We start from the raw sequence: 72089 nt of genomic DNA, 5'->3' as shown, positions 1-72089 counted from the left end.
ATTCTCTATACTCAAGATTATGAAGTATGGGCGCATCACTTTGAAGACTACGTCATTGGAGCTGAAGACAATGGCTATCTAATCTGGGAAGCAATAACATTGGCTCCATTTGCTCACTCTGGAAAGAACAGAACGATCAAATCTCAAAAAGAGTACAACCATCTCTTGGTGGATGTAGAGAAGATCCCTCAATACGAAAAGGACAAGGTGCTATGCAATGTTAAAGCCATGAGAATTATCAGATTCGCTTTGCAAGCCGACACCTTTTGTTTGGTAAGTTCATACACTACAGCTAAAGAAATATGGGATAGGTTGAAAGAATTATATTCAACTGATGAGGATCAAGAGCACTCCATCTAAACCCTTCAACAAGAACCGAAACTGGCAAGGAAGCTATAGCTCTGAAAAGACGAAAGAGGAGAGCAAAAATACCACTCAGAAGGATGATGAGAAAAAGGAGATCAAGCTTGTGGGAGATTTAGGATATGACTGTAGCTACTGTCACGGCAAGAACCACTTTGCCAAGGATTGCATGCTGAGAAAGATGTCTGAGAAAAAGGATGATGAAGATGACAAAGCATACCACATGTGAAAGTTGGAGGAGATAAAGAAGAAGAAAACATCTAACGTTTCTATGAATGCTTTAATTGTGCAGGAACATATTGTTGATGATGAGTTTGGTGGAGTAGAAGTCTAGTCTACAGACTCTGAAGACGAAGAGGTACGCAGATCTTCGCATGGAAGAGCTTATGTAGCGAGAGAAGGAGTTACGGAGTCGGATAGTAGATGCTTAATGGTGACAACATAAAGTAAGCATGAGGAAGCAAAGCTTAAGGAAGACAAATGTTTCGCTGCCAAGCTTTTGAGTGAAAGGATCAGCGATTGTGATCAGTTGATCAAAAAGGGAGTCTTCCAAGAGTGAAGAGAGAAGGATATGGATACAGCAGAAGGAGTCAGAGTTAGTTAGGGCTAGGGATGAACTTATTTATTTGCAACGAGACAATTTGAAGTTCTTGAAACAAAGAAATATATTATGTTTAATTGCTAAACAATTATACACTAATATCACCCAATTGCATTTAGATTGTGAGATAGGTAAAAAAATTCATAAAATGATTTTGCCTTTTCTTGAATTTAAGGAGGATGAAGTCATCACTGAGTGTGAATCTATAATGTCCTCAGATGAGCTTTCAGTGACTACAAATATGGATTGGAAAAAATTGATGCTTTTATTGAGTCCAAAGAACATAAATGTATGTTAAAGAATTTACTGGACGAAAATGATAAATTAAAAATCAAAACCGAGACCTTATAGAAGTTTGATTCATCCAATACCAAATTAGGTTCAGAGAATAAAATGAATTTAGAAACCACTTCTGAATTTGATGAGGAAAGTGAAATGAGAGAAATTTCAGTAGAAGGAGAGATTGATTGTTCAAAATTTCTCAAGAGTGAATCAGAAACAGCAAAATCGCTTGTATCTGAAAATTCTGTTCAGTTTGTTCGCATTTCCAAATATAAGTCCAAAGTCCTCAAAGAAAAGGCGGTAGTTTATCGAAAGGTGCAAACAGTGCCGAACCAAGTATATATCGTTGAAGGAATAACTAAGAAACAAACGGCAGAGTTGACCTCCATGGTTGATAAAGATAATGTTGAAGGTTGTGACAACTACTTCTGGTCTGCTCCAATAGACAATGTAGAAGAAACGGTTGGTCTGTCAGAGCGAACCTCATAGAGAGTCAAGGGTAGGTACGTAGATGAACCCATCAACAAGCCCTCAAGCTTTGATAAACCTAGTACAAGTGGTACAAAAGAAATACCAAGCAAACCACTAAAAGCTTCCAGCAAATCATCAACAACGACTGAAGCACATAGGAAGAAAAAGGAACCTAACGCCAAGATTCACTTGACTCAAGAACAACTTGCTAAGCAAACACACCAGAGGAACAAAAGATACATGAAGAAGCTCAATGAGAGAAAATAGTTTTGGCAATCCCAAAACCCCACATATGTTCACTCTGAAAAATATTCTAATCTGAAGATGAAAAAGGAAGCACAAGTCAATCACTGCCAGTCATGCAGTCAGGAGAACCGAACAACCTATTTCGTTCCTAATGGTGTTCACAAGAACCGAAAGTCAAGTTTCGGTCCCAAATCTTACTATGCCAATAAACCAAAAGTCCGTTTTCGGTCCTAACACAAGTGCCGAGAACCGAAAGACAAGTTTCGATCCAAAATCCAATCTTTATTGCTCTCAACCAAAACTAAACCCAATGAAGGATTTCAAGGGAAAGAGAAAGCTTGTCTCTAATAATGAAAGACAAGTTAAGAAAAAGTCATCAAATCTTAGGTCTCCAAAGAAACACTCAACTGAAAAACCAACTAACAAAAACATACCCCAAATAAAGAAAGACAAAAATAAAATCAAAGTTTACACCATCAAACGAAAAGATGAAACCACATTGATAAAAATAACATATACAGTTGATCTTTCTGTTGCAATTCCCTATTCTGTGAAAAACTCATCAGGGCCCAAGAGACTTTGGGTTCCTAAATCTGCTTAATTTTGCAGGTTATAGGTGACGAGCAGTTTGACGACGAATGGTATACTGTCAGTGGCTGCTCTTGTCACATGATAGGAAGGAGGGAAGAGCTTAGGGAGTTTCGGTCCCTTAAGGATGGTGGATGTGTAAAATATGGAAACAACTTATATGGCACAATCAAAGGATATGGGATGATTACAAATGGCGAATTTTCAATTCGCAAAGTAGCTTATGTGGAAGGATTATAGCATAACCTAATCAGTGTATCTCAAATAGATGTGGGAACCGGATTAAAGGTTTCGTTCGATGATGAGGGTTCAGAGATCATCGAAAAGAAAAATAATAAAGTCCTGTTGAAATCCAAACGCGAAGGCGATATGTATCCGCTGAATATCAATTCAATCAGAGGAAAGCCAGTTGTATGCCTTCTGACAAAGGTGAACTCAGACGAAAGTTGGTTGTGGCACCGAAGACTTTTGCACCTGAACTTCAAAGATATCAATAAACTGGTGCTTGGTGATCATGTGCATGGACTTCATGTTCTCAAATTTAACAAAGAACACCTGTACGCAGCATGCGAGATGGGCAAGCAGAGCAAGAAGAGTCACCCTTCTCGAATCAATACAAAAATCATCGAACCACTTGAATTGTTCACATCGACTTATGTGGTCCTTCGGCTATTGAAATCATCGGTGGTAGTAAGTTCACACTTGTGATTGTAAATGATTTCTCACGCTTCACCTGGGTTTTCTTTCTTAAACAGAAATCAGAGGCGACTCCTAAGCTGAAGGTTTTCATCAAGCAAGTGGAATTGCAGCTGCGAAAGGTGGTAAGAAACATAAGAAGCGATAATGATCTAGAGTTCAAAAATAAAGACCTTGAAGAGTTTCTGGCTGAAAAGGGAGTAACTCACAACTTCTCTGCTCCCTATACTCCACAATAGAATGGGATCGTTGAAACGCGAAACCGTTCATTGTGTGAAGCAGCCGAACCATGTTGAGTTTCGCTTCTCTTCCATTATACTTCAGGGTAGATGTTATAGCTGTTGCATGTTACACGCAGAACCGGTCATTCCTCAACAAGCGATTTTCCATCACCGCATACGAAATCTTGAATAATCGTAAGCCCAATGTAAAGTTTTTCCATGTGTTCAGTTCGAGAAGCTTTATTTTCAACTCCAAAGAGAACTGAAATAAGTTCGATGTAAAGGCAGATGAAGGGATATTTCTTGGCTATTCACTTACGTCTAAAGCATATAGGGTTCTGAATAAACGCTCAAGGAAAATTGAAGAAACCTATTATGTAACTTTTGATGATAATTATATGAGGAAAATTCAAGCAAGCGAAGGTCCAACGGAAGAAATATTTCCATCATCAGGTCAAGTCTCTATTCCCATTTCTAATGTATTTGAAGATTACATGCTACTCTTTGGTGAACCAGAGAAGGCAATCAACTCAGAAGCGAAAGCAGCAGATAAGAAGATCGATTCCTTGAAGAAGACTATCGATGAATCTGCTAAAACAATGGAAAGAGAACCCACTACATCAAATGATCATCCAACCACCAATGACCCTCCAAAAGAAAGCTAAATCTTCCAAGGGGTTCGACAACACCATAAACAATCGACTTGCCTTTCCATGGGGAGAATCCATCACTAACACCAACCCATGATGATCCATCTGAGGGGGAGATTACTGAACCTGGCATGGGATTCGGTTCTCCATTAGAGGGGGAGAATGAAAATGCAAATGACAAAGGCGATCTGTCAGAACTGGAAGAAGAAGTCAATGTTGAGCTGGATCCTGCCGATGATCTGTCGCACCCCAAAACCATGAACGACGGAAACGTTCTGGGGCGGAGGACGTCATGTACAGTATCACAACAATGAATAGTAGTAAACAAGCAACATCATCATCCATTGCATTAATAATATAATTTTAATACAAGTGTGTTTTGATATGTCTAATAGACACTAAAGTATAAATCAAAATGAAAGATGAGTCTTGAACGAGCTCCATCTTCTCTAAACCTTGCATCGGTACCTGTCTACTGTTGACCTGAGGATACAAGTTATTTTGAAAGAGAGTATCAGCTTTAAAGCTGGTGAGATCATAAGTATTTTAGTGTCTTAATTTGTATGTAGTATTTGTACGTATATGAAATGTAAGTATGTAAAAGTTTTGAACCACCTAGAAAACCCTATGTTTCCTACTAAAAGTATCCTTCTAACAAGGCATCTAGTATATGTGTGTGTCTTTTGTAAGAGTGTGTATTTTCCTAAATCCGGCTATCATTAACCAAAAATATAGCTTCTACATTACCGTGCATCGTGTGAATGTTCACGAAGTGAATGTAATGGGAAAATGCAATAGTACTATGGTGTAGTATCAAATAACTACAACCGTACTAACTACTTTAAATCTATTGTAATTTAAAGTAACATGTAACAGCCCGGAATCTCAAGTATTGTTGAAATTATATTTATGGGGTGTTTTAAGGGGGGACTCGGCGAGTTGGAGCCAGACTCACCGAGTAGGATCGCAGACCTGGTCGCGGGTTCGCGACTGGACTCGACGAGTCAGATAGGGACTCGGCGAGTCTGCGTTGTTTAGCGAAAACCCTATCCGTTTAGGTTTGGGACGTATAAAGGGGACTTATTGGCCGTCATTGTTCGTTTTAGCCTTCTGAGAAGAACCCTAAATCGATTGTATGCATCTAGAGCAAGATTAAAGGCCATTAGTGATTTTGAAGGAGTTGTTGTGCAAAGAAGAGAAGGGCTTGGCTAAAGGAACAGCAAGGGGGTCACATTCTAAGGATTGGGGACACAGAGAACACATTATCCAGGTAAGAATTCGTGTATACTCTGCTATGGTGATGTATTTAGAGGATTAGGGTTTATGGAACCCTTTTATGGATAGATTGAATGTTACCCTTGTTCCCCAAACGATTGTAACCCTGTATTAGGACCCTTGGAGGTCCAGAATATCCCATGTCTGTGCATTTCGGGAATTGGTGAAGGTTTTGGATTGAAATCCTTATGCCTTAGGTCAACATGCGAATTATAAGTCTTGGGGTGTAGCATGAGCACCGAAATGAGGACCATACATAATGGATCAGGCTAGGAAGGCCAGACCTATGAATGGTCGGAGCAGTTCTGACCTTAGGGAGCAGTTTGAGCGGCTGCATGGCATGGACTCGCCGAGTCAGATGAGCAGACTCGGCGAGTAGCTTGAAGAATAACTGGGACTCGTCGAGCTGTTCCTTAGACTCGGCGAGTGGAGTCGGGGTGGCCCCGCGATTCTTCCAGGAGTAACTCGTCGGGTCAAGGAGGATACTCGACGAGTAGAAGGGAAACCTTAGAGGATTGGAGGACGACTAGACTCGCCGAGTCGCCAGAGTACTCGCCGAGTCCGGTCGAGTTGACCGTGGACCGTTGACCAGAGTTGACCCATGTGTAATTTCTTAGGGTCAGTTGTCTTGAAAGATAAAAGTATTAATAAGAGAACACATTATCCAGGGAGCTTGAAGCTCGGCGGATCAAGTGCAAGTGATTTCAGGAGTTGCTAATTTCCAGTATCCATGAGGTGAGTCTTCTCACTATACTGTACCCGGAAGGGTTTGATTGTGTGACCGGAAGGTCGGATATGATATGTGTTATAAGTGCTATAAACGGAAAGGTAATTGCTATGCGTGCTATGTATGTTTATGTGGGCCGGAAGGCAATATGTTATGTGACCGAAAGGTCGGATATGATATATGATATATGTGCTATATGTGTTAGGATAAATGTATTATGTGCTGTGTATGTTTATGGGCCGGAAGGCGAATATGTTACGGGCCGGAAGGCGATTATGTTAAGGGCCGGAAGGCGGGTTGCGTTGTGGACCGGAAGGTCAGGGCCTGGAAAGGCGTATATGCGTAAGTTGTATATCGGAGAACTCACTAAGCTTCGTGCTTACAGTGTTTTGTGTTATGTTGTTTTCAGGTTCTTTCAGTAACACGGGATGGCACCGGCTCGATTGTACACACCAGAGAAAGAGTTATGTTTTGGAGGATCCTGGTTTTCTATTCAAGTGAAAATGAACTATGTTTTGTAATTCAATTATGAATGAGATTTTAAACAAGTGTTCTAATAAAATGATTATTTTAAATGAAAATTTTTGCCTTAAAATTTACGGTGTTACATAACATGTGTTGGACCTGTATCCTGCTACCAACTCTAGTAAAACGACGATGTAAGACGACGTAAGAAATAACATTTGGCACCCGTAGACTTGCAAGTCCCACTGTAGCGAGCAGCAAGGTGTAGGATAGTCAATCCAGTATAGATCTATACGCAAACTCATACGCTCCCCAATTAAGGAGATTTGGGATACAAAAACGGTCATAGCGGGAAGTGCCATGACCCGTTTAATGGTTCACATAACTTCATGAATGTACATGTAATGAATGTGCTACTGTAAAACGTTTACTCTTTCTCTGTCTAGACTATATGTACTGTAATGTTCTGCGTGTGCTAGCTGTAATGTGTGTTCTCTATCTAGCAAGTATTGACTCATGAATGAATTGACTCATTGTATGATTTCGTGTTCTAGTAATAGTTCTAGTATCTTCCTGAACTACCCCTATGGTAGCTTACTAGTAATGTAACTGGTATGTATGAACATGGACACATACCCTTGCTACCCAAGGGTTTTGAACTTGACTGGAAGAACCTTTATGACTATATATGTACACATGATATATAACTAATATTTAAATGACCTTCGGACGGATACCCGATACCTTACCAGACCACATACCAACGGGGAAAAGGAAATAAAGCGGGCTAACCTTCCTAAGTCCTTTAAACATTGCTTATGTAAATATACATATATAGGCATGCAATTGACAATATAAAAGCATAAAAGAAGTTTTGTAAAACCATTGAAAAGTTTATTATCTAAGAAAGGATGACTTGATGTCAAATTATAAAACGATTTGAAAGCAGTTTGTTTGATAAGAACAGTGTAAAGTATAAGTAAAACATTTGTTTTGAATCACAACTGTAACAGGGTTTGAAAAGATACACTCACATATATGTAACCAATTAGCCTTTTAACAACTAATTAACAAAGTTAAGACATCCTAAGACATGTTAAACAATTTATATAAGTGTTATAAGTGCTAAGGAGTGCATCTAAGTGTTGTAGGACAAAGCTATTTAGCTTTGGGTTCAAGGGAACCCTCTTTGTGAGTTTACTCCCTAAGGACCATAACCTCATGAGTTTACGGTCGTAAACCCTTGAGTTTACGGCCGTAAACTCATGTCTTCTTGACCATGAGTTGTTTTGAAGTCTTGTAAGTCCCTTGAAGCATTTCTACATTGAAGTATAAGCCTATGGAAGTGTCTGTGGCATTAAAACACCCCTAAATGGAGTTTACGCCCCATGGACAACTATTCCATGTGTTTACGGTCATAAACACATATAGTCTAAGGTCCTTTGACGTTTTCAAGTCCCAAACATATCAAGAAACAAATCTAGACAAGTTTCCTAAGCTTGTGAAGGGATTAGGGCCATTTTTACTGTAGAGTCTATGTATTGTAAAAGTCGAAGTAGTTGTTTCTTTTGAGTTTCGCATATTAGTTATTTTACTGAGTCACAGTTTTATGCGAAGCGTATTGTAATAGACTTAGTATATTTTTTGTACACTCAGGTCTCCTATAAATAGGGACTGACGATAGAAGTAGAAAAGACTTTGGCACTCGAGTATTCTTTCTGCTTAAAGCTTTGTAATCAGTCTTCATCAATATAAGATCTGATTAATATTTACTCGTTGTGTTCTTACTTTTCAATCATTCAATCATAATTGCTTTCATAATCTCGATAACAATTCTTTTCAATTGGTATCAGAGCAGGATTCAAACTGCATCGATCTGATTTTCATGTTAGAATCATTTGTTTTTGAGTAGTAACTTTACTCAAAATTTTCCGTGCATTTTGGTTCAGAAAATCACTTTTCATCTTAAGATTTGAATCGATTCTGCCTTTGGATTGTTTAGACGAGTGATCGATTAGCAATTTGTGATCATTTTTTTTATCAATTCTAAAATTAATCAAGTTTTTAAGCTTTCTGAAAAAAAAAATTTCATCAATGGCGAACTTCAACATGAATACAATGACTTCTTTCTCTCATTTGCTTGGTTCTTCAACCAAAATTCCGATGTTAATCCCTGAATACTATGATCAATGGGCTGATATAATGGAGGATTACTTTAATGGAATTGATGAAGAAATTTGGAATTGTATCAATGGAACAGTTCAAGCTCCTGCTAATGTTCAATCAATTGGACCGTCTACTACTTCTGCTAAAGTTGCTAAACAACAAAACTGTGACAACCTGAAATTTCCATTCTGTACAAACTATATCACTTCAATAGAAGTTGTAGCAGTCACAGTTAATTTTCAGACTCTTCGCGTAAGTTTGAGAAATTCAGGGTTTACACTTCAGGAAATATCAGGAGAGTGGGTGCACTAGGGTTTTGTGCAACACTGTTATTCCAACACTCTATTTTATTAGAAATCATTTCAGGAATAAAAATATTTTCTGCCAAAATATCTCAGGAATATAAATAGATTTTTGAACCAAATTCATTCATGATTCACATTTCCGACTAGAGAAAAGCCATTTTCTCTCTGACGGATCTTCGGGTTTTTATACCAAAACGATCGTAGTGTGTGCACAAGTCGTCGCTTGACACCTAGCCATCCTATACCGTTCAGTTCGTTCCAATCACCAACTACAGGTGAGTTCATACCCCTAATCAATGTTTTAAATGATTTTAAATGCTTTAGTGGGGGGAATACAAGTAGAAACAAATATGTTATTAAATCATTGATATGTATTTTATAACTGTGTTTTTCATTTAACAGATTTCACATGCTACAAAATGTGATGCATGAAATGGTTTTACATCTTAAAAGCACATTGTTACCAAATGTTTTACCTTTGAAATGTTTATTCAAATGACATCAAGTCATTGTTAATTATTGTTCAAAACCCATAAGATGTCTTACAAAACCATTTTACATTCTTGAACTAAACTATGCCTATACACTTATATTCTTATATATGTATTGATGTTATAGTTCGCATCTTTCATTTAGTTTCCCATACCCTTGAGTAGTAAGAGTGGGTAAACTTACATGATCAACTAGTTATATTACAGTAGATTATCATAGGGATAATGTGAAGATATTAAACATTACTTCTATTACAAGGAGTCACACAAGAGTCAGTTCATTCATGAGTCTAAACTAGTATATTACCTGATACATGAGTACTTACATATGTTTACTTGATACATGAATATGTTTACATATACTTACCTATTACATGGATACACATACATGAATACCATACAGGAACACTTTTACATAGGTGCATTATCCTGTATTCGTTTACCTGGATACTTGTACTTAGGACTATGAGTATGATTTATTAGTACTTCTGTGTAAATCTTCCTGCATATCCCCCTGTACCTCGGGATGTTCTAGATAGGACCCTATCCCTAGTACCTCGGGATACCTAGATGGGCCTCTATCCCACAGTACCTCGGGATATACGTACGGGACTAACCATTCCGGAACTCATCTGTTAGCAACAGTGGGTAATGAACATCTACGGATGCCTACGGTTACTACTTATATTAGGAAGATCGATTTGGGACTAACCCTTCCACCCACCTGCTGCTGCTACAGAGGACAATTGGACAATCTTCGGATGTTCATTAGGTTATACATTTCGCTTAATGCGATGTTATGTTGGTCCTAGTACCCAGTGACAACACTTACAGTATTACATTTTTCTTGTTTACTTTATTTTGTGATACATTCACATAAACGATGAGTTAGGCTAAGCACTTTTAGTACTAGTCAACACAAAGGAAAAACTATCATTTTACAAACAGAACATTCGGGTCTTGGTAGAAGACTACACTTCATACGTACAGAACATTCGGGTCTTGGTAGAAGACTACATTTCATACTTATAGAAAATAAGGGTTTTTCTAGGGATTTCATACTTACCTCAACATTTTCATTTAATGATTTACAAGGCCTTTATAACAGATTTTCACAAACAAGGCAATGACACTTATATACTTATGAATTCACCAGCTTTAAAGCTGATACTCGCTTTCAAAATAACTTGTATTCTCAGGTCATCAGTAGACAGGTACGGAGGCCAGGTTTTGAGAAGACGGAGCAGACAAGTCTCGTCTTTTATTTTGATTGTATATTTTTGGTGTCTTACTACAATGAAAGAAACACACATGTATTAAAACTTTACTTATAATGCAATGGATGATGTTGTTGCTTGTTTATTATTTTACACAGTTGTGATACTGTACATGACGTCCTCCACCCCTGAACGTTTCCGCCGTTCGTGGCATTTCTTTATCAGCCCATAAAAGATATACTAACTATAAATACATGGGATTAAAACACTCTGTCTAAGAGATATGCTTACAAATAATAAAATATTTAAGTAAGTATACGTGCCTGAATTCATACTAAAATCAGTGTCACAATGACAAGAATAAAAGTATTACGATTGTTGAATATCACAAGTAAACCTGGGGATATATGATCAGTCTTGGGAATGGCATAGCTTGATCAACTATGCTGGTCCGAGGAGTGATTAGCATATGCCCAAGAATGGTTGTGATGTGGCAACAAGTCTAAAAACTTACCAACACAACCATAAAGAAATGCCATATGGGTATTTGATCTTACTGTAATTATCTTAGTTAGTTCGTCTACTTAAGCTATTTCTTATATCCCTTTTCTTGCGTAGATTAAAATGGCTGGATTTCACCATGGCGATCTGTACTTCCCAAACCAAGGCAATGCTGGTTGGCTTGAGGCAGAACCAGAAGATGATCACCCAATCCCTTTGGATGATCACCATGCTGAGGGTTTTTCTGATAGTTTTGACTCGGAGCCAGAAGTCAACAACCTACCCCAAGCTGCTCAAAACCCAAACCTGAACCCTCGCCCTGTGTTTCAAGGACCCACACCCTTGTGGGCCATTAACTTGACTGAATGGAGTCAGGAACAAGGTCAACCCATTCCCTACAATGGAGACCGAAGTTTCTACAACCTCACTGAAGGAGGTTCTGCTGATAGAGTCCTACCAATCATGGTGCGTAGGATTTCTCGAAACACGATTATGGCTCAGGCTTCTATCAATCAAGTTTTGGAAGTTGACGCCAACTCTGGTGTTAACACTGTCCACATTCGCCAACTAGAGTCTGCTCATGAAAGGACTCTGGTCTGCAATGCAAATCTACAGAGGGAACTTGCTGAAACCCGAGCAGAAGTTAGAGAACTTCAAGCTCAGCAAGCAAGGTCGGACAGGCGTATAAGGGACATTCAACGTCTATTGTCGGGATCAAGGACTCATGCAAGCAGCTCTCGTCGCTGATAGAAGCTCGTCGACTCATCTTTTGGATATAACCTAGTTTATGTAAAACTAGGGTCTAAATTCCTATCTATATAAATCTTAGACCTGTTAGTTCTTGATCTAGTCTTGATTCTGTCAAAATTTTCCATCTTGGTTGATGTAGAGCCTACTCCTAGGCCATTTTTCCCGAACCTGTTACATCTGTAATTCCAGTATTATTGACAGATATCTAATCATATGGAATTTATTATCCAAATGTTGTCACTTTCAGTTAGTTATTCTATTCATTCTGTTGTTGGACTATGGGGAGTTAGTCCATGTGATACATTCATAAATCATTTATTCTTATCCATGTCGTCATCTTTTAAACGTATAGTTAAAGATGCCGCCACGCAGAAGTACAAGGCGTAATCCAATCAACGAAACACCGATACCACCGCCTCCTCCACCACCACAACCTCAACCTCCTCTACCACCTAACCCCTTTGATGCCAACATGTTCCAGGCAGCTTTCACAACAGCAGTTGCAGCTGCTGTGTCAGCAATCAACACTCATGTCCCTAGTGGATCGGGAACAGGTGCACCTCCCTCGAACCACGGTGAAAGCCATGGACACCCTCGGGAATGCACCTACAAGGACTTCACAAACGCCAAACCCCGAAGCTTCAATGGTACTGGTCGGGTTATGGTGTTAAGGCAGTGGATCGAAAAGATGGAATCTGTCTTTGAAATCTGCGCTTGCCAAGAAAGCAACAAGGTCAAGTTCACAGCTTGTACCTTCTCTGATAGGGCACTAACATGGTGGAACGGCCATGTTAAGTACCTGACTCTGGTGGTGGCGTATTCCATCAACTGGGAACACTTGAAGGACATGCTGATGAGAGAGTACTGTCCTCGGGGAGAAATACAAAAACTTGAGCAGGAACTCTGGAGCCTGCAAATGGTTGGATCTGACATAGGAACCTATACAAATAGGTTCTGTGATCTGGCAAACTTATGCCCTGACATGGTTGCTCCCCAGAGCAAAAAGATAGAAAGATAGATCTGGGGGCTGTCGCCCCAGATCCAGTCAAGTGTTATAGCTTCCAGGCCTATTACTTTTGATAGTGCCAAGGAACTAGCACAATCCCTCATCGATCACTGGAAACCTCAGAACACAACAATCCCTACTCCTATACCACAAAATTCCAACCCCGACTACCACAAGAAGGGGTGGAATAAAAGGAAAAGAAGGGCTCCGCAAGGATCCTCCAATAAGTAACAACTTGTGGCGATCAATGCTGCCACAGTGACTCTTGTTGCCCCTGCGAACCTCTTACCAGCAAAAACATATGCTGGGACTCTCCCGAAGTGCACCAAGTGCAACTTCCACCACTACGGACCTTGCAGGGAGATGCAGTGTTCTAAATACAACAAGAAGGGACACACCGTCCGTTACTGCAAAACTCCAACAGCTCAAGCTGCCCAGATTCCTAACACCGGTATGGGCCAAGCTTGCTACGGATGTGGCGAAGTAGGCCACTACAAGAGGAACTGCCCTAAAGCAGGGATGGCTGGAGGAGTGGGAAGAGTTATGGCCCTAGGCCACAAGGAAGCAGTAGCTGATCCTACGATAGTTACTGGTACGTTCCTCCTCGATAACTCATATGCTTGCATGCTTTTCGATAGTGGAGCCGAGAAAAGTTTTGTAAGTCACAAATTTGCACACCTGCTTAAACAAAAACCATGTGCATTAGATAACTCATTCACAGTAGAAATGGCTAACGGGAAAACGGAGAGTACAAACTGCATATACGTAGGTTGTACCTTAGCTTTAGATGGCCATACTTTCAAGATAGATCTCATGCCAGTCACAATTAAATGTTTCGACGTTATCATCGGTATGGATTGGTTGAGTCTTCTTCGCGCCGACATCTTGTGCTTTGAAAAAGCAGATCGTCTTAACCTTCCTAACAACGAAACCTTAATTATCTACGGCAACAAACCTAGTACGAGCCTTCGTATCATTTCGTGCATTCAAGCCCAGAAGTGCTTGCGAAAGGAATATCATGCATTCCTATAACACGTCATCGATACCAGTCAAGAACTGAAGGACATCCAGAAAATCCCAGAAGTACGCGACTTTCCCGACATATTCCCAGAAGAACTTCCGGGTTTACCACCGCAACGCCAAGTCGAGTTCAGAATCGACTTAGTGCCAGGAGCTACCCCAGTAGCCAAATCTCCTTATCGTTTGGCATCGGCCAAGATGCAGGAACTTTCCAGTCAACTTAACGAACTTCTCAAGAAGGGATTCATTCGACCAAGCTTCTCACCATGGGGAGCACCGGTCTTGTTCGTCAAGAAGAAAGATGGATCATTTCACATGTGCATCGACTATAGAGAACTCAACAAACTTACCATTAAAAATCGTTATCCCTTGCCTCGCATTGACGATTTGTTTGATCAACTTCAAGGAGCCAACTACTTCTCGAAGATAGATCTGCGATCCGGATATCACCAACTACGAGTGTTAGAGGAGGATGTTCCCAAAACAGCCTTCCGAACTCGTTATGGGCACTACAAGTTTGTAGTGATGCCATTCGGATTAACTAACGAGCCCGCAGTATTCATGGATCTGATGAATAGGGTGTGTCGTCCTTACTTGGATCAGTTCGTCATCGTCTTCATTGATGACATACTCTTCTACTCTTGAAGTAAGGAGGAACATAGTCAACACCTCCGTAAAATCTTAGAAACATTGCGATCGGAGAAGCTCTACGCGAAGTTCTCAAAGTGCGAATTTTGGATTCGGCGAGTCGAATTTTTAGGCCATGTGGTTAGTGAAGAAGGTATACACGTGGACCCTTCCAAGATCAAAGCCATTGAGAACTGGTCAACACCAAAGACACCTACCGAAATTCATCAATTTCTAGGTCTCGCTGGCTACTATCGTAGGTTCATTTAGAACTTCTCCAGCATAGCGAAACCTCTTACAACCCTGACCCAGAAAGGCATGGCCTTTGACTGGGAAGAGAAACAGGAAAGAGCATTCCAAACGCTCAAACGAGCCTTGTGCACCGCCCCGATACTATCCCTCCCCAAAGGGATAGAAGACTTCATTGTCTATTGCGATGCATCCAATCAAGGACTCGGATGTGTTCTGATGCAACGAGGTAAAGTCATCGCCTATGCCTCGAGACAGCTGAAGACATATGAGGTTAACTACACAACCCACGATCTTGAACTAGGAGCAGTGGTGTTTGCTCTGAAGATCTGGTGACATTACCTATACGGTACTAAAAGCACGATCTTTACAGACCATAAGAGTCTACAACACATTTTCGACCAGAAAGAGCTCAACATGAGACAACGACGGTGGGTCGAGCTACTTAGTGATTATGAGTGCGAAATTCGTTATCATCCGGGTAAAGCCAATGTAGTAGCCGACTCCCTAAGTCGGAAAGAATATACTGGTCGTAGAGTCAAATCTTTGACTCTAACTATCCATTCACACTTGTCCACGCAAATTAAGGAGGCTCAGCTCGACGCTTTGAAACCTGAAAACGTGGCTAGTGAATCCCTTAGAGGGATGGATAAGAACTTGGAAGTCAAGGGTGGCGGAGCCTTATACCTCATGGATCGGATCTGGACACCAAAACACGGTGGCTTCAGAGACTTGGTCATGACCGAAGCTCACAACACTCGTTATTCCGTCCACCCGGGTTCAGATAAGATGTATCTGGATCTTAAAAAGTTATACTGGTGGCCTAACATGAAAGCAGATATTGCTACCTTCGTGAGTAAATGCCTTACTTGCGCAAAGGTCAAGGTCGAATACCAGAAACCCTCCGGTCTTCTACGACAACCAGAGATACCAGAATGGAAGTGGGAGCGGATCACTATGGACTTCATAACCAAGTTGCCCAAGACGACGCGTGGACTTGATTCCATATGGGTCATCGTCGATAGACTGACCAAGTCTGCACACTTCCTAACGATCAAAGAAACAGACAAGATGGAGAAACTTACCCGAACATACATTAGGGAGATTGTAAGGCTGCACGGTGTTCCTTTATCTATCATCTCATACCGAGATAGTAGATTCACTTCGAGGTTCTGGCAATCATTACAAAATTCCCTAGGAACAAGGTTGGACATGAGTACAGCCTACCATCCCCAGATCGACGGGAAAACTGAGAGAACTATCCAAACCTTAGAAGATATGTTGCGTGCCTGTGTGATTGACTTTGGAAAAGCTTGGGATACTCATTTACCCCTTGTCGAATTTTCCTACAACAACAGTTATCACACGAGCATAAAGGCAGCTCCATTCGAGGCCCTCTATGGCCGAAAGTGCATATCCCCTCTGTGCTGGGCTGAAGTGGGTGATACCCAGTGAGCTAAGGGACGAGTTCTCGAAAGCACTCTCACGGGTCCAGAAATCATTCGGGAAACGACAGAGAAGATCGTTCAAATTCGTGAACGATTGAAAGCCTCTAGAGACCGACAGAAAAGCTACGCTGACAAGCGTAGGAAACCATTGGAGTTCTAGGTGGGTGACCGAGTCCTACTGAAAGTCTCACCATGGAAGGGCTTGATACGCTTTGGAAAGCATGGGAAGCTCAATCCAAGATACATAGGGCCTTTTGAGATTCTTGCGAGAATCGGTCCTGTAGCTTACAAGCTCAATCTACCGCAAGAACTCAGTAACGTACATCCTACCTTCCACGTCTCGAACTTGAAAAAGTGTCTATCCGACGAGACTCTTGTTATTCCACTCGATGAGATCGATATCAACGAGAGCCTCAACTTCGTGGAGGAACCAGTAGAGATCATGGACCAAGAGGTCAAACAAACAAAGCAGAGCCGTATCCCGATAGTGAAGGTGCGCTGGAACGCAAAGCGTGGACCGGAATTCACTTGGGAACGTGAGGATCAGATGAAACTGAAATACCCTCACCTTTTCTCTTAGTTAATTGTAAATTTCTTATTTGCTTAAACTCTAATTTCAGGACAAAATTCCTTCTAACGGGGGGATGATGTGACAACACGAAATTTCCATTCTGTACAAACTATATCACTTCAATAGAAGTTGTAGCAGTCACAGTTAATTTTCAGACTCTTCGCGTAAGTTTGAGAAATTCAGGGTTTACACTTCAGGAAATATCAGGAGAGTGGGTGCACTAGGGTTTTGTGCAACACTGTTATTCCAACACTCTATTTTATTAGAAATCATTTCAGGAATAAAAATATTTTCTGCCAAAATATCTCAGGAATATAAATAGATTTCTGAACCAAATTCATTCATGATTCACATTTCCGACTAGAGAAAAGCCATTTTCTCTCTGACGGATCTTCGGGTTTTTATACCAAAACGATCGTAGTGTGTGCACAAGTCGTCACTTGACACCTAGCCATCCTATACCGTTCAGTTCGTTCCAATCACCAACTACAGGTGAGTTCATACCCCTAATCAATGTTTTAAATGATTTTAAATGCTTTAGTGGGGGGAATACAAGTAGAAACAAATATGTTATTAAATCATTGATATGTATTTTATAACTGTTTTTTTCATTTAACAGATTTCACATGCTACAAAATGTGATGCATGAAATGGTTTTACATCTTAAAAGCACATTGTTACCAAATGTTTTACCTTTGAAATGTTTATTCAAATGACATCAATTCATTGTTAATTATTGTTCAAAACCCATAAGATGTCTTACAAAACCATTTTACATTCTTGAACTAAACTATGCCTATACACTTATATTCTTATATATGTATTGATGTTATAGTTCGCATCTTTCATTTAGTTTCCCATACCCTTGAGTAGTAAGAGTGGGTAAACTTACATGATCAACTAGTTATATTACAGTAGATTATCATAGGGATAATGTGAAGATATCAAACATTACTTCTATTACAAGGAGTCACACAAGAGTCAGTTCATTCATGAGTCTAAACTAGTATATTACCTGATACATGAGTACTTACATATGTTTACTTGATACATGAATATGTTTACATATACTTACCTGTTACATGGATACACATACATGAATACCATACAGGAACACTTTTACATAGGTGCATTATCCTGTATTCGTTTACCTGGATACTTGTACTTAGGACTATGAGTATGATTTATTAGTACTTCTGTGTAAATCTTCCTGCATATCCCCCTGTACCTCGGGATGTTCTAGACAGGACCCTATCCCTAGTACCTCGGGATACCTAGATGGGCCTCTATCCCACAGTACCTCGGGATATACGTACGGGACTAACCATTCCGGAACTCATCTGTTAGCAACAGTAGGTAATGAACATCTACAGATGCCTACGGTTACTACTTATATTAGGAAGATCGATTTGGGACTAACCCTTCCACCCACCTGCTGCTGCTACAGAGGACAATTGGACAATCTTCGGATGTTCATTAGGTTATACATTTCGCTTAATGCGACGTTATGTTGGTCCTAGTACCCAGTGACAACACTTACAGTATTACATTTTTCTTGTTTACTTTATTTTGTGATACATTCACATAAACGATGAGTTAGGCTAAGCACTTTTAGTACTAGTCAACACAAAGGAAAAACTATCATTTTACAAACAGAACATTCGGGTCTTGGTAGAAGACTACACTTCATACGTACAGAACATTCGGGTCTTGGTAGAAGACTACATTTCATACTTATAGAAAATAAGTGTTTTTCTAGGGATTTCATACTTACCTCAACATTTTCATTTAATGATTTACAAGGCCTTTATAACAGATTTTCACAAACAAGGCAATGACACTTATATACTTATGAATTCACCAGCTTTAAAGCTGATACTCGCTTTCAAAATAACTTGTATTCTCAGGTCATCAGTAGACAGGTACGGAGGCCAGGTTTTGAGAAGACGGAGCAGACAAGTCTCGTCTTTTATTTTGATTGTATATTTTTGGTGTCTTACTACAATGAAAGAAACACACATGTATTAAAACTTTACTTATAATGCAATGGATGATGTTGTTGCTTGTTTATTATTTTACACAGTTGTGATACTGTACATGACGTCCTCCACCCCTGAACGTTTCCGCCGTTCGTGGTTTTGGGGTGTGACAAAAACCGTCTAAAAAAGAATGAAAAGAGGTGCATGAGGGAACTAAGAGGTGATCTACCTCCTGTGGTTTACAATTACATCCGTAGCTGTAAAACAGCCAAGGAGATCTGGAACACTCTGAAAGAGAAGTATCAAGATAGTGAAAAAATGAAGATCAATTCTGTGAAGCAATGTCTTGTTGATCTAAAGGAATTCAGACAAAAGGATGCTGAAACTCTTAAAAGTTACTATGATCATCTGAATGAGCTTGTGTATCGTTGTAATAGGTATGGAATCACTAGGTCTCTCATGGAGTTCAATTTAACATTCATCATGGGCCTGCACAAGGAATGGTGAAGTGTGAGTATGATGATAAAGAATCAACAAAGCTTTAATACAACCAGCCTGAATGATCTCTACAATCAGCTGAAAAAACATGAAAGTGAAGTCTCAAAAATGTATGAAGAATCAAAACAAAGTATAGGAGGTCCTTTGGCTCTTGTTTCAAAGGTATTTGAAGTTGATACTAATGAAACAGATGGTTCAAATGAAGGTTTCTTAATGAACTCTGATGATGAAGCTGTAGCATTCTACTCAAACAACAAAGTTAAGAAATTTTTCAAAAAGCCTTTTAATCCAAAATGAAAGGCAAATGATGTGAAGAGTGGAGTTGCTAAAGCTGGAGGTGAGTAGAAGCAAAAAAATGGAAAAAGTTGATGAAAAGCAAAAAGATGCAAAATATGTGAAGAAACTGAAAGGTGATTCTGGAATCTATTGCCACTACTGCAATGGTGCGAATCACTTCGTAGCAGATTGCATGTTGCGAAAGAAAGAGGAGAAAAAGAACAAAGTGAAAGATGAAGCTTACTATTCAAAAAAACTCGAAGAAGTGCGTGCGAAGGCGAAAGGAATGTCACTGGTTGCAAAGGGTGAGTCTGATGAGGAAGAAAGTGGAACATATCAGATCTGGTATTCCGGATCTGATGATGAAGAAATGAGGCATCCAACTCATGGAGCAATGTTCGCAAACTTTGAAAATGATTGAGAAGAGAATGTTTCAGGTCTGTGCTTCATATCCAAGTCCACAGACAAATCACCAATGACTACCAAGGTACGTGCTATTCTTCAATCTTTTAATATTCCTTTATCTGCTTATGATGCTAAAATTACTTCTTTTGATGATATTGTTGCTTTTTTGTTTCTATTATTGTGTCTACTAGTACTGAAGCTCAAAATTTAAATATGCAACTAGTTGAGACATGAAGAGAGTTAGAAATAAAATAAAGCAGAGTAGACAAACTTGAAATGAAAAACAAAAATGTAAATTGTGATAGGGACAATCTTGGAAATGAAGTTAGGTTGTTACTAGCACAAAGAAACATATATTGTAACTCTGCTAAGCGTTTGTATGCAAAATTAACTGTTTTACATCATTCATCTGACATTAGAAAAGAACATCATAGGAAACTTTTACCTTTTCATGAATATGATCGTGAAAAAGTTGATGTTGTGTCTTATGATTGCGAAAATACAATTGCTCAATTTGACAAAATACCTGATGATAGATTTGCATATGGTATTGTCAAAATTGATGAATATTTGAATGTTGATGAGTTGGTTAGTATTGTCAATGAAATTTTGACAAAGAATGAACAAGGGAAAATCTTAAAGAAAACTGAAACCTCAACTCTTGATTCTCAACTCAATTATGCTAATGTCGATGACAATTCAGATAATGTGAGTGAAATTAGTGAGATTGAAGAGGAAGAAGAGGTTGATTGTTCATAATTGTCAATCATTAATATCACATCTAAGATTAAAGGTAAAGAAATTATAGTTGATTGGATAGTCAAAAACGACATTGAAAAACACTCTACTTCGCAACATTGTAATTTTGATAATGTGGAAGTTGAAAGCTGGAAATCTGATGACACTGATGAAAACAAAGAAGATGTGAAGGATTCGCATGAAATACCTCCACGAGTTGTGGTTGATCAAGTATATGGTGATACAAAAGAATTCGACAAAATTCTAAGTGACAAAGGTGCACATTATTTGGAAACTAACACTGTTGTTTATCCAAATTTTATATGCACAGATAACACAATTTTTCCAAATCAAGTATTTGTCACTACTGGGAATGCTGAGAAAATTAATCCTGAATTCAACAAAATTGTTGAAAATGATAATCAAAGGTCAACTACTGAAGGTTTCTTTGCAAATCAAAATACTGTAGAAAAAAATTTGACTCAAAATTCTTATGTTTATCGAAATCAAAAATCATCACAAAAATGGATGGTTAAAAAGGAAAAACCAAACAAAGTTTTTGAGAATGTATCAAAACCAAAGATTGAAGTGAAATTAAATTCTCATGAATTTAAATTGATGGTTGGAAATTATTCAACAGAAAATAATGTTTCAAAAAGAAAAGCAAGAAATTTTTTTTTTTTTGGCAAGTTGTGTCCAATGACAAATCAAAATTTGAAAAAGAAAAGATTTCAAAGTCAAAATCATCAAAATTTCAAAGAATGGATAAGCAAAAAGATACAAGTTTTCAAAAACCAATATATTCTGTTGACAAAATTCCAATGACAAATAATGATAAATTTGTTCGCAAATATGACAACAGTCGAAAATTTGAGACTTCGCAAAAATTTGTGAATCATCAAAAGTTTCGTAATGTTCACAAATTCACGAATAATTCATCAACTTTGAATGTCACAAATCAAACCAAAATGACATTTACACCTAAACAACCAAATTTTCCAAATCCTTCAATTTTAAAACCGACCAAAGTTTCGTATACAAAAGGAAAATCTGATGTATGTATGATCAATCATTGGCTTGAAGGGAAAGGAAGACAATATCAAAATGGAAAGTTTTTAGAGAAACAAAAAAAGAATGCATTTGACAAGTTCGCAAATCACTCTTCCAATGCTAGTTCATCATCTTATAATTCGCAAGTTCCAGTACAAAAATGGAAACCAGTTATCAAAGTTACGAATGTTGTGAAAGATGAGATGAAACTCAATGAAAATTCAAAACTTTCGAATAACTATATTTCAATATCTCGATCTGATGATGTTGATATAATTGACAGTGTAACAAACAAAGAGAAATCATGGTTTTTAAATTCAAAGCATTTGTTCAAAACTACTAATATAGGACCCAATAAGTCTTGGGTTCCTAAAATTTTTCAATAAATGCAGGTGATGTGTGACGAGCAATATGATACAAATGGTATATTGATAGTGGTTTCTCTCGTCATATGACTGGAAGGAAGGAAAACTTGCGAGATTATAGAAGCTTGGAAAATGCTGGAGTAGTAAAATTTGGAAATAATCACAAGTGTCAAGTGAAAGGTTATGGAAAAATCACGAATGGACAATTCACAGTTAACGGGGTTGCTTATCTTGAAGGTCTTCAACATAACTTGATTAGTGTTTCGCAACTTGTTGTGGGTACTGGAAATCAAGTTATGTTTAATGAAGAAGGAAGTATCATTTCAAATGCGAAAACAAATGAAGTACTTCTCAAATCCAAAAGATATGGTGATATGTTTACACTGGATATCAAACCAATCGAGGGCAAACCTGCTGTGTGTTTACTATCAAAGGCATCTAATGATATTAGCTGGCTTTGGCATCGAAGATTGTCTCATTTGAATTTTCGCAACATTAACAAACTTGTCACTGAAGATTTAGTTAGAGGTTTACCTATACTAAAATTTGACAATGATACTTTATGTGCAGCTTGCGAACAAGGAAAACAACATAGAAAAGGTCATCCGATTGTGATAGATTCAAAAATCGTAGAACCATTGGAACTTCTTCACATTGACTTATGTAGACCGTCGACTGTTGCTACAATCAATAAAAAGCAGTACATTTTAGTTATTGTTGATGATTTTCTAGATTCACGTGGGTATTTTTTTTCTCAGGTTAAAATCTGAAGTTGCTCAAACGATGATTGATTTTATCAAAAAGATTGAGATTAGCCTTAAAAAGAAAGTTCGCAAAGTTAAAAGTGATAATGGTTCTGAGTTTAAACATCAAACACTGGACTCTTTTCTCATAGACAAAGGTATTTCGCATAATTTCTCTTCACCATATACTCCAAAACAGAATGGTGATGTTGAAAGAAGAAATAGGTCTTTATGCGAAGCAGCCAGAACGATGTTGACATATGCGAACTTACCTCAATATCTTTGGGCTGAAGCAGTATCTATGACTTGTTTTACTCAAAATCGGTCATTCATTCATCACAGATTCAATGTCACTCCATATGAAATACTCAACAATCGAAAACCTAATGTCAAATTTTTCCATGTTTTGGGTTGCAGGTGTTTTATAATGAATCTAAAAGACAATCTGAACAAGTTTCAAACTATAGCTGATGAAGGCACATTCTTAGGATATTCGCAAAATTCGGTTGCATACAGGGTATTAAACAAGTGAACAAGAAAAGTTGAAGAAACTTTTAACTTAACTTTTGATGACTACTATCGTAAACAATCTGATAGTAAATTTAAACATAAATCCATTCTTGTTGATTCAGATACTAACATTGATAATTCATAAATAAATGATTTTGATTATGACTTAATTTTTGGAACTCCTGACAGGGTAATTGATGCAGAAACGAATGCTCCTGATAATCAAACATCAGAATCCTCAAAACATAATGATGTGTTGACAAGAGCTCAAATTCATGCGAAAAATGAGGTACTAATTGCGAACCAAGAATTGTGTATGTTTAATGTTTTTATTTCGAAAATAGAGCCAAAGACAGTAAAGAATGCTATAGAACACTCAGATTGGGTTGTTGCTATGCAATCTGAACTGGCTGAATTTGAACGAAACAAGGTTTGGAGATTAATTCCTAAACCTTCTGATGTTTCAATTGTCAGATTAAAATGGATCTTTAAAAATAAAACCGACAAAGATGGCAATATTATTCGAAATAAAGCTAGACCAGTGGTTAAAGGATATTCGCAACAAGAAGGAATAGACTATGAAGAAACTTTTGCTCCTGTCGCAAGACTCGAAGCAGTTCGCATATTTTTAGCTTATGCAGCTCACAAAGACTTTGACGTTTTTCAAATGGATGTTAAATGCGCATTCTTAAATGGAGAACTTGAAGAAACAGTGTACGTTGAGCAACCACCTGGATTTATAAATGAGGAACATCCTGATCATGTCTACATTCTTGACAAAGCAGTTTATGGGTTAAAACAAGCACCAAGAGCCTGGTATGCAACACTTACAAATTTCTTGAAACAATCTAAATTTAAACAAGGATCAGTTGACCCCACATTATTTCGCAAGAAAGTTGGGAATCATCTCATGCTTGTTCAAATTTATGTTGATGATATTATTTTTGGCTCAACTGACCCAGCATTGTCACTTGAATTTGAAAATCTAATGAAAAATCAATTTGAAATGAGTATGATGGGAAAAATCAATAATCTTCTTGGTTTGAATATAAGACAGAATAGGGATGGAATTTTAATCAATCAAGAAAAATACACAAATAAATTGCTTGAAAAGTTTGGAATGACCAACAGCACGAAGTTGCGAGTACCAATGGAAGTGGGAAGAAGACTAACTCCTTCATTAGATACTCATGTTGTGGATTTAACTCTTTATCGAAGCATAATAGGGTCTTTATTGTACTTAACTGTAAGTAGACCTGATATTATGTTTTCGGTATGTAATTGTGCTAGATATCAAGCTAATCCCAGGGAACCTCATTTAACTGTAGTGAAAAATATTTTTCGCTATCTTAAAGGAACAATTTCTTTAGGACTTTGGTATCCTGCGAAATCAGGAATTTTCATTCAAGCTTTTTCAAACTCATATCTAGGAGGATGTACTTTAGATAGGAAAAGTACAAGTGAGGATGTACTTTAGATAGGAAAAGTACAAGTGGTGGATGTCAAATGTTGGATGGAAAGCTGGTAAGTTGGCAATCAAAGAAGCAAACTTGTGTTGCTATATCAATTGCTGAGGCTGAATACATTGCAGCTGCTGCTTGCACTTCGCAAATCATTTGGATTCAAAGTCAACTTCGTGATTATGCTATCAATATGAAAAAGATTCCTTTGTATTGTGATTCTCAAAGTGCAATTCGCATTTGTCATAATCCAGTACAACACTCAAAGACAAAACAAATAGCTCTCCGATATCATTTTATCAAAGATCATGTGGAAGATGGGAATATTGAAATTCATTTTGTTAAAACCACTAAACAACTTGCTGATATTTTTACTAAACCTCTTAATGAAAAATCATTTGTAAGAATTTTAGCAGGTTTGGGAATGATTGATGCGAATTCAGTTTCAAAATCAATAATTCAAGGATGAAAGGTCCGATCAGAAGCTCTAAGTCGGAATTGTTAAGAAGTTATTGTTCATTCAGAGGCTTCACATGGCTTTGCATCCACATTTCTTTGCATCCGCACATATAACAACTAAGGTTAGGTTTACTTTTGATTCATTTTTATTTTCAAAAAATAGAAAAAAAAAAAAAACCTTGAAAAATCAAAAATATTTTCTTTTGTTTAGTTTTTGTTTTTATAAAAAAAATAAAAAATAAAATAAAATAAAAATAAAATAATTTTTTTTTGTTGTTAACCTTGTTCTTTAAGGATTGTGTGTTTTTAGTTAGTCCAGTGCTTAATGCGAAGAGGTCATGCTTGTATGTTTCTATGGGAAGGTACAATTTCTTTCAACTTTGTACTAGTTAGGATGTCCCTAGAAGCATGTTGTAGCATGTTGTCTCAAGCCTTATATGACTTTATGTGTACGAAAGGAAAGCCTTAATGAAATTATCACATGAAAATTTCTTCCTAATAAGGCTTATATTCGCATTAGTCAAAAGAGCTACCTTACTCTTCTCAAATGAGTTAAGAGTTTTTTGTTTCGTCCATACATAACAGAGGTACATTCGGTCTTATAACCAATCTTTTTCATCATAAAATTCTTAACACAAATCACACACAAAGACGTATGTCCATCTAGAACGTGAAGGAAGAAGAGAGGATCCATCTAGAATGTGAAGGAAGCTTGGATTGGAGCTAATCATCTTGAGATATTGTCTTTGGAGGTATAATTCTTTCCATTTCATATTCATATGGTGGATTTCATAGTTTTAGGGTTTTTCCCTCATAATTTTTTTGAGATCTAGTGAGTATGAGGTCCCCTTGGTATGAATAACATCAGATCTGGACCATGAGAGGTCCCTAGAGCCATTATCTTCCAGCTTTTTGCAAGCAAATAAGGAATTGGAGACTAAGTTGCCATTTCTAGTGTTATTTCTCCATTTGAGGCTTGATATGGGTTGCATGCACATAAAGGATGCACCTTTACATGACTTTTGAGTGTTGAAGGGTTAGATCTATGATTTGGCTAAGCAGATCTGACCTCAGGAGGTTGTTTAAGCAAGTCCATGGAGGAAACTCGCCGAGTCCATATGTAGACTCGACGAGTCGGACCGGGTTGCCCCGGGTCTGACTCCAGTGGTGACCCGGTAAGTTGAGGGGTGACTCAGTGAGTTGAGTGAGGCTTAGAAAGGGAAGAGTCTGTAAGGACGATGGGACTCGCCAAGTCGTCGTATGCACTCGGCGAGTCTGGTCAAAATGGACAGTTGACTTTTGGTTGACTTTTAGGGTTTGTGATTTCTGTGTGATATGTGATATGCATGATTCTGTGTGATATGTGATATGCATGATTCAGAGTTTACAGAGTTAGGACCAGTGGGTCCACAGAGTTATGGGACCAAGAGGGTCCCACAGAGATATTCGACCAGAGGGTCATCAGAGTTACAGCCTTGAGTGGTTGATATGTGTTATGTGGTATTTTGGGGAGCTCACTAAGCATTTATGCTTACAGAGTTTTTTGTATGTGTTTTAGGTACCAGTGATGATCGCGGGAAGGCGCCGACATGATCTGTACACACTCATGGAGCTTTTGTTTATATGATTTTGGGATATATCTTACTATGATGACAATGGATACATTATGTTTAATATTATTTTATGAATGAAAATATGATTTAAATTGTGAAAAAAATATATTTGAAAATTTTGGGTGTTACAAGCCTGGTTCAAACCATACATATTTTTCTTTAGTTTGCACACCAAATTTTCCTTGCCAATTGCGAGAAAACCTTTTGGTTGTGCCATGTAGATGTCTTATTCAAGGTTGATATGGAGAAAAGTTGTTTTCACATCTAGTTGCTCTAGATGGAGATCTTCAGAGGCCATAATTCCCAAAACCATTCTGATTGCAGTCATCTTCACAACTAGAGAAAAGATCTCATTATAATCAACCCTTCTCTTATGTTGAAACCCTTGACTACCAACCTTCCCTTTTATCTCTTGGTTCCATCAATCTCATCCTTAACCTGAAACACCCACTTGTTTTGTAGTGCTTTCTTCCATGTTGGGAGCTTGACCAAGGACCAAGTGTGATTCTTGTCAAGTGAGCTCAATTCTTCTTCCATAGCCTTCTTCCACTATATGGATTCTTTCATCCTCAAGGCTTCGGGATAAGATTCAGGTTCACCATTCTCTGTCAGCAACAAGAAGTTTGCTGAAGGAGATTTGATGTCGAATTATTACTCCACCTAATTTTACCTATGATCTAACTACCTATTCGACTAAAGGCGGTGTACCTTTTCGCAAATAGTATAGCACGAATAGTCGGGTATCAATCTCGGGGAACGGAACTAGTTATTTAATCTAATTGCTACTAAATTAACCTAAATATCTAAGAAAAAGTTTAAATGGTGTTTTATCTGATTTTGCAACTTCAGACTAACTTAATCACTCAACTATCAAATTCAATCAATTTTTAATTTTGCAACTTCAGACTAACTTAATCACTCAACTATTAAATTCAATCAATTTTTACAAACACTTCTGTTTAGTTTGAATTCACTTTCCCTCAATGGTTAGTTATTAATGATGGATAATTCTCGTTGGTTACCAATTAATATATTATTATCAATTTAAGTCCAAATTTACTAATGTTGAATTAATTCATGTAGAGTTATGCATGGTCACACGTAATTAATACAAAATCAATTATTAATTATTATTGGAGCTATGTAAGATTGATTAAACAAACACAATATTATAGTCACAATATATGTTCTTCAGCACAGCCAAATCTAATACTTTAAGCACTTAACTAAGATTGGTTCGATCCTAGCTCTAGAAATTCAATGGTCACTAGCACCCCAGTTAGCCATGCTAAAGTTGATGTTACCAGCACCTACCACACAATGAGAGTTGCTAGAATGGTACTAACATGAGGGAAACATTCCTCCAAACATGAGGGCTTAAATCATACAGAAATAGGCTTAGACACTACATCTAATGGATGACCCTATTTAAAATACATTTTTATAACGCAATTATCTTATACTTTTGATAGAAATGTACATATTTGTAAAAGCTGTGATTGTATGGCCAATCCTTTGATCCACTTAAAACTATTAAAAGCCTACCAAAAGAATAAGCTTTTAAACCCACAAAAATTTCTTCCTTCCACCAATATGGGATAAAAAGAAATTACCAAGTTACAATTATCTTTCGTAATTTCCAACGTTATATTCACACATTTTCACCATATTTTCCTTCGTAAATTCCAACATTATATTGACACATTTTCCCCATATTTACCTACTTATAAAAGTATGGTCTTGACTATGCCAGGGTAATCATCAAGTATGTCTAATTGGTGACAGTCCCTCTTCTTATAATTTCATTTAACCTGTTAGTTAACCTAGATACTTGTTCAACACTCATGATTTCAAACTAACCCATTCTCCATAAAAGTCTTTATCATTTTAGTCTATGGATTAAATTAATACTAATTTACGCAAGCTTGGCTAATTAACCTTTAACCGTTATTTCATATTGACGTTTTAGTACTTAGATTAAATTACACTTCCAACTAACTTATTATTTTTCAATTTAAATCTCAAATCTTTTTATTATATTTTTTTAATTGTTATTTTACTAAAAAGGGCAAAAGCCTCTAGGTCCAAATTAAGGGTGTTACAGATTCCTACGATAAATAATTTTGTGAATGTTTGTCCTTATGATCATGATGAAGAGGTTCAACATTTATATATAAGTTATTATATGGCATGTCAAGTTTGGTCTCGTGTTGGTCATTGACTCATTGGTTGTATACAGTGCTTCGTAATTTTGATTTCCGTATGTACATGTTTTTGTCGGTTAATACCGTTAGCTTGCCAACCATATATGGAGTGTTTAATTTGATTGCACTTTTCTTTTCGATGATAAGTTTGGTATGGAACTTTTGGAATGATTTGGTGTTGGGCACCAACAAATTCCACAGAGATTCTATTTCTGTGAATATTGTTTATTTTTTGTTGGGATAATGACTTGGGGTAATAAGGTTTTCAGTTTGTCGGTATTAAGTCATTAAGGTTTTTTTTTTGTGCGTATTAGACCAATATGGTTGTTATTACCGTGTAGAAATAGTCCTTTTACCGGTTTTAACCGGTAAATAGGACTATTTCTAAATGGTAATAACAATCATATTAGTCTAATACGTACAAAAAAAAACTTTAGTGACCTAATACAGACAAACTGGAAACCTTATTACCCTCCTAAGTCATTAACCCTAATTTTAAAGACATTAAGAATATATGATCATCAACAGTAAACTACTTCGTTTAGAACTCACGTTGTCTCATATAACATGCTACTCCTCTATATGGCGAAGCTCTTCATCTATAGTCGTCCCTTTGGGGACATCCGATAAAATTGGAACAATACAGAGAAGATTAGCATAGCCCCTGCGCAAGGATGACACACACAAATCGAGAAATGGTCTAAAAAAAATTTTAACCCTTCGTCGTCTTCTCTGGAACCCTAATTCCCTTTTCAAATGCTAATAGAGTTCAATTGCAATTCTTACGTTTCAGTAGTTCATCTACTGAAGTCATGATCAGACAACATGTGGATTCTATGGTCAAATTGATCTTCTTGTTGATGTTTTCAACCATTTGTGGCAAGTAAGGGTGATCTTTCTTTCTATAAAGTCTCCTTTAAGTTTTTTACTTTTCCTGTCATTAAGTTTCATGCTTTATAAACTTTCATTTATGTGTTGTATATAGTATGTATGTGTTTGTTTATGTGTAGATTTTTTTATTCATTTTGCAACTTCAGTTTCTTACTTAATGTTGTGGTTTTTCTTTTTATAAAATAATTGATTATAGACATCCTCTGCAAATCCCTGTTGGTTCTACATTTCCATTCGTTATCAAATGTAGACATTGATGGGAGGTATCAAAGTGAGATTGTTTTTGTACATGTGGATGTGTTCATGTAACCATTTAAATGACAAAAAAGAAGTTATTGATAAAATGTTGCATATTTATGTAATGAAGATCATCAATCATATGAGTTTTTGGACTTAAAAGTTCTAGAATGGTTATGAGATAAGTTTAAATGGAAGCAACTATTTTTACTCAAACAAATCAGTCACATTGATTAGTAAGCATGTTTTCTAAATAATTAGGGTTAATGACTTAGGAGGGTAATAAGGTTTCCAGTTTGTCTGTATTAGGTCACTAAGGTTTTTTTTGTACGTATTAAACCAATATGGTTGTTATTACCGTTTAGAAATAATCCTTTTACCGGTTAATAAAAAATGCTTGAGTTTATCCTTTTATCATGAACTAGTTTAATTTATGAAATTCTTAATTGTTTTATGAATTATCACATGTATAGAGTAATTATTGGTTTTTAACTTAGGATTTAATTCATTGTAAACATAATTCACTTAATAGGCTTTCAAGCTTATGAAAATATTGTATAGAACTTAATGCAAGTTTCCAATCAAAATCTAAGAGTTTATTTGGATTAGGGTTACTAAAATTAAGTCAGTTAAAGAGCTTGTTTTGTGTAGATAATTTGAAAAGTAAAGTGATATTAGCGCTTGTTAATATTGCTTAGTAACATATTAGGTTAAATATTATCTAAACATCAAATCATGATCAATTTCATATAGTTGAAAGGAACACGAACAAAAATTGTCCCAAATTTTCCTTAGCTCTAGTTTATTTATTGTAATTTAATTTATTCTTATTTTTAGTTAACTAGAAGAATCCTCTTTTATTTTTAATTGTTGTATACTTTTTGCATAGAGGTTTTTTTTTTATAGTTATGTATCCATGTGGATACAATCCCTATTTCAGGTAGATTATGCATTGGTATAACTATAATATTTTTATAGCCCTAATTATTTGTTGATTCGATGATACTGATAATAAACATAAAGTTTTTATTGTTTATCAACACTTATGAACAATGTTGTTAAAATTGTGATCATGATCGTAGGATTGTACGATTTTACGATTTCACCTATGTAATTAGATCCAGATCATATATGGGTAATTTTTTGGTAAATAGGAGTAAGATCATAATATCGAATCATAAGGTTGTAAGATCAATCATAAGATTGTATGATCCCAATATTTTCTTTTTCTAAATTCTAATGTATTTTGTCTTTCACTAAGTATATCGAATATGAACCTTATAAAAAACTTTTTTTAATTGTTTAATGCAAAATGATATATTGAAAATGTGTTTTTCATGTTTTTAACTATTTATTGATAACGGAATGTTTAACTAACGGTCGAAAATATTTTTTTTATGTTAAATGTTTTTGGTAGGATATTACGATCTCAATTCGATCTTATGATCACGATTTTACAAAATGAAAAATAAACATATATAGGATCTCGAGCTTAGAGACTTTGCTTATGAGCATGAGGTTCTATCTTCTTAAAGTTTAAACTCTTCTTTTTATTTTTTTAACGGCAACAAATAAATAAATAAATAAACAAATTAAAAAATTAAAAAAGAAATACACAATCAACACAAATTATAAGTATGAAACAAAAAAAAAAAATTAGCAATCATATGTTATTTCTTTCATATTTACTTCTGTTCATTAATAGGATATTAATATTATTATCCTTAAGCAATAAGCCTGATTACTAATCACAATAAAAATAGGTAAAGACTTTTAATTAGCCGCCTAAACAACCACTTTTTTGGTTGATGCCCACTAAACCTAGCCATCCACAATGAAAATAAAGTGACCTACAAGTCGCTACTTTTCTTTGATTCATTATGACCACCTTGGTCTCTGGCTAAAGTTGCCTTTTACTTTGGTTATGTTATCGTAACTTCAAACCTATTAATATGAAATTGATGGTTTTCAATATTCAAAGATTAATTGGTCAATTAAGTTGATCTTTCGGTTAGTCAAGACTAAAGACCAGGTTTTGGTCTACTTTTAATGTAAAATTAAATTAGTTTGATATAAATAATCTAACTATCTAACTAATAAATTAATCCGGTTACAAGTTGGCACTAGCCCACTTAGCTAACAACGTAGTTTCTAATCTAACAACTAAACAGGAGGTCTTGGATTCTATCTCAGGCAAAGGAGAAATCTCATCTAATAAATAAAAGTTTTTTTTACCACATGTCATCTTCTTCTTCATTTGGACATATAACATTTTCTAAAATTTTTAAATTTTCTATTTTCCACTTGTCATTTTATTGTATTTTTCATTTTATTAAACTAAAATTCCACATTTAATATGTAACGTAATATATATATATATATATATATATATATATATATATATATATATATATATATATATATATATATATATATATATATGTAATGTATTTATTAGAAATGATTTATATATGTAATGTATCCAATACATTAAAGCCTCATTAATTTTAATAATTCAAAAAAATTCTCATTTTCCTTATAAATTCAAACTTTTCAAATTGTTAAAATTTTATATTTAATTTTTTTTTAAATAAAACCATGTAATACATGGATCTGACAAGTTTATATTATTTTCCGTTTAAAAAAAATAAATTAGTTTGATACAAAAAAAAAAAAATCTAACTATCTAACTAATAAATTAATCCGGTGACCAAATGACCGGACAAGGTATCTATATGGCCTTGCGGGCAAAAGTTGTACTTAATTTTCTTCTCTCTTAGTTTTTAGAACAAAAAAAATGTTTTTCATCATAAATCAAAAGACATGCTTTGATTAAAATTATTTAGTATCTATATTTAGAAGTGGAAGCAATTTTAGACTTTTAGTGGGCAATGGGTCATTATGTAGCCAGGACCGGCCCAGATGACATGTAGGTTTGCAACGGCAAAGGGCCCACCAGCCCAAAATTATAATTGGGCCTAGTTAACATAAAACTTATTTAGCCGCGTTTAACTTCGATACACCAGGTTCGAATCTATTTTGCCTCTTAACTTTTTAGCATTGGATGCATTTTATTCCAAATCCTTTTTTCTTTTTTTTTTTTCTTTTTTTTTGTTAAAGAGCTACATATAAATCACGACTCAGATTTACATCTTAGACCACTCATTTATGTTCTCTTTTTCACAATTTTCCCCATCTTCTACTTTGTTTAATAAATCAATTTCAAAAATATATATATATATATATATATATATATATATATATATATATATATATATATATATATATATATATATATATATATAAGAGAGAGCTAGGTTTAAATGTGGATTGAATCTATTGTATTGACGCGTGGATAATATTGTTCTGTGAAAATTACAAAGAAAATATGTTTGATAATATGAATGCGTTCAATTTTATATAATTATTTTAATTATTAAGCATTTTCACTAATTAAATCGTTTATAAGGTTATTATACACTTTTTTAATTATTCTCATTCCGTCAGAATGTTATCAGGATGTTTATTGAGTCATATTCTGTAATAATTAAAATAAATAAAAAACGGTGAATGAGAACAAAAATAAATTAAAATTGGTGAGAATTCATTAAAATAGCAATAATTCTGTGAGATTGAACGTATTCACATTACTAAACAACATATTCTCTTAGTAATTTTCATAAAATAGCATTATTCACACGTCCACACAATAATATATATATATATATATATATATATATATATATATATATATATATATATATATATATATATATATATATTGCCCCTTAACTTTTAAAATTTTTATTTCTTTTTTTAATTAATTTAGTTACCTTTTTAGTTTTCCTACGATACAGTTTACGAATTATTTTGCTTAGAGAGGAGGGAGTTATTCCCTCCCAATCCATTGAACTCACTAACACATCAGTTTTTCTCTTTCATTTTTCTTCATCTTTCTCAACCCAACACACGGAAACCCTATCTTTTTCAACCCACTCAACCCATTCAATTAAAAAATATACAAAAGAATAAGGTAAAATCTTAATTAACAATAGAGTTACCGCCAATATGACTCTCTCTTCAACGGGTTGTTTAATTGGTTTCACTAACCCACTTCATCCCCTCCCTCTCTCATTTTCTCTTGTACCATGTGTTTTATAACTTGTACCTTAGTTTTTTTATATTTTTTTTAATTGAGTAGGTTGAAAAAGATAGGATTTTCATGTGTTGTTGGTTGGGAATGATGAAAAAAATAAAGAGGCAAATATTGATGTGATAGTGGATTCAGTGGGTTGGAAGGAAATGACTTCATCCTCCCTTATATATATATATATATATATATATATATATATAAATGTATCTAAGGAGGCCAATTCTATTATTCGTATAGGAACTTCAAAATCAACCAATCGGCCCTATCTAGGGATGAAAGTGGGTCCAAACCCGGACCGGATGGACCCGGACCCGGACCCGGAAAACTCGGAACCGGTTAATGGGATTTTGTAGAACCGGAACCCGGACCGGTATATAGGAACCAGTTCCAGGTGGTCTAGAACCAGAAAACCCGGAAACATCAAAGTGGGTAGGTTGGAACCGGATAAAGTGGGTTTAGAACCGAAAAACCCGAAAAAACCGGAATTTTTTGGTAATTACTTAGTACTTAGTGGGTTGAACTTTGAAGATTTTCATATTGATATCCCGACTTTGGGTGACTGTAACTCATTGAATATGAAACCAAAATTATATTCTAAAATCATGTATAAACTCTAAAATACACTCTGGAAATAACCGCATGTCAATCCGACTTTAAACGAATGATATTTTCATGTGTTAACATTTTCACATAATACAAAGTACAAAAACAAATAGCTGAAAAGTTGAAAATTTTCAGTTTTGATATCCCGACTTCGGAGGGCTGTAAATCATTGAATGTTAAACCAAAAATGACAAAATTATATTCTAAACTCATGTACAAACTGTAAACTCCAAGTTGGAAAAAAAACCACATGTCAATCCGACTTCAAACGAATTAGATATGCATGTTTTAAAACTTTCACCGAATACAAAAAAACTGAAAAACTAAAACTTCCAGCTTTGATATCTCGACTTTGGAGGACTGTAAGTCAATGAATATAATATTAAAAATGGCAAATTTATATCTCTAAAATCATATACAAACTCTAAATTACATGTTGGAAAAAATCGCATGTCAATCGGAGTTGAAACAGATGAGATCTGTATCTTTTAAACGTTTCACAAAAACCGGTTCCGGCCCTAAAAGTGGTTCCGGTTGTAAACATCGGTTCCGGTTTTTAGACCCGGTTTACCCGAACCCGATGGACCCAAACTCGGATTACTCAGAACCCGGATAAAGCCAATTTTTAAACCCGGAACCGGAACCGGTTCTATATATTTCGGTTCTAACGATTCCGATTCCGGTCCGGTTTTCCAGTTCTAAATCTCATCCCTAACCCTATCTATTGGGTTGGTGTGTATGTTATTTTTACAAAATATACAAAAGTGAGATATCTTAATTATCTCCTTCGTCCTACAAATCTATTTAATAGCTAAATTTTATTAATTAGCAATTTGCTAGAACAACACTTACATTGCATTTAAATCCAACGGTAGATATTTTTTTTTTTTTTTTTTTGGAAAAGATGAAATTTTATAAAAGAACAAGGGGCCATAGCCTTACATGAAAAAGACACAGCAAGCAACAAACAAACAAAAATCCAACACCAACAGGGAGATACAAGCCCCTAAAAACAAAACGGAATTACATGATACTAAACGGAGAACAACACCAATTTGCACAATTGCAATTACCAAAATTACCCTTGTGCTTAACCCACCCAAAAACAATAGCCATGATATCTTCCGCAAACTTTGGTGGGAGAGGTAAGGATACCATTAAAGACTTTATCATTCCTACGCTTCCAAATACTAACCAAGAATTCTGGTTGAGTTTACATTTAGAATAATGATGGGAACGCAATCTTGTCATAAATCAGGTCCTTCATTTTCTTATGGGTGTTGAAAACTACTGATTTTCTAAAGTTCAGTAAACACCCATAACACAATTAGCATGAGCACTTCCAAACATGATCTTTTTATTGCCGATAATTTCACTAAATCCACTAAAAAAAATCATTCTCTAATGGAAGATTGAATTTTCGCCACCAACTAACACTGAACCCACAGATGACCAATAGGATCTACATAATGATGAAAATAAGGCACATAATTAAGGGGGTGTTTAGATAAATTGGTGTTTAGCTTATTAGCTTATTACTTACTGGTTTATAACCTGTGGAAACTATGATTATAAAATTAATTGAAATTTTATAGTAAAACCTCAAAATTAATAATTAATTATTTTAAATAAATTATTAAGTACGATATATTTTTTATTAGTTTTGTGAAATTATAATCGTTGATTCAAATAAATATATATAATTAATTTTTAATATATATTAGATATTTTTTTATTTGTGAATTAATGAAAACAATAATATAAAATTTAAAATTTAAAATGAAGAATAAATAGATTGACAAATAACATCACATTAATTAGGATGTCTAATAAATTTAAAATTGAGAACTAATAGAATGACAAGTGGCATCATATTAATTAAGAGGTCTAATATAGTGATACATGTCAAAATGACTACTCTTTTATTAGTATAAGGATTAGCTTATTGTGGTGGGAATAAGCAGTTTTTTAAAAAGTGTTTGGATTAACTTATTGCGGTGAGAATAAGCAATAAGCAATAAACATTTTAAGTGTTTGGAAAACAAAACAGCTTATATAAGTAAAATCACAAAAAAAAAAAATGCTTCCTTTTATATGTTAACATATTTTCCTTATTAAAACAAAACATTTTTGTTTTTTAAATAATAATAATAATTTTCTTATCCATAAGAACTAAAAAAACATTTACCACATTATTTTTACATCTATTTTTAAATTGATCTGATACATCTATCGAAATATTCAAGAAACATGAGACCATAATTTTCGTATCCATAAGAACTAAAAAAAACATTTATCATGCAAACCTATATGAGACCACAAATTTCATTCCAAATCCATATTATCCGTAACGTACAGTTACAACCCATTCCATATTATCCAAAATAGTTTCATGCTACTATATTAAACCATAAAATGAAAATACCAAAGAGTTTCAAAAAAAATCATACGTCATTACGTGCACGAGTGTTTGACATTGAGAAAATTTGTCCTGTAATTGTATCGCGTACTGCACTCATATACATATCATCATTTCTATGTTGTCCACTCGATACTTCGTCATGTGGCTCAATATCATCATCGTATCCTTCATCATTGCGGGGATTACAAGATTCTTCTTGCGCTATCTAAAATGTTGCATCACCACTACCGCTCATTCTAATGTAATTGTGAATCGCCATTGAAGCTTGCACAATTTTCACTTGGGTCTCACAGTTGAAATTTACATGCATATCTCTTAGTAACACCCATCGAGCCTTCCGGACTCCAAAAGTTCGTTCAATTACATTGCGAAGTGACGAATGATAATAGTTAAATTTTTCTTTGAAGCCTTTTGGTTCCCGCAAGGCACGAGTTTGTGCACGTCGAAAATCAGGAATGTGATAACGGATGGGAGTTAACTTATTTCCCTTTCTTGAGGGTTGAATTCTCCTTGTTAACAAAACATCAAAAACAGTGTCCAGTTTCTCTTCATATGACGAGTTTGCCATACTTTTCCTTCACTTTTTCCTTCATTTTTTCCTTCAAAGTTCCTTTTGTTGTCACGCTTGGGAGTTAACTTCTTTCCCCTCCTTTTCTTACTAGAACTATCATATGTGAGAAAAGAATCAACATCATCAAAAAACCGGACTTCGTCAGTATCCTCTTTTCCATCCGTAATATCCACAAACTGTACATCATCCGGAGTGCTACCGTCGCCAAATTCGCAAGGTACCTTAGCCTTGTCTCCAACAGCTGCGGTATCCCGAATAAAGCCTCGTAATATATCTGGTTCCGGGCTTGCTGGCCTATAATCCAGATTGATCTATTCAGATTGAGGAAACACCGAGTTCAGGTCTTCTTTCTATGCCCCAACTGGAGAAACTCTGAGATTTCTCACTATTCGTATGAAAATGGGGAAACAGTCTTTCTCACTCGATAGTTTCAACTCGAGAAAAAAGAATCCAGTAAAAATTTTATTTTACTTACATAAAACCATTCATATATCGTATATGTTCATATATCGTATATGCGGGCTTCTAGATAACATATATTTTATATGGATTCATTTGTTTCTTTTTTCTGATATACATCTAAATTCTTATCCTTAAACTTAGCATACTCTTTATCTTCCTATATGTACAAAATGAGAATGTCACAAAAACACAATACAAATAATAAGTTAGATAAAATTTATAATTATTACCTTTATTTTCTCATCCCACCATTCCTTTGACGCTGAGATTATATTTCTCACGGGATCAGTTGAAATTCCCGTTTCTAGTCTTGTTAAACGGTTATAATATTTGAACTCTTTCCGCATAATGTCTCATTTGTTTTTCATTTGATTTATGTCCAAATCTTTATCACTTCGTTCCAAAAGCCTCTTACATATATTTTTGGCATGCAGACTTATTGAGATAAGTATGCGGTCTATTCCCGTTAGCTCTGTCATACATTCCTCAAGAAATATCTTGAATGTATGAGGATCCCAATGAAATCTATTTGTAACTTTCACTTTGGATGTATCAATATCCACATCATGAACATTGACACCGCCCATTACCTATATTAAATCATGATATTGAATGAAGAAAATTTTGAATTTTCACCCTAATGTTGAATCAGAAGAAAAAAAACAGGTAGCATGAATAGAAAAACAAAATACATACAAGTAGAAGCAAAAAACAGGTAACATCAATAGCAATCAAAAGATACTTCTAAATATTCTGTAGCAACAAAAGTTAAAAGCAAAATACAAGTATCATCAATAGAAATCAAAAGAAACTTATGAATTTTCTGTAACAAGAACCATCAAGGATGAAAAAAAAAGAAGCAATCGTCCATGTATATCCATTGTTCATCGATTATGTATGACGAAACAGATAGCCTCAATAGCTCGTCGATTGTGCATGAGGAAAAAAACATATATGTTGATCGAGAAGGGTTCCAAATCGATTGCTTCTAGATAAAAAAAAACAGAACAAATCCTCCAGTCGATTGATACAAGACGAAAAAAAGGGAAGAAGACGCAAACCTTACATGATTGTCGATTTGGTGATCGTTGATGGCACACAAGGAGCAGGAATAGCGAACGGAAAAAGTGTTGTGAAGGATTTGGTGATCGAAAAAGAGTTTATGGGTTACGTATTGTTTTTTTAGGGTAATTTGGTAAATTTTCAAATCATTAAAAATAAGCAATAAGCATCCCCCCCCCCCCCCCCCCCCTCATTGCTTATTAAAATCGGTTTATTTAGCTTATTCCTACCGCAATAAGCTGATTTTTAGGGGTTCTTATCCAAACACTTAAACTTTTCTTATTTCAGTAGGAATAAGCAATAAGCAATAAGCAACATATTTTTTGTCTATCCAAACACCCCCTAAATCCAAATCAGTAGCCTTATTTGTTACATTTTTTTAGGTAGGCATCCTATCTAAGTACGATCTCGAAGAAAAGATATCAACCATTTTGGACAGTTTTATAATATCATCTAATCTCTTTATTGCTCACCTCTAAAATGATATCATCAATATTTGTTCACGTAGAACTCACTTTCAGGATTCCAAGACCATTTATCTTCTTCTGAATAAAAAGTCACTTGGTGCATTAAAAAAGTAAGAGTCGTAATTTTTCTTCGGCTTTCCCTTTAATGGTCAACACCAAGTCCAAGACCAATTCTCTTTTAAAAACTGATCCATGGCCATGTAGCTTCGGTTAGTTTCTAATTGATAATGTCTGAGATATCTAAATTGAGGGGTATTCATGTGGATAGCAATCATATCGGGTTCGGTTGACGAGCCTCCGATTGGCACGTTGGCGGGTCAAATTGCATCAACTCATACACGACTCATATAATTATCCGTGTCGAGGGTTGGCGGGTCGGAAACATCAAATCGGACACTACCCGTCTAACCTATTTAATTATACGGGTTCACGGGTTATATTCGGGTTCACATGTTGGTGGATTGATCATGAACCCAAATATTATATATGTAATAGTAATGATTGGTTTGATATTATGGCACACACTATGCATAGGCAGATAGGCATAGTCGCGATCCAATATATTATATCAAGGTTCTAAACAACGTTAGGCATGACTTTAGCAGCAATGTCAAGTATCAACCTTTTACAAGCCATGGTGAAACACCCCAACTTTCGTATTTCTGAAAGACCCAAACTTTCATACTTCACAATATTATTACTCCAAAACATGCTACTTGCATATTCATAAAAGCAATATTTTACATTGATAAAGAGGTTACAATCTATTCGATACAAACCGACTATTACAAAGTGTTATATATTACATAACTACCCAGTATACTGTAATTTATACAAACATAAACTGAAGTACAAAAGTATTATTATTACAAACTATTCTAATTCTTTCAACAATATATGATTATACTGGTTACTTATCACCTGCAATTGTTAAACATTGATAGGGTAAGCGGTGACGCTTAGTGAGTTCAATAATATATACAATATAACGTTATGCCATATATATATATATATATATATATATATATATATATATATATATATATATATATATATATATATATATATATATACATCAATATGGCAGAAGCAAAGAGAAAAAACAAAGACATATGTGAAATCATGTGACAAGCGTTCATATCAATCAAAGACTTTATTCAAAGATATACTTTTCAATGCTTGATATACATCAATAAAACTTTGGCTCAAATGGCATAGAAGACATACAATTTCTGATTAACATCTTGTTAGATTTCAGGCTTATAGTCCTGTCTAACCATTTTCCAATGCCATAGAATAGAAGTCATTCTCTTACGGAGACATGCTCTACATGGCCAGAGGCTACGTACCACTACCAATGTGAATCTAAGTCCTTTCACTGATCACATGGTCAAAGGTATTACCTTTGCTATAAAAATAGCGAATAAACTAACACGGGAAAATAACCCGGAATAATAACACTGAAAAGCACATAGCACATATAACACATAACATACAATTGTTCCTATATATTGAACTCACCTGGAATTAACCGGGGGTCAAAATAGTAATTTGGGCAGCGTTTCGGCTTTAAATATGACTTTCTATGTTGAAAACCGGGAGCTTAATTGAAAACCAGGCTCTGCGAAGGTAGGGCTCCAAAACCGAAAAGATAAATTTTTCAGGCTTCTCGGGAGTCTCGAGGCATGTTTCGGGCTTTAAAATTGACACCGGGGCTTCGGGGGATGTCAAAATAGTCAAAATATGGAAAAATGGGCCAAAAATGGCAATTTTCTAAAATTCATCGGCAAGGCTCGCAGGCCTTGTATTTATAGGGAGGAGGTGCGAGGGTTCGGCCGAGAAGGAGTGAGTCAGCAAGGGCAGGTGGCAGCAGGGGGTGAAGGCACGCGACGCGCATGCGAAGGGCCATTTGTGCGAAGCTCGGACGTGACATGGAGCGAGGCGCGTCGGACGGGGATAGGCTTCGGCCTCGGTCCAATCAGAAGACAACACGCGTCGGTCTCGGACTGGACCGCTCTTCGGACGAATCAAAGCACGACACGCAGCAGCTTCGTACTCGGATGGATAAGGGTGACGTGGCCGGTACTGTTCACACGAATATTCTGGGTCTTATCCTTAATTTCTCGAAAATTGCACCCAATTCTTCTAAAATCCGTAACGTTCGCATACGGACTCCGTTTTTGACGTTCTTTATATGCACGCGTAGCTAAAATTATGCTCTACAACTTTCATTTAGACTTCGTCGGCAAATTTTGAACTTAATTTTAATATTATTATTTTTAACAGACCGGGATAGGAAAATCCGTTAAAAATTCATAATTTCTTCATCCGACGTCCGTTTTCGTCAGACTTTTTACCGTTGTACTACTAATGAAGAGACCTTCAATTCTCCTTTAGGTTGTGTCGGCTAAAAATCACTCGATCTAAAATTCGAGTTTTTAGCTGTCTAGTGCTAAGCTGGAACTTAGAAAAATCATAACTTCCTCATACTAAGTCAGATTTTGACGTTCTTTATATCGAACTTCTCGGTTTAACGAATACTACGAATTTCATTTAGATCACTAAGGCTAAAAAGTAGTTTATCAAAAACTCACTTTTTACATCATTCGGCGCCGTGTCGGTTTTGTCGCGAATCTTCGATTGGTCATAACTTCTTCGTTATAACTCGGATTTCGACGAGGTTTTCGCCTAAATGTTTCTAATAAGATTATCTTCAACTTTCAATAATAAAATTTTACTTAATTCAAATTTTATATTTTCACTATATTTCACTATTTGGCTTTTAATTGGAATCTCATACGACTTCCAATATTTTATGAGTGAATATAAACATAGTTTTACTTCATTTCTAGTAAAAACTATCTGTTAGAACTCAACACTCAATTTCTCATAGTATTTCACAATTTTATTTATTACAAAACATGGTTTCAAAACGTTTATGTTACAAATACCTCCTCCTTTTGAGGATTTCATCCCCGAAATTACATCGATTAAAATAAATGGGGATATTTCGATTTTATCTCATTCTTATTTTCCCAAGTATAGTTTGGGCCTCTATGGTGTTTCCACTTGACAAGCACCAATTTTACTTCTTTATTACGTAGCTTAGTTGTTCTTTCATTTACGATCTCTTCAGGCTCTTCAACATATCTTAACTTATTATCCAATTTCACATCGGATAACGGGACTGTCTCATCGTAGATGCTCAAGCACTTGCACAGAGAACTCACATGAAACACCTCATGAATATCTGCCAAATCTTCAGGCAATTCTAAGCGGTATGCTTGCTTTCCAATTCTCTAGATGATTTTGAAAGGACCAACAAATCTAGGACTCAACTTTCCTTTCTTCCCGAATCTCATAAGGCCTTTCCATGGGGATACCTTCATCCTCACAAAATCACCCACTTGGAATTCTATGGGTCGTCTTCTCTTTTCTGTATAGGACTTCTGTCGATCCTGGGCCGCTTTCATTCTTTCTCGTACGATTTGAATCTTGTCAGTAGTGTCTTGAATCATTTCAGGACCTCCAAGGATCTTTTGTCCTACATCACGCCAACATAATGGTGTACGGCATTTGCAACCATATAATGCTTCATATGGTGACATTTTGATTGAAGTGTGGTAACTGTTATTATATGAAAATTCGATAAGAGGCAAGTATTTATCCCAGTTACCACCGAACTCCAAGACACATGCACGAAGCATATCTTCAACTGTTTGGATTGTTCTCTCCATCTGACCGTCTATCTGGGGATGATAAGCTGTGCTGAGGGCAACTCGAAATCCCAATTCACATTGCATACTCGCCCAAAAATGAGAAGTGAAACGAGTATCGCGATCGAAAATGATCTTTAGTGGCACACCATGTCTTGCAACAAATTCATCTAAGTATACTTGTGCGAATTTCTCCATTGGATCCGTTTCACGCATGGCGAGAAAATGTGCACTCTTAGTCAGGCGGTCGACAATTACCCAAATGCTATCATGCTATCTAACAGTCTTTGGCAATTTGGTAATAAAATCCATTGACAGCTCTTCCCATTTCCATACAGGAACTCTAAGACTTTCTGGGGTTCCGTATGGTTTTTGGTGCTCTGTTTTAACTTGTAAGCATACTAAGCATTCTTGCACATATCGTTCAATGTCTCTCTTTAATCCAGGCCACCAATAATCAGCTCTTACATCATAGTACATTTTACTTGTACCAGGATGTATTGACAGCTTAGATTTATGAGCTTCATCTAAAATCTTCTATCTTAATCCACCAATCTTTGGAATCCATAGCCGATTCTAAAATACTTTTAATCCTCGTGGATCATCAAGTAAAACATCAGCATAATGTACCATTCCTTCCTTCTTCACATTTTCTGGCTTTAAGGCCTTAACTTGTCACTTCTCTAGTTCATCAAGAATAGTGAACTTCAGCGTAGTGTAAGTAATAGTATAACACATACTATTACGATAAACCTTCTTGCTAAGTGTATCTGCAACCACATTAGCCTTTCCAGGATGGTACAGGATTTCGTAGTCATAGTCTTTGATCAGCTCCATGGCTCGTTGTTGTCTCATATTCAGAGTTTGCTGACTAAATATATACTTGAGACTCTTGTGGTCGGTAAACAATTGGCATTTCGTACCAAAAAGGTAATGTCTCCAAAGTTTTAGGGAAAATATCACTGCAGCGAGTTCGAGATCATAGGTGGGATAATTCTTTTCATAATCTTTCAGTTATCTTGAGGCATAGGCTATCACTTTGCCACACTGCATCAACAGACAACCGAGTCCCAATCTTGAAGCATCGTTATACACGGAGAAATCATCATCACCTTCTGGGAGTGATAAGATTGGAGCATGAGTCAAAAGATCTTTTAGAGTTGAGAAAGCTTTTTCATGGGCTCACCCCATTCGAACTTCACTTCCTTCCGTGTAAGACTCGTGAGAGGTACGGCTATACGAGAAAAGTCTTTAATGAATCTCCGGTAATATCTCGCGAGACCTAAGAAACTTCAAATTTCGGAAGCATTACGGGGCACTTCCCAATTTTGAATGGCTTCTATTTTGATAGGATCTACAAATACACCATCACTAGAAATAACATGGCCGAGAAATTGAACTTGGCGAAGCCAAAATTCACATTTCGAGAATTTAGCATAAAGTTTCTCCTTTCGAAGAAGTTCTAAGATTTCACGAATATGAACGGCATGATCAGCTTCAAACTTGGAATAGATTAGAATATCATCAATGAATACAAGGACAGACTTATCAAGCACTGGGCGGCATACTCGATTCATCATATCCATGAATACAGTAGGAGCATTTGTCAAACCGAATGGCATGACAAGGAATTCGAAATGCCCATAACGAGTACGGAAAGCAGTCTTTAGTACATCTTGCTCTTGTACTTTCAATTGATGATAGCTAGATCTCAAATCAATCTTTGAGAAATAGCTAACACCCTGAAGTTGATCGAACAAATCGTCGATGCGAGGTAGTTGGTACTTGTTCTTGATAGTCACCTTATTCAGCTTACGATAATCAATGCACATTCGCATTGATCCGTCCTTCTTCTTGACAAACAATACTGTAGCACCCCAGGGAGAGGTACTCGGTCGAATAAAGCCTTTGTCAAGTAATTCCTGTAGTTGGTGTTGGATAAGGTGTCTAAGTCCATAACTATTTATGGTATGTACTTGACCCGACCCGGCATGGTCCATTTGGGTTGCATGGTACCATGCAATTAGATAGACTAAATGAGAGAATTAACGTTTGGAGATTATTAATATATTATAAGTTCTACTATATTAATAATATTATTTGATTAGTTTGATCAAGAATTAATTTAGAATTAATTAAGTGATCAAAAGATAACTAATTAAATATATGGGTTGATTATGTAAATCATCCATATCTTGTATAAGTGGGCTAAGAGGCTCCATGGATTATCAAGTTGGGTTCCACCCATAGGATGCTCCATGGGAGTTACAAACCCATGGGTCATGGAAATGAAGAGTCATGACACATTAGGGTTTACATGGTGTAACCCTAGATGTGTCAACACTATATAAGGATCCCATTCTCCACCAAAATCGGCTACACATATGAAACAAGAGGGCTAGGCTGATTTCAAGTAGTGTGCATTCTCTCAAAAGTCTTTCCAAGAGCATTTGGTGTTGTGTGAAGCATTTGAGGCATCACACTTGGGGTGCTAGGCTCACAAGGTTTCAAGGAACATAAGCAACAACAAGGTAAGTTATTCTATCTATCATTCAAGTTAAAAATTGTTCCCCATGTATGCTAGATAGGAATATAGCCTTGGAATTCAACTTTGCATGATAATTAGACAAACATAGATCCAAAGTTATTAGGGTTGCATGTACACTTAGGAAGTGATAGAATGCTCAAATCCCATCAGTTGGATCATCATTTCTTTCATCTCGGCTGGCGCAAGACGATAAGGAGTCTTTGCAATCGGAGCAGCACCAGGCACAAGGTCAATTCGGAATTCTACTTGCCTGTCCGGAGGAAGTCTAGGCAGATCATCGGGGAAAACATCAGGATATTCGTTAACAATGGGAACATCATTTACAGTTTTATTCTCCTTTCTTGAGATGTCAACTGTATAGGCTAAATAGATAGGGCAACCCTTCGATATAAATTTACGAGCTTTGAGGAAAGAAATTATTTTTAAGATCCTTTGTTCATCGTAGACATGAATAGGATCTTCCCCTTCAATAGGCATGCGTACCATCTTTTCGTAACACAAGAGCTCTGCGTGGTTTTTTGACAACCAATCCATGCCGAGAATAATATCGAAGCTGGGCAAGGAGATAGGGATTAGGTTAGCAAGAAAATTATAGCCTTCAATTTCTATGATACAATCCTTATAAATTTTATCAGCAAGTAATGATATACTTCCCACAGTATCTACGTGAAATGGTTCCGCGAGTGCATAGCAAGTAGTTTGAAAAGAATGTGCAAATTCATAAGATATAAAAGAATCTGAGGCACCAGAATCAAATAAGATGTGAGCAGGTCTAGAGTTGACAAGAAATGTACCCGTCACAACATTCGGGTCCTCGCATGCTTCCTCTGTGGTAATCTAGAATGCACGACCCTTAGCTTTTGGCACCTCCTCCTTTTTAGCTGGAGTATTATTTGGTTGTTGGACAGGGACTTGACTTCTCGCCGGTTGTTGAATAGAAGCTTGACTTCCCATCACTTGGCTGGTAATAGTAGGGTAAAAACGCTTCTTGTGGCCAGTAATACCACATGCATAGCAAGTCACATCCTTCCTTGGGCAAGCTGGCTTTATATAACCAGTTTCTCCACACCCATAACAGACAATAGATTCCTTGTCTATTTTGCATTGACCCGAATGATTCCTTCCACAAACACGACATGAAGGTGATTGAATAGAAAAAGATTGTGACCTGTCGTGGCCACGAAAAGCACTCTGAGATTGTGCTTGCTTGCTAGGATCAGTTCGAACAGATTGAGCTGGTGGAATAGTGTAAATAGGATTAGTTCTTTCAGTACATGGATGCTTCGGAGCAGTAAGAGTGACTCATCGTATCTCTAAGTCATGCTCACGCCTTCGAGCATACTCAACAGCTTTATCAAATGACATAACATCCCGATTGGCTACAAAATCATGGATTTCATGTCGTAGTCCTTCTAAGAATAACTAAATTTTCTCGTCTTCAGTTGGAATATACTTTGCAGCAAACTATGCTTTTTGATTGAACTGAGTTTCATGCTCATTCACAGTCATTCCTCCTTGTTTAATCTCGAGGAATTCCTTCTCCAATCTTCTCCTCATATCTAGAGGACAATACTTCTCTAGCACACGAGTTTTGAACAACTCCCAGGATAAATTCTCTTGGTCATATCCGTTGAGAGCTTTATATGTTGCTTCCCACCAGACCAAGGCTTCTCCGATGAGCATTGCAGAAGCATAGATAGCCTTGTCTTCATTATCCACATGAGAGACATGAAATACTTTCTCGGTGTTCTGAATCCAAGTTAGAACAACTATGGGATTAAGGACACCAGAAAACTCCGTAGCACCACTACTCTTGAAATCTTTGAACGAGGGACGCTTCACCTTTCCGCTTGAAGATTCTCCAGTGGCTTTCTCTTTTCCTTTATCACCATTCTTTTTTTGTTCTTCGAGAGTCTGTCGAATAACACCAGTAAGTTTACCTAAGAATCGCTCCTCACGAGGAGATACTGGAGTATTAACTTCCTCGGGTTGAGGACCTCCACCGACCTCAGGGGTATGGCTACTTGCTTGTTCAGCCATCGTTCTGAAATTTAGGAGTAATATAGAATTTTAAAATATTAGGATTTATTAAAGCCTAATACTTCACTTAAGTCTTTCCTATGGTTTGTATCCATATACTTATAATGATTCAGTTCATATATTGAACTTCCAATAGTTTAAGTCTAAATACCAATCCGTGGCATTTAGTTCGCTTAAACTATTGCTCTGATACCATGATTGACAGACCCCAACTTTCATATTTCTGAAAGACCCAAACTTTCATACTTCACAATATTATAACTCCAAAACATGCTACTTGCATATTCATAAAAGCAATATTTTACATTGATAAAGAGGTTACAATCTATTCGATACAAACCGACTATTACAAAGTGTTATATATTACATAACTACCCAGTATATTGTAATGTATACAAACATAAACTGAAGTACGAAAGTATTATTATTACAAACTATTCTAATTCTTTCAACAATATATGATTATACTGGTTACTTATCACCTGCAATTGTTAAACATTGATAGTGTAAGCGATGACGCTTAGTGAGTTCAATAATATATACACTATAACGTTATGCCATATATATATACATCAATATGGTAGAAGCAAAGAGGAACAACAAAGACATATGTGAAATCATGTGAGAAGCGTTCATATCAATCAAAGACTTTATTCAAAGATATACTTTTCAATGCTTGATATACATCAATAAAACTTTGGCCCAAATGGCATAGAAGACATACAATTTCTTATTAACATCTTGTTAGATTTCAGGCTTATAGTCCTGTCTAACCATTTGCCAATGCCATAGAATAGAAGTCATTCTCTTACGGAGACATGCTCTACATAGCCAGAGGCTATGTACCAATACCAATGTGAATCTAAGTCCTTTCACTGATCACATGGTCAAAGGTATTACATTTTCTATAAAAATAGCGAATAAAATAACACGGGAAAATAACCTGGAATAATAACACTGAAAAGCACATAGCACATATAACACATAACATACAAGTGTTCCTATATATTGAACTCACCTTGAATTAACCGGGGGTCAAAATAGTAATTTGGGCAGCGTTTCGGCTTTAAATATGACTTTCTATGTTGAAAACCTGGAGCTTAATTGAAAACCGGACTCTGCGAAGGTAGGGCTCTAAAACCGAAAAGATAAATTTTCCGGGCTTCTCGGAAGTCTCGAGGCGTGTTTCGGGCTTTAAAATTGACACCGGGGCTTCGGGGGATGTCAAAATATGGAAAAAGGGGCCAAAATGGCAATTTTCTAAAATTCCTCGGCAAGGCTCGCAGGCCTTGTATTTATAAGGAGGAGATGCGAGGTTCGGCCGAGAAGGGGTGAGTCAGCGATGGCAGGTAGCAGCAGGGGGCGAAGGCACGCGGCGCGCATGCGAAGGGCCATCTGTGCGAAGCTCGGACGTGACATGGAGCGAGGCGCGTCGGACGGGGATAGGCTTCGGCCTCGGTCCAATAAGAAAACAACACGCGTCGGTCTCGGACTGGACCGCTCTTCGGACGAATCAAAGCACGACATGCAGCAGCTTCGTACTCGGATGGATAAGGGTGACGTGGCCGGTACTGTTCACACGAATATTCTAGGTCTTATCCTTAATTTCTCGAAAATTGCACCCAATTCTTCTAAAATCCGTAACTTTCGCATACGGACTCCGTTTTTGACGTTCTTTATATTCACGCGTAGCTAAAATTATGCTCTACAAGTTTCGTTTAGACTTCGTTGGCAAATTTTGAACTTCATTTTAATATTATTATTTTTAATAGACCAGGATAGGAAAATCCCTTAAAAATTCATAATTTCTTCATCCGACGTCCGTTTTCGTCAGACTTTTTACCGTTGTACTACTAATGACGAGACCTTCAATTCTCCTTTAGGTTGTGTCGGCTAAAAATCACTCGATCTAAAATTCGAGTTTTTAGCTGTCTAGTGCTAAGCTGGAACTTAGAAAAATCATAACTTCCTCATACTAAGTCAGATTTTGACGTTCTTTATATCGAACTTCTCGGTTTAACGAATACTACGAATTTCATTTAGATCACTAAGGCTAAAAAGTAGTTTATCAAAAACTCACTTTTTACGTCATTCGGCGCCGTGTCGGTTTTGTCGTGAATCTTCGATTGGTCATAACTTCTTCGTTATAACTCGGATTTCGACGAGGTTTTCGCCTAAATGTTTCTAATAAGATTATCTTCAACTTTCAATAATAAAATTTTACTTAATTCAAATTTTATATTTTCACTATATTTCACTATTTGGCTTTTAATTGGAATCTCATACGACTTCCAATATTTTATGAGTGAATATAAACATAGTTTTACTTCATTTCTAGTAAAAACTATCTGTTATAACTCAACACTCAGTTTCTCATAGTATTTCACAATTTTATTTATTACAAAACATGGTTTCAAAACGTGTATGTTACACGTGGTGAGCCACATTGTTTGTAATGTGTGGCTTAAGGCGGCAATTGTATGTGTGTGTGTGTGTGTATATATATACTATTATTTATTTTTATATACATATAAGATTTAAGGCGACATTTTGTTCAAACGTGGCGTCAATCACAAACGTTGGAGCCATGACGAGTTTTTTAGAACATTGTATTATACAGTGAACCAGCAAATGGTATCCACCTCTATAGGATTCTGCTTTAAAGCGATAATACTTTTTAAATAAAAAATAAAAGAAGAAGTTATACTGGTTGGCTGGTTGAACCGTAAACTCAAATATTAACCCGAACACGGCGCATCTATTTGACAGTTTGAAGGGTCAGAAATTACAACATAAACTCATTTATTTTCGTGTTTGTCTCTAAAAAAAAAAAAAAAAAAAAAAAAACCCTAGGTATTCTAGCCTACCCAAATTTCACTCTAGAACCTAGTGTTCAACCATTACTAACCCTTTTAATAAAAATAAAAAATAAAAATGATGTATAATACTTCTGCAACTAATAAATAGATCCGACGGCCACGATAAATGTCGTGCATTTAATGTGGGAATAAGTATGACTAAAGCCACCAACGAAACCTTGTAGTGATTTAATGATTTTGATCCATAAAGAATGAGATTCGTGTACAAGTCTCCTAAACCATTTTTGCTACAAAGCTCAATTTGAAGCATTCAAGCTTCCTATACAAATACCATATTTCTCTTTCAATTTATGATGAAAGAGTTGTGTCCCATTTTATCCAACTAATCTAATTTTCGTTTATTAGACTTATGTAAAACTTTGTGTTCACTATATAAGTATTTATTAAGTTGAGGGGTTGTAAATGTAATTTTTTCCTATATATATATTGAGTTACTCGTGTCACTTGTGGGCATCGAGTTTTTTCATATTCACTCATGGTATCACAGAGCCATTAACTCCCATCTTTTTCCCTCCCATAACCTCCTTTTTCTCTTCTCCTTCCCTTAACTCCCACCCATCGGCTTTCTTCCATATTTCACCACCCTTCCATGGCAGCCGATTCCTCCTCTCTGTCCATGAACACAATCCTCCATTTAATCACCATTCAGTTGTCCTCCTCAAATTATCTTTTATGGCGGAATCAAATGATTCCTCTCTTGAACTATCAGCAGCTTTACGGCCATGTTGACGGCTCCAATCCGTGCCCCTCGGCGTCTATTCTGGTAGACAATAAGCCCACTGTTAACCCCGCCTTTGCCGAGTGGGTCTCATCGGATCAAAAGACTCTCATTCTCCTTTAAGCTTCACTCACTGAAGAGGTTTTTTCTGAGATCGTGGGACTCTCCACCGCTCGTGAGATTTGGGATGCTCTTGAAGCTGCCTACGGTAACTCCTCATTGAAGCGTGTTCAAAACCTTCGTGACTGCCTTCGCCATCTCACCAAAGGCACCGACTCCATCTCTGAGTTTGGTCGCAAATTTAAGCTATTGTGTGATCAACTCGCTGCTATCGGCCAAGTTGTCGATGATTCCGATAAGACTCATTGGTTCTTGTGCGGCCTCGGTGCATCATTTGAAACCTTTTCCATAGCCATTCGGACCTCCGGTGCCTCCTACCAGTTGCGTGATCTTCTGGCTAAGGCCGAAGGTCATGAATTTTTCTTGAAGGCTATACATGGCGAAGCTTCTTCACCCCCTGCTGTTGTGTTTTCTGCCGCTGCAGCCCCTACTGGGTCGACATCTGGTCGGGGTCGCGGTGGTCGTGCGGCCCGTGGTGGTGGTTGAGGTCGTGGTCGCCGATCACCTCACTGTCAACTTTGTAGGCAAAATGGTCATTTTGCTAACCATTGCCCCCAACTTGCCTCGTTTGCCTCACCCGGATCTTCCACCGAAGTCGATCTCGCCAAGGCTTTCTTAGCCAAGTGCAATATTTCCACAGCCGGCCTGGATTGGTTTGTCGATTCCGGGGCCTCCGATCACATGGTTTCCTCAACCGATCCGGTCACTAATTCCGAGCCCTATGGTGGTGATGCTTCCGTTAAATTTGGCAATGGTAACACTCTTAAAATTTCTTCCGTTGGTTCATCCAAAATTGCTCCTAATATTCACTTACGTGATGTGTTGGTAGTGTCACGCCTCACCAACAACTTATTATCTATTAGCAAACTGACTCGGGACAATCCTGTGGATGTTCTTTTTTCCAAATCCATGTTTTTTATACAGGATCGAACAACGAGGCAAGTTCTAGCACAAGGAAAATGTGATCGCGGTCTCTACGTGTTGGACACCACTCCTCAAACTTATGCGTTTTTTGTCGGGGCCAAGCCGCGTGCGTCATTTGAACTTTGGCATTCCCGTTTGGGACATGTGTCATTTGACACAATTTTTATGTTAAATAAACTTGGACTATTAATGGTTTCTAGTGTTTTGCCGAAACCAATTTTGTGTTCTTCTTGTGAACTTGCTAAGTCTCGACGGTTGTCTTTTCCTATTAATAATAAGCGTGCTTTACATGTTTTGGATTTGGTGCACTGTGATCTTTGGGGACCATCGCCAGTTCCCTCGGTTGATGGGTTTTGATATTGTGTGTCATTTGTGGATGATCACTCTCGTTTCACGTGGCTTTATCCTATGCAGGCTAAATCGGATTTTTTTGATGTTTTTTTATCCTTTATTAAATTTGTGGAAAACCAGTTTTCCACTAAACTTAAGGTTCTCCAAAGTGATGGTGGATCGGAGTTTCTAAATAATCGGGTCAAAAGTTTGCTAAATTCGCATGGCATTTTTCATCGGGTTTCGTGTCCCTACACCCCGCAACAAAACGGTCGGGCCGAGTGTAAGCACCGTCACATCATTGAAACTGGGCTTGCTATGATGTTTCATGGTCATGTTCCCGCTAAATATTGGGTCCATGCTTTTAGCTCCGCAGTTTACATTATTAATCGCTTACCTTCAAAGGTTCTTGGCTCCAAATCCCCATTCGAGCTACTATTCGAGCATGTTCCGTCTTATGATAATTTTCGCCCGTTTGGGTGCCGGGTCTACCTTTATCTACGTGATTATTCGGCGCATAAGCTATCTCCGCGGAGCATTCCGTGTGTGTTTCTTAGTTATCACTCACAATACAAGGGCTATCTTTGTCTTGACCCATGCACAGCTCGCGTTTACATTACGCGTCATGCTCGTTTTGACGAGATGCGTTTTCCATTTGACAGTGCCACTCCGCAGGTCTCGCTGGATGATTTACCTTTACACTCATTTTTGGAAGATACCTCACAACCTATGCCTGTCTCCCGGGCTTGTTCAAAGCCTCCTGCTTTATCTCCTTATCAACCGCATCCCTTCTCCTGTGGTGTCTGTGCTGACCCCCGCCCTTGCCCCGCTCCGGTGACCACTCCTGCAACTGACACTCCGCCCGCTGAACCTGATGACCCTATACCCTCCGATTTCGACGCCTCATCCGAGCCCCTTGGCTCGCCCGCTGGATCGGATAGTGATGATGATCCACCCGCATCACCGAACCCTGCACCTAGTGTTTCGATCCCTATGCGCCTTGATCCATCTCCCGACGGTCACCCCATGATTACTAGGGCAAAAGCAGGGATTTTTAAGCCTCGTCATCGGGCTGATTTGGCACATACGTCGGACCACGGGTTGTACTCTGCATTGTTTGCCTCGACTGATCCATCTACTCATCATGATGCTCTTCGAGATCCTAAGTGGGTGGCCGCCATGTGCTCCGAAATGCATGCTCTCTCTCGTAATGCCACTTGGTCTTTGGTTCCACGTCCCCCCAACACTAATGTTGTTGGGTGTCGGTGGCTATTTCGCACCAAGTACCTTGCCGATGGCTCTATTGATCGGCACAAAGCTCGACTTGTTGCTCAGGGATTCAGTCAGGTTCCCGGGCTGGATTGTTCTCATACATTTAGCCCGGTGGTGAAAGCAGCCACCATTCGCGTCGTCTTGACTCTTTCGGTTATTAATCAATGGAAGCGACATCAGTTAGATGTCAATAATGCTTTCCTACATGGCAATCTTACGGACATTGTTTATATGAAGCAACCGCCTAGTTTTATTGATCCTCGCTACCCCAATCACGTTTGCAAACTCCATAAGGCCATCTATGGTCTTAAACAGGCCCCTCGGGCGTGGTTTCATCGGCTAAGTTCTTTTCTTGTGACTGATCCCTCATTGTTTATTTTCAAACGGGGTGCCTGTGTCTTGTACCTGCTTGTTTACGTTGATGATATCATTCTCACTGGCTCCGATTCATCGCTCATACGTTCGTTTATTCACAAGCTCCACGCATAATTCAAGATCAAGGATTTGGGGCAACTCAACTACTTCCTCGGTCTTGAGGCCAAGCATCTCCCCTCTGGGCTTTTTCTCAGTCAATCCAAATATGCTCACTCCATTGTTGACCGTGCTGGACTTCTTGATTCCAAGCCGGTTTCAACACCCCTTGCGGCCAACACCTCATTTGTTGCTTCTAGGGCGCTATATGTGGATCCTACTCATTATCGGTCTCTTGTTGGGGCGCTTCAGTATTTGACCATCACTCGACCAGATATCTCATATGCAGTTAATCAAGTTAGTCAGTTCTTGCAAGCTCCAACGGTTCTTCACTACCAGGCCATCAAACGTCTTATTCGATACGTCAAAGGCACTTTGTCCTTTGGACTCACATTTTCCAGGCCCAAGCTCACAAACCTGGTGGGGTATTCTGATGCTGATTGGGCCTGTTGCCTCGACACTCGTCGATCCACGTATGGGTACTCGATCTTCCTGGGTGATAATCTTGTGTCCTGGAGCGCCAAAAAGCAACCGACAGTCTCTCGCTCCAGCTGTGAGTCTGAATATCGAGCCATGGCCAACACTGCTGCTGAACTAATTTGGATCACTCATTTGCTACGTGAGCTTCATGCCCTGCCAACTGGTCGTCCAACCATTCTGTGTGATAATCAGAGTGCTCTGTTTCTCACTCAGAACCCAGTTTCTCATAAGCGCGTCAAGCATATTGATCTGGATTATCATTTTGTTCGCGAACTTGTTACATCGGGAAAACTCCTCACCAGGTTTGTGCCGACCAAGCTTCAGGTTGCGGACATCTTCACGGAGAGTCTCCCTCTACACCAATTCGAGCAATTTCGCCACATGCTCCATCTCCGACCTCCACCAGTTTCGCTTGAGGGGGGATATTAGACTTATGTAAAACTTTGTGTTCACTATATAAGTATTTATTAAGTTGAGGGGTTGTAAATGTAATTCTTTCCTATATATATATATATATATATATATATATATATATATATATATATATATATATATATATATTGAGTTACTCATGTCATTTGTGGGCATCGAGTTTTTTCATATTCACTCATCGTTAACTTCATCACCGCAATAGATAGATAAATAAATTAAACAAAAACAACTTCGTAAATTCTCCAACTCCTTTAAAATCTAACTTTGACCTCTAAAAAGTGGACATGAAAGAGAATGTTAAAGCTATAAAGAACAATCTTTAAAACAGTGGATAATCAATCAATAAATAAATTTTTTATTTTCCAAGAAGAAATTTCTTCTTAAATCCATCAATAATAAGGTTCCAACCATCTACACACCATTATTTTCCATGCTAGATAACCCAAGACAAAAAAAAGTACAATACGCCGGTTAACATCAACCTCAAGCACAACCACACCATATATGTTCGATTTTTACAAGTGTAACTTCTCGTATTCAATAGTTTATTTGAGACGTGGAAACATAAAAATACTTAATAAAAAGCCAATGTTAATTTTTGAAAAGCCAATGTTAATTTTTGCCGGCCATAACTTTAAGAGAGATCTTTCACTTTATTTTTAAGGGTTGCTGTCATAAAAATCATCAAGTTTTCAGAGTTTTATCGGTTTTGCCCAAAGTTGAAATTTATGTTCATTTTTACCTAAACATTTTCGAAAAAATATTGGGTTTTACCCTTTTTACCGGTGATAACAAATTTTCCAAGTTACTATTATATTAAATTCGAAAAAAAAAACCCTTAAGTTTACCATTTTTTTTGCGTTTTTACCCTTAAATTTATAATTTTTTTTTACACTTTTACCCTAAGTATATTTTTTTCATAATATACATATTCATATGATTTTTCTGCTTGAATACGTATAATATGAAGAAAAAAAAATGCATAGGGTAAAATATAAAAAAAAATTAAAAACCTAAGGGTAAAAACATAAAAAATAAAAAAAAATAAAAAAACTTTAAACTTAAAGGTTTTTTACGAAGTTAATATAATGATGGTAACTTGTTATTACGGGTAAAACCCAACATTTTTTGGAAAATATTAGGATAAAAACGAACATAAAATTCAACTTTGAAAAAAACCGACAAAACCCTGAAAATTTGAGGGTTTTTATCACATTAACTCTATTTTTAACAGAACTATTTTATATTATTTATTCATAATAGTAAACGAAGTTGCATTTCGTTCGTTCACTAATCAATAAAATAGTGTAAATGCATTTTTATTGCATAAAGAAATTTATAAATATACTGTTAGTGTGTAAGGAAATATAGTTATATCGTGATTATGAGTTGCATTTTCTCTTTTGGAAAAACTATTTATCCATATAGCACAGAAACAACGCCCATAGAAAACGATGCAAACACAAGAATCTCATTTGACAATGATGAAAACGGCAACTCTGCCTATCACAATAAGTGTTCAAAAACTCAAACTACTCTCTGCTACAACAGAGCTGGAAGATCTACCACATCACAAACAGCTCACCATTAAATGGTGTTTATTTTGGAAGATGGAATTGTAGCTGTTTGGAAAATTCTCACAAATAGTATGAGCATTTATAGCACATGACTATAGACCAGAGATATATTTAAGTGATTATCTATGAAAGACAAGAGTATGCAAGAGTCTTCTCCTCTGTCAACTCTTCAGCTGTCAAGTCTAGCTTCTTCCTTGAGAACTCATCGATCGAAAGACCTGATTTAAAACAACAAATATTCATTGTGAGAAATTCAACTTTTATATTATTTAAATAGCAAAAAAGTTTAAAATAATAATGGAAAAAAAAAATTTACCTTGAACTATGGTCCATTCACCGTTACGGCAAGTAACTGGGAAGGAGTAAATAAGTCCAGCTGGAACATTGTATGAGCCATCAGAGTACACACCCATTGAAACCCAAGTTCCCTACAATTTGCATCACAATAAAAAAAATTAGAATACAAAAAAAATAAAGATAGGCATATGTTTATTTTGAGTAGTTTAATTACATTTTCCATCCTTCTAGTATCGTTGTTTTTTATTTCTTGAGTGCATTACACGAATGGTCCCTACGGTTTAGGATAATTTACGTTTTTGGTCCCTAAATTATTTTTTTTTAACTTGAAAGATCACTACCGTTTGTTTTTGTTACGCGATTGGTCCATGTTTTACCTAAAAAGACTATTTTCCCTTGATTTTTTTAATTTATTTAAATAAACACACTCCCAACCTTACCCCCTCATCTTATCTTACCTACTCCACCATTTTTCCCCATTTAAATAAGTCTTTTTAGGTAAGACTGGGACCAAGTGCGTAACAAAAGCAAACAGTAAGAACCAATCACGAATAAGATAAGATAAGAAGAGTATTATATACCTCAGGAGTTCCACAGACCCAATCACGAATATGGTCACAAGCAGAACTTGCAGCAGAGAGTGCACTTGAGAGCTTCCTAGCCTTGATGATTGCAGCCCCACGTTGTTGCACAGTGCTAATGAATCCAGATTTCAACCTATAAAAAAATAAACAATTATATTTATAAGTATCCACAAAAGAATTCAAATAGGCTATACAAGGGAAATTCTTGATGATGAAGTTGAGAAGGGCATTCATGTCTTTTCAACAAACAATAGATCAATTGAGTCTCTGTCACACTTTCTTGAGTGGGACAAAGAACTACAATATTTGTCTCATTGTATCGAGAAACTTTCTAGGGCTATTTTTAATGATGGGAGTGAGGGCATTTTTGTCTTTTGGACAGACAAAAATCTTATGTTGTCCACCGTTTTAGGTGGAACAAAAAACTATGATTTTCGTCCAGTTGACATGATTGAATAAAGATTTCTAGGGCTATTATTGAGAAGGGCATTCACATATATCAACGTGTGGTGAGACAAAAAAAAAATACTACTTTTTTGTCTATTGATAACAAACTTTCTAGAGCTATTTTCAATGATATGGTGAGAAGGGCATTCTCGTCTTTTTCAAAAAAAACAAGAGATCAACAAGGAGTACCTATCTCACCTTCTCCACCTTTTTCGAAAATAAACCAAAAATTACAATTTTGTCTCATTCACTAGACAACCTTTCGAAGTCCATTTTCAAAGATAAATTTGAGAAGGGCATTTACGTCTTTTCACAGATAAAATCTCATCTCAAGTGCAATTTCTGGAAGTAAATGTGTAATGGAAGGTTGCATACCATTCATCATCCTTAATGAGCTCTGGAACAGACTTGTCACCAACAGTGGCATGAGTGACATCAGGGTACTGAGTGGAGGAATGGTTACCCCAAATAATTACATTTTTGACCTCAGATACTTGGACACCAAGTTTCTCTGAGATTTGTCCAAGAGCCCTGTTATGGTCTAGCCTTGTTAAACAAGTAATGTTTTTCTCAGGGATTGATGGAGCAAATTCCTTCAAGATCAATGCATTGGTGTTTGCTGGATTAGCCACAACCAAAACCTGAAAATATGTCAATAAACACAAAATTATTAGCATTCTGAATTATATAAACTCAAAACGTCAAATGGTGCAACAGAATAGTATATTTGGTGTTAAATTTTCATGTGTACAATTTGGTCCTTCGAGTTCGAGTATATATACAATTCTAGCTAATTTAATTGTATGGTTACATTACATTCTGAATATGATATGTTTTGCTTGTAACATTATGTTATAATATTAAACTGATATTAGTTTAATCGTATGTATTAAATTTAATCATTACGTTTTGTATTTATTTAAAAATTGAGATACTTTTTTATGATTTAGATGTAATATTTGCTACTTGTAAAGTATAATATTATGTTGTATATTAGATGCTTTCTAATTAGCCATACATATTAAATTGATGTAAAACAAATTTGTACAGGAACTAATAATTATATTAGATATTTTTAAATTCTATAAGTAAGAAAAAAGGAATATAGTTGAAATACTCTTTTTTGTGTAAAAAAAAATGGTGTAATGGGTTAAAAATAAATCATTATTTGCACCAAATATTACACCATTTTAATGTAAATAAAGATATAGAACAGCCCAATTAACCTTTGGATCAAATTAAAACCATGGTCATAAATCTCACTTTGTGTTCATGTGGTATGATTATTACAAAAAGACAAGATAAAGTGATCAACAACATCATCAGATAATATAATAAAAAAGAAAAAAAAAAAAAAATCACCTTGCAGTTTGCTGCAGCATGCTTCTCAAGAGCAGAAGCTTGTGACTTGTAGATTGAGACATTCTTAGACATGACATCTTTTCTTTCCATTCCTTCTTTCCTAGGAAATCCACCAACCATAACTGCTACATTCACACCAGTGCATGCCTCAACAGCATCAGTAGTGGCAACAACTCCTGATATAAGAAAAAGGGTTCACAATTTAGACAGCATGAAGAGTATAGGAAACAATGCAAAGCTATTAAAAGGGAAGACAATAAGAAGAATAATGTATGTGGAAGTAAATGAAGACCTTTAAGAAGGGGAAATGCAGCATCCACCAACTCCATTTTAACTCCATTTAAAGCCTCTGCTGCTGGTGGGATATCGAGCATGTGCAAGATCACGGGTTGATCTGCACCCAACATGATTCCTCTTGCAATCATGGGAACAAGAGCATATCCGATTTGTCCTGTGAAAAAATAAAGCTTAATCAATGTCTTGTTTTACACTAAGCACCTCTAATATAGTAATTAGGGTTGTGTGTGAGAGATTAATCTATGTGATTGTAACACTTTATCATGTAGTAATCATCAAATGGTTTTTTATAAAGTATTTTGGAGTTATATGTATATATTCTTTTGTTCGATTTCTTCTATTAATTTCGATTGGAAACTTGTTAGGAATCCTTGAAACCATTTTCGAAAGGCAAACAAAGTTACATCATCTTCATGATATATGGATCTTTTATTCTTTCTCTCAAACATAAAGTCATAAACCCAAAATCTCAAAATCATCTTGCATAACAAGTCTTTAAGCTTGGTTGGATTAGCAGAATAATATTAATGATACAGTTCCCAAATCTTATCCAACGAAAATTAAATAAACTCAGATAAAAAGAACGACCGATCACATGATCTGTAAAAAAGTTTAATAGTCATGCACTTTGTAAGATGTGCATAAACAACACGGATTTATGTTCATTTCGAAAAAACAACTACATCCATTTAAAATTTAGAGCATAAACCCCGTGATTTAATCTAAAAATTCAAAACAAAAAATAGACAGAACAGCTCTGTAATCCGATCGTCTTGAAATTTACTTACGACACCAACAAAACCCTAGTTCACCTTGATCTATAGTAATCGAAAGAAAAAACACATAACCCTATAGATTTAGTCAACTCGAGTCAAAATATGCCTAGTTAGCTCAGATCTAAGTTAACTCGAAGTCAAATTAGATCACTCACACTCTTATCTCTTCTTTGTTTGCACTTCAGCAAGTGATCAGTCACAAATAAGATAAGGTTATAAGTAAAAGTGATCGGATCCGATCGGATAAATTCAATCAGTAAAAAGAGGATCTCGAAACGAAGTGATTAGAGATTTAGATCCATAGTCACTCTCGTTTCAACCCAAAAACATATATAGAAACTAAGATCGTACCTGCGGCACCAGTAACAAGAACACGAACTGGATCTTTGGCCATTGATGGAGATTTGAGTACGAGATTTAAATTTCGCAAGGCGATGAAATCTATGAAAATGAGAAGCGGAAAAAACTTTGTGTTGATGGTGTGAGACTGTGGGCTGATATTTAAGGAGGAGATGATCAGATCATCGGATAGTGTTTCCCGAGAACAGTAGATTACGATGTCGTTTTGGATAAGATAACATGCTTTATTTGTTTGACATTTGGGCCACGTCAGGCCGACTCATGGACCGCACACATGGTGGCGCAATAATGATTGTGGGCTTTCTTTAGGTATATTCGGTTGGCTGATTCCTATAAAATGAACAGGAATTAGAATTTAATTCCAATCATATTTTTTTTAGGGATTGGAATCATAAATGAGATGACTTTCATAAAGGAAAATCATTCCACAAAGAGAGGACGGATTAAAATCCAAATTATATAGAAAAATGCAAATCGGCACATTACTTTTCTTTACGACAAAATTGCAAAAATGACCATGCAAATTTTTGGGTTTTAGTCTAGGGATAATAACTTAGGAGGGTAACTACCTATTAGCGTTGTTCACATATTGGCAACTTGTTTTTTTTACCTAATACACCAACTAACTTGTTTTAACCGTTTACATTATAACATTATTACCGGCTAACCTCCATTTTAACCGGTAAATGCAATTAATTCATTTAAATGAAAAGGAAAAGAAAATACGTGGCTTATGACGTGGCTATTTCACCATTTGTCTGTATTCGACTTCATGTACACATATCGGTCTAATTTATTTAGGGTTCTTAATCTTAACAATTACTCCCAAATCATTCCCCAAATCGATCCCGGTTACTTAAGTTTTCTCAGAATTCAGTCGATCAAAGCAGTAGGAACTGAAGTTGGGACTTGAAATCGTCTAACGATACGTATCTCACTACAATGGAAGCATCTAACGATAAGTATCTCACTATAGATTTTCACTTCAACGGCATGTTTGCACCAAACCCGTTAGTGTACTTAGACCCTATGAGAATGTCAGTTCGTGATGTGGATTTTGGTGGCATGGAATATAGAGAATTTGTGTTGTGGGTTTCAAAGCTGACAAGACGAAGCTGTGAGAACTTGTACTATTGTAGTACTCATGAAAGATTGGCAGAGGGTATCAGAAGAATCGACAATGATGCTGACTATTTTGAGTTTATTGAAGATGGTTACATGGATAAGCAGGAGCTAAGGATGAATGTGTACATTGACCACGAAAACGAACCCATTCTTGACTGGGCCAATAAGGAGTTGTTAACAGGTGATGAGTTGTCTGATGTAATAGAAGATGATGATACAGAGTCACAAATTTCAGATATAGTGGAATGTGAGCATGAACCTGATGAAGAGGTGCATATATTTGACAAAACAGATGATGATGATGAATTCTTGAACAAGTTGTGTGGTAAACCCATTCTCAATAGTAATCAAGAAGAAGTAAATGATGCTGATGATGATGAAGATAGGGATAAAGATGATGAGGTTGTGTTCCCTGTCTTTGATGAGAAGCAAGAATGGGATAAAATGGTCCCAGTTTTAGGTATGAAGTTTGCCAACCCTCTTGAATTGAAGCTTTGTCTAACCAACTATGCTGTCAAGAATGGGTATGACTTATGGTTTGAAAAAAATGATCATCAAAAGTTGTTGGCAAAATATTGTAAATATAAGAAGAACAAGAAGAGTAAGAGTTGTCCCTTTAGGTTGTGGGCAACCTGGATGAAGAATGAGAGGTCTTTTCAGATTAAGTCATTAATTGATAGGCATAATTGTGCAAGAGTTTTCAAATTTGGGTCCATTGTAAGCTACAAATGGATTGGAACTCATTTCATGAATGATATAATACAGAAACCAAAGATGAGCATTAGGAAATTGAAAGCTAAGGTCAGTAAAAGGTTTAACCTGATAGCTAGTGTTGGACAATGTAGAAATGCTAGGAAATATGCATTTTAGCAGATAGAAGGTACTTTAATATAGCATTATGCTAAGACATGGAGTTATGGAGAAGAGCTAAAAAGGACAAATCCTGGATCAATAGTTAAGATGGAGGTGGATGTGATGCCTGATGGAGAAACATACTTCTCAAAGTTTTATGTGTGTTTAAAGGGTTTGAAGGATGGATGGATAGAGGCTTGTAGGAGGGTAATTGGAGTAGATGGTTGTTTCTTAAAGGGCATATGCAGAGGTCAGTTGCTTGTAGCCATTGGGAGGGATGCAAACAACCACATATATCCTGTTGCATGGGCTATGGTTGCAGTAGAAAATAAAGAATCATGGAAGTGGTTTCTTGATCTTCTAATTGATGACATTGGAATGGGAGTTGGGCATGGACTAACCATAATATCAGACCAACACAAAGTAATGTTCACACTTTAATTATTGTTATTTTCCATACTTATTTTACATACTTAATATGTTTTTGCTTATGCTGTTTATGTTTTGATTATAGGGATTAGTTGAAGCTGTGAAGGAAAGGGTTCCAGCTGCAGAGCATAGGCAATGTGCTAGGCACATATGTGCTAATTTCCAAAAAAAGATTTAAGGGGCAAATGTTTAAGAAACTATTTTGGAGAGCTGCTGGATCTACAGTTCCACAAAAATTTGAATACCATATGAATGAAATCAAGAAGCTGGAGCCACTAGCTTATGAACATTTAATGGAAAGGGACCCTAAAACATGGTGTAAAGCATTTTTTTTCAGGTTGATAGGAGTTGTGATGCATATGAAAATGGTGTTTCTGAAAGTTTTAACTCTGTGATTGAAGCTGCTAGGAAGAAACCACTTATTACCATGTTAGAAGAAATCCGGATTTATGTGATGGAAAGGTTGTGTATATACAAGGCCAAGGGTCAATCTTGGGATTTAAGCATATGTCCTTCTATAAGGTTGAAGTTGAATAAGCACAAGGAAACACAAAGGTAAATTCTTATTGCTTATATGTTTTTCATTTTTAATATTTTCTAATTTGTATATGATTATGGATAGGTTTTGGCAAGTGGTACCTTTTGGGTATATGCAATTTGAGGTGAGGGTGGGGACTGAAGGGTATGCTGTAGACCTGAATACTAGGCAATGTGGATGCAGGGCATGTCAGTTAGCAAGGTATCCCTGTGTGCATGGATATGCTGCCATTTCAAGCCTTAATAGGGACCCTGAGGAGTATGTGTCAGAATGGTTTACTACATCAATGTATGCAAGTTGTTATAGGTATAACATTAGGCCACTAAACTGTAGTGCTATGTGGCCTGAAGTGGATTACACCAAACCATTGCCCCCTAAAAAAAGAAGACTACCTGGAAGACCAACACTGAAAAGGAAAAGGGATCAGGTTGAGAGAGAATCTAAGGGAACAAGGCATACAGTCTCAAAAAAGGGAATGATAATGAGATGTACCATTTGTAGGGAAAGAGGACATAACAGATCAACATGTCCTCAAAGACCAAATGATGTACCATCTACTTTAGGTTCTAACAAAAAGAAACCTAAGAAACAAGGTATGGTGTTAAATTATCTAATATATTATACTTGTGTGCCATTTCTGATTTTTTTTTTCCCTTTTACAGGTAAAGTAGACCTTGAAGCTGAATTGGAAGTGGAACATGTTGTCATGTTTGAAAGTGAAAGTGATAGTGACTTTGAAAGTGAAAGTGATGTGGAAGCTAATGTTCCTGAAGTTGATGTTCTTGAACCTGATGTGGAAGTTGAAGTTGATGTTCCTGAAGTTTATGTGGTACCTGAAGTTCAAGTTGATGTTCCTTTAGTCCAAGATAACCTTGTAGGGGAGATTCAAGATGACATTCAAGTTGATGCTAACATAGAAGATGAGATTCAAGCTAACATTTAAGTGGAACATGAAATTGAAGTTCAAGATAATGTGGAACATGAAATTCAACACAATGCAGAAAATCCAGTTAGGAAGAGGACAAGAAAAACTTCAGAAAGACTTACAAAGATTCAGTTAAGGAAGAACATAAGGAGGAAGGAAGGAAGCAATACTGACCACCCACTAGAGATTTGAATTCAATGTGTTGTTTTATTTTGCATGTTTTGGAATCTTGGGTCTTGTAATATCGTTTGGCACAATAGGACAAACTTGGCACATCTTTTGGAATGTTTTGATACTTTAACATCTTGGGTCTTGTATGTTTGGGAATATTTTGGTACTTTAAGTACATGTTAATTTTAGTACATGTTTACCCTCCCAAGTCATTAGGGGTATTTTGGTACTTTAAGTACATGTTAATTTAAGTACATGTTTACCCTCCCAAGTCATTAGGGGTATTTTGGTACTTTAAGAACATGTTAATTTAAGTACATGTTTACCCTCCCAAGTCATTATCCCCTGATTTAAGTACATGTTTATTTATGTGTTTGTATACATTACATGTTTACTGTCTTAATACATCAAACTCCCAAGTTACATGTTTACTGTCTTAATACATGTTTATTTATGTGTTTGTATACATTACATGTTTACTGTCTTAATACATCAAACTCCCAAGTTACATGTGTACTGTCTTAATACATTTTTATTTATGTGTTTGTATACATTACATGTTTACTGTCTTAATACATCAAACTCCCAAGTTACATGTGTACTGTCTTAATACATGTTTATTTATGTGTTTGTATACATTACATGTTTACTGTCTTAATACATCAAACTCCCAAGTTACATGTTTACTGTCTTAATACATGTTTATTTATGTCTTTGTATACATTACATGTTTACTATCTTAATACATCAAGTATTAAACATCAAACTTTAGTCATAACTTTCATTGCATACAAAACTTCATGAAGTACATGATTTAGTCAGAACACATCAAAGAAGAATACATCAAACAAGAGTACATCAAACAGGATACAAAGAACACATCAAACTTTAAAAAATACATGTTTAACATACAAGAAAAATAACACAAACAATGCAACTTTATGAGTAAACAACTTCCACTTCACTTTGTCCAGTTCTTGTCTGAAAACTAAATTAGAGTTCTTCTCTTCTTCCAACTTCTTCCTGCAATAACTAATTTCATTGTCCAAATTTCCAATCTTGAATGTTAGGTTGTAGATTTGTCCCAAATCACTGTTCTTCTGTTGTTGGTACTCATCGTCTTCCAACCATTCCCAGAAATTACATCTTGGAGTTCTTGCACTCTTCATGAAAGGATAAAAAAAATTGAAGAGAAGATGAAGAAGAAGATTCAGTTCCGGGTTGAATAAATAAAACATATTTACCAAAGAATTTTGACAAACTCGAAATTTTCTTCCTGGATTGTCGGGTGTTCTTGAAATCTTCACACGAGATGGCATGTCGCACTTACATGGATGGTCAGCTTGGAGTTCGACATTTCGTTTGGAAGAAGCAGATGAAGCAGAAGAAGCCATTGTCGATATAGGGCTTCAACGACAAACACCCTCTATATAATAAGTGAGGTGTAAATAGACACGTAACATGCCACGTATAATCTTCTGGAGCCATGTTTTTTCTTTTCCTTTTCATTTAAATGAATTAATTGCATTTACCGGTTAAAATGGAGGTTAGCCGGTAATAATGTTATAATGTAAACGGTTAAAACAAGTTAGTTGGTGTATTAGGTACAAAAAAAACAAGTTGCCAATATGTGAACAACGCTAATAGGTAGTTACCCTCCTAAGTCATTATCCCTTTAGTCTAAACACCGAGTTTTTTAGATTCATGGCCCTTCTGGAGTGGTTTGCATGTGAAAATAGTCCATTCGAAAATTAAAATGACTATAATACCCTTAGGGTATTTATTTTTCATTTTTCTTTCATTTTTTTAAAATTTAATATTTATTTATTTATTTTAACAATTAAAAAAATAATAGAGGAGAACACCTTCATAATCTCAAGAACACACCTTCATAATCTTAAGTATACTCAAAAACATATTCATGAACTTAAAAATATCTTCCACAACCACCACACTTTGACCACCGTCCGCCACCATCACCACCTTTTGACAACCGTCTGCCACCATCACCATCTGTCACCACCTTAGTCTGCTACTACCATCGTCTGTCACCTCTATATATGGTCCCACCATTACCCATAATCCACTTCCCCTCCATCGTTCACCTCCTTCGACAACCTCTTTTCAACCATCTCCAGCAACAGTTCGCCTCTAAACAGGACCATTATTCACCTCCAACAAACACTACAGTTCACCTCCGCCCACAACAACCAATCACAACATCCACCACCATTGTTGAAATATAATTCTAACCTCAAATCAAAATCAATAGCTTAAACTTAAAATCTAACCTACAACTCAAATTCTAACTCAATCTAAGCATGATAACTGAAATTAAAAAGAATCTACCACCTGAATTTAAATCCCACATCGATTTACATGATTAAAACAAGAATAGGCTTGTTGAACTATAACGACCCAATTTTCACGCCCAAAAATTTCATTTAAAATAAGTGATTTGTAACATATTTGTAGTAAAACATCATCCAATCATATCATTTCATAAAACATATCTCGTGTCTGAAAACCCAAAACATGAAAATAATAATAATGTCAGAGTACAATCCCAGAACATCTCATAATGTGGAAATCTAATGTGTGTGTATGATGTGCCGCTACCGCGCCAGCTCCTTCCCCTTCGCTGAAGAGGTACTTGAAACCAAAAGTGAAAACTGTAAGCACAAAGCTTAGTGAGTTCCACCATCATACCGTATACCATATAATCATATCACATACATACTGCCAAGCAATTTTGGGTGCCCGAACTACCCAGTACGACCATTCTGGGGTGCCGACCTACCCATGTGGCCATTCTGGGGTGTCGTCCTTCCCGTGTCAAGCCATTCTGGGGTGCTGACTACCCTTCGGTCCTTGCAACCGAACTCGGGGACTGGTCCCCTCCTATTACCTCTATCGCAAATAACATAACAAGCCAGCATGTAAACATATCATCACGTAATGTCATACGTACCTGGGGTGTCTGACTACCCTTCGGTCCTAACAACCGAACACTACTACTATCACATACAACATATCAAGCTAGCATATAACATATAAGGTAGTAGCAAACCTAGATGATATCACAAAGACAATCATCTATCATACGTCTCCTACTGGTGGGCTGACATATTAGCCTTAAAACCACCGCTACTGGAAGGTAACTCACCTCAAAAAGTAGTTGCTGCAAGTCTGCTTGCTAAGCGCCTGACTGCTGAATCAGTAATCCTCCGGCTATAAATCATAACCATAGATTAGCCACTCATAAACACCCTCAGTTCAGATGACTGACCCACCCGTGGTCCAAGGTCAACTCCTTGGTCAAAGTCAACTTCCAGTTGATTGGACTCGCCGAGTCATGGCACCAACTCGCCGATTCCTTCTCCCACTAACCCGATCCTACTCTATAAGTCCCTCATCCCACTCACTGAGTCACCCTTAACTCACTACTTGGGACGATAGAACCGGCTCGCGATCCGACTCGCCGAGTCCAAGAACAACTCGTTGAGTCCATACGAGCAGATCTCCTACTCGCTTCCAAATCCTCACCAGAGCATCCTTTATGAGGATTTGGGTTTCTGGGACCATTGCTACACGTTAAATGGCTAATTTCGCGTGCACATACGAAGGGTTGGACCGTCAACACCTAAACCCCTCTTACTCAGTAATAGTTAATCTGACTCGTCGAGTTTGAAGAACAACTCGTCGAGTACCAGGAAATCTTCATAGGACTCGCCGAGTTGTTCATCCAACTTGCCGAGTCTAAGGCCATCTTCATAGAACTCGCCGAGTTCCACTTTGGGACTCACCGAGTCCCTTGACCCATTTCCCATATAGACCAAATCTGAGACATGCAACGCTTCAAAACCATAGATCTATGTTCCTAGAGCATGCTTATCATGTAAAGTTGCAAACTTTACATGCATGCATGTCCCTACAAGCTCTAAAAGGCAAATCCAAGCTCTTTATGAGGTCATACACTCAATGGGGACCTCAATCACTTCAACCACATAAACCGTATACTTCTAATATGTCCATAAGGTCTAGATCTGAAGTCCTTTCGGATCATTAAGCACAAATACATGGAGTTGGGTGTTTTAGGGCTTGAAAACCCCCAATTAGGGACAACAAAGGAATCTAATGAACTAGTGATCAAGGTAGGGACTTTTCTACCTGAATGGAAGCCTCTTGTAGGGTAGATGTGGGATCTACTTCTCCTCCTTGCACTCTTCCACCTCCTTCTTCTTCTCTTAAGCTTCAAACTTCCTTCACAAGGACAAAATCACTCACAAGGACACAAAGGGCTAGGGTTTCGCTCTACAACTCTTCTGGAAGTGTTAGGGACAAAGGAGGCCGAGTTAGAGTGCTTAAATAGGGTGCAAGCACCCAGGTTAGGGTTTTTGCCCAAACAGGGCCTACTCGACGAGTCCGGGAACCGACTCGCCGAGTCCGAGGCTCAGACCCCGCGTCTCATCCCGCTCCTACTCAGCGAGTTGGTCCTTCAACTCGCCGACTCCAAGGCAAATTACATGAATTAAAAATTATTAATTACACGGAATACGTACTAAGAACTAGGTGCTACAAATCTCCCCCACTTATTTTAGACTTCGTCCTCGAAGTCTGTTGCTCGATCCTGAAACAGCTCGGGGTAGTGCTCCATCATCTCTTCCACCGGCTCCCAAGTCCACTCTGATCCCTCCCGGTGCTGCCATTGCACCTTTACGAGTTCCACCCTCTTGTTCCTCAGATCCTTCGACTTCCTGTCGAGGATTGCCACATGTCGCTCGATGTAATTCAGGCTGTCATCGACCTGAATATCCTCCAAAGGCACCACTGCCGAGTTGTCCACCAAACACTTCCGCAATTAAGAGACGTGGAAAGTGTTGCGGATCTTGCTGAGTTCGGCTGGCAGATGCAACCTATATGCCACCTTGCCCACCCGGGCTATAACCCTGAATGGCCCGATGTACCTTGGGCCCAACTTGCCTCATTTTCTGAATCAGATGACACCTTTCCATGGTGATACCTTCAGAAGAACCATATCCCCGACTTGGAATTCCAAGTCTGAACGGCGCTTGTCGGCATAACTTTTCTGCCGACTCTGTGGAGTCTGAAGCATGCTCCGAACTTGCTGAATCTTCCCGGTCGTCTTGAGCACCACTTCAGTGCTCCCCATGACCCTCTGGCCAACCTCACCCCAACATATCGGGGTCTGACACCTCCTCCCATACAACATTTCGAAGGAGGTCGATCAATACTCGTGTGGTAGTTGTTGTTGTACGAGAACTCAGCTAGAGGAAGATATGTATCCCAACTACCACCAAAGTCTAGCACGCATGCCCGCAACATATCTACAAGAGTATGGATGGTCCACTCACTCTGACCATCTATCTGCGGGTGAAAGGCGGTGCTAAAATGCAGACGAGTGCCCAAATTGTCATGAAATTTCTTCCAAAACCTTGAAGTAAAACGCACATCCCTATCTAAAATCACGGATACTGGCACCCCGTGCCGCGCCACTATCTTCCTGATATAGAAGTTGGCCAACTTTTCGGCCGATATGCTCTCTTGAATTGGAATAAAATGGGCGCTCTTGGTCAATGATCCATGATGACCAATATTGAATCCAATCCTCGCGCAATCCTGGGAAGCTTTGTGAAAAAATCCATTATAATATCTTCCCATTTCCACAACGGGATGTCCAATGGCTGCATCTTACCGTGCGGTCTCTGATGCTCAGCCTTGACCTACCTGCAGGTCAAACACCGCTCAACGTACCAAGCCACATCCCACTTCATGCAGGGCCACCAATAGTCAGACGAAGATCCATATACATCTTCGTCGCCCCGGGATGAATAGAGAACCGAGACTTGTGCGCCTCCTCTATCAGAACCTGATGCACGCCTCCATGATAAGGGACCCACACCCTACAGTGAAGAGTCAATAACCCTCGGCTATCATAGTCGAAGGAGGAAACCTGTCCCACAATCCGCTCACTCTTCCAATGTTCCTCCTTCATAGCCTCCTACTGAGCCTCCCGAATCCGCTCCAACAGCGGAGTCACTATGGTCATCCGTAGGAAGATATCTCCGATCAGCGCCGCCTTACGGCTAAGCGCATCGGCCACTACATTGACCTTCCCTGGGTGATAAAGGATCTCGCAATCATAATCCTTTACCACATCAAACTACCGACGTTGCCTCATGTTTAGATTCGGCTGATCCATGAGGTACCTTAAACTCTTATGGTCCGTGTAAATGGTACAGCGAACCCCATAGAGGTAATGACGCCAAATCTTGAGGGCGAACACAACAGCCC

The 72089-nt window shown here is 37.0% G+C and overlaps 1 protein-coding gene and 1 non-coding gene across 2 annotated transcripts; one reads left to right on the top strand and one right to left on the bottom strand.

The window, feature by feature from the left end:
• The first annotated feature begins 29843 nt into the window (after positions 1-29843).
• LOC145038086 (U6 spliceosomal RNA) lies at positions 29844-29950 on the top strand. The gene has a single exon (XR_013679156.1). It is a non-coding gene; the product is annotated as a U6 spliceosomal RNA (small nuclear RNA).
• Positions 29951-57479: 27529 nt separating this feature from the next.
• On the bottom strand, positions 57480-61883 carry LOC145037616 (malate dehydrogenase). Its single transcript, XM_078986321.1, has 7 exons — positions 61726-61883; positions 60594-60752; positions 60302-60477; positions 59315-59580; positions 58490-58625; positions 57928-58039; positions 57480-57829 (listed from the first exon to the last, which is right to left on the bottom strand). Exons 1-7 carry the CDS (start codon positions 61766-61768, stop codon positions 57735-57737), a joined length of 987 nt encoding a protein of 328 aa, XP_078842447.1. The 5' UTR covers positions 61769-61883; the 3' UTR covers positions 57480-57734.
• Between the last annotated feature and the right edge of the window lie 10206 nt (positions 61884-72089).

The sequence above is a fragment of the Lactuca saligna genome, chromosome 3, assembly GCF_052625555.1.
Source record: "Lactuca saligna cultivar CGN05327 chromosome 3, ASM5262555v1, whole genome shotgun sequence".
Lineage (NCBI taxonomy): Eukaryota > Viridiplantae > Streptophyta > Magnoliopsida > Asterales > Asteraceae > Lactuca > Lactuca saligna.
This window is presented reverse-complemented; position numbering and strand designations above follow the sequence as displayed.

Coding starts and splice junctions, on each gene's coding strand:
- LOC145037616 (XM_078986321.1), bottom strand. CDS start 61,768: ATGGCCAAAGATCCAGTTCGTGTTCTTGTTACTGGTGCCGCAG. Junction 60,753..61,725: donor TCTTGTTACTGGTGCCGCAG/GTACGATCTTAG, acceptor ATTTTTTCACAG/GACAAATCGGATATGCTCTT. Junction 57,830..57,927: donor TGAATGGACCATAGTTCAAG/GTAAATTTTTTT, acceptor GTTTTAAATCAG/GTCTTTCGATCGATGAGTTC.